The sequence below is a fragment of the Gracilinanus agilis genome, chromosome 3, assembly GCF_016433145.1.
Source record: "Gracilinanus agilis isolate LMUSP501 chromosome 3, AgileGrace, whole genome shotgun sequence".
Lineage (NCBI taxonomy): Eukaryota > Metazoa > Chordata > Mammalia > Didelphimorphia > Didelphidae > Gracilinanus > Gracilinanus agilis.
In genome coordinates this window covers 4733138-4805226 of record NC_058132.1, presented here as the reverse complement: position 1 = coordinate 4805226, position 72089 = coordinate 4733138, and the positions used below count along the sequence as shown (strand labels likewise).

Below are 72089 nucleotides of genomic sequence, written 5' to 3'. Positions count from 1 at the left end.
AAGAAAGCCTTGAGGGCAAGCTCTACACTGATAGTCTTGGTTGCTGACCCAGGGCTACCAAGCCCTGGGCCAGATGGTGATGTCTTGTTGATAGAAATTGTCTCTTGATTGCAAAGGGTTGGTAGACCTGCCAATGAGTTGCTGGAATTGGCTGGTTATGGTAGCTATTCTACCTAACTAAGGAATCTACCCAAACCACCCTTCAAACCACCCAGGACCCAGTCTCCACCCTTTTCCACCCTAACCCTGAAGATCAGAGTCAGAAGATGTGAAGTCAGGGGACTCCCTTTTATACCCTCGCTTCAACTGTCATCCTGGCACCCGGCCTGGGTTCTCTGCCAGGTTGTGTGTTCTATATTGGCAACTGCCAGCTTGCAACCCATGAAAACATGGCTGCAGGATTTTATCCACAACAGAACTCAGCTTTCTATGCTTACATCCCAGTCATTAATAAAAATATCAGATATCATCCAGGAAGCCCAGAGCCCTGGGGCACTCCACTTAGAGACTCCTCTACACCAGCTTTCTTTCCTTCTTTGGTCTACTGGTATGAGAAACTCTAAGAAAGGTAATTCCCTCCTCTGATACAGAGCAGCAGCTTGCCTGTGACTTTGAGTTTTAGAGAGGGATCCAAAGCTCTAAGGGATGAAATGACTTGACTAGGGTCACACAGCCAAGATGTATCCAAAGTAGGACATGATGCTTTAACACACTCTCCACTGTGCTTTACCATCTATAAACTGACAGCACAGTCAAGAAGTGACTCTTCTTTGGGACCAGTCCTGCGTCCATTCTTTTAACTTCATTTTCACCTAACTAGCATTAATTTTTTTCTCTTCACTCCCATCCCTTCATGACTCAGTTCGCCTAACTGCAGGGTCTTTTAGCTCTGGGCTCTTTTATTTGTCCATAAGAGAAGTGTGAGAGCCTGCTTGATAGTTTGGCGATGCTGTGTCTGCAGCATCCCCTGCCCTACCAGTCTATCCCCTGTCCAAAAAGTGTAACAAGGATCCCATGGAGCTGGCGTGAAGGGTGGGGAAGGGGAGCAAGTCATTTCAGTGACTGCACTGAGCCTCAGGGCCACATCTGTAAAGGAGCTGGATGCCCTGACCCCCGAGATCCTTCCAAGCTCTAAATCTATGATCCGGCACTACCTGATCTAATGGTACACGCTGACTGACTTTGTTCTTGTTCAGTCATTTCAGTCACGTCCAACTCTTTGTGACTCCATTTGGGGTTTTCTTGGCAGAGGTACTGGCGGGCTGTGCCCTTTCCCTCTCCAGCTCATTTTACACGTGAGGAAACTGAGGCCAACAGGGTTAGTGACTCGTCCAGGATCACGCAGCTGCTACGTGGCTGAGGCCAGGCAGGGCGGGCGCTCTCTCCACCGCCTCCCCCAGCTCCCCGGGATACCCTAGAAAAGGCTGGGAAGCCTGGTAGCTCCTCCCTGCGTCCCCCTCTCCCTCCCTTAGCCAGCCTCGGTCCTGGGCCCCGGCAGTCTCTTAGCTCGGCCCCTCCGGCTTTCTGCGGTCCTTCCCTCTCAGGGCTCCTGGGCCGCGCTGGGGCTCCGCGGCCCTTCCTGCGTTCTCTCTCCGCGCTGCGGTGGAGCTCTTCCTCCAAACCCGCGTCTCTGGGCCGCTTCCCCGGTCCTCCCTCTCCCCCGCCGCGCCGCTGGGCCTTTCTCCCTTGCAGGGGATCCCTTCCCGGGCCGGTCCTCCTCACGTCTGCCCTCCCCACCCTTCTCTGCGCCCCAAAGTCCTCCTCCCTCCCCGGATCCCCTCGGCCGGGGCTCCACAGACTCTCCAGCACAGCCCAAGTGGCCGCTTTGCTTTCCGGGCTGCCCATGCGGAGCCCCGAGCTTCCAGCGCGGCGCCTTTGCGCCTCGCCTGGAGACGCGCCTGGTGGGCCCTCGCTGCCCCTCCGGCGCGCTCCCGGGGGCTGGGCTTCAGCACAAAGCCTTTGGACAGCTCCCGCCGCCCGCCACAAAGTCTCCGTAGGCGTCCCTGGCTCCAGGGAAACGGCCCAAAGGCGGCTGCGTGACCCTGGACAAGTCACTTGGCCTCTGCCTGCCTTGGCCCTCTGGACGAGGAGGCCCCGAGGGAGATGCGGCCCTTCTCGGGTGCAGAGGGGGGCTAGAGGGCTTGCTCGGGACGAGGCCGTCTTCCCGTTCATTCTGTGGCCAGGAGGCAGCAAGAAATGGACGAGCCTAACGGGGCCGTGTGCATGGCAGCTGGGGACCTTGGCCCCGGAGTGCCCCCGGGAAGCCCCTCGCCCTCTCTGGGCCTGCGCGGTCCACGTCCAGGCCCTCAAAGCCCCCTTGGGGGCTTGGGCTTCCCTCCAGGTGACTCAGCAAGGGGTCTGAAAAAGAGCCGGGGGTCTGAGTGGACCGCGAGCTCAGGGAGAGGGAAGAGCCCCCCGGCCTCGGTTTCCCAGCGGGGCTCTGCAAGGCCTCGGAGACTTCCCAGGCCCGGACTAGGCTTCGGGAATTGGAAAGGGGAGAGAGCGGGAAGGGGCGCAGAAGGAACCGTGGGCGCGGGCTCAGCTCAGGCTGATGAACTTGACTCCTCCCGCTGCCTCCGAGACATGCCGGGAGTTGTAGTTCGCGAGCCTCTCGGCGCGCAGGCGCAGGGAGCCCGGGCTGGGCGTTCTGGCCTTTGTCCGCCAGGCTGCGGAAGGTGAGAGCCCGAGCGGGAGCGCGGGTGGGCGTGGAGGCAGGGGCGGGAGTGTGCATGCGCGTGACTGCACTCGTGCGTGGCCGTGCCCACGTGCACTTGCCCGGCCGCGCTCGGGCACGTGCGGGGGAGGTGCGTGGGCTGCCGCGGGCCGTGCGTGGCATCCCTCCTGTGTGCAGGGGTGAGTGCGCTAGTGGGAGCGGGGCGGCGGGGGAGCTTCCTGAGGGGGCAGCCGGGGGACTCAGAACACACAAAAGCAGGAGCAGCCCACGGAAACCTGGTCAGGGGCCAGCGGGGGTGCCTGTAGCCCAATGCTAAGAAAGGAGCCCCGATCTTGGGCACTGAGGAAATGCCAGCGCGCTCTCTCCGCCTGCGCCCCCTCCCCCATTCCCCGGTATCCCCTCCCCCCAGCAGTTTCCCTCAATTTCCCCCCCCCAGTGCAGCTTCTGAATGGAATGAAGCCAAAGATGGCTGTAGGGAGGGTTGGGGTGGGGCTTCTTCCTGGCCAGTCCGTGGCCCTCTCCTAGCCTGAGGCTCCCTGTGGCTCCCCTGAGGCTGGGGGGAAGGCCCTGGAGCCCCTCTGAGCCCTCTCCCTCTCCCCTCCCCCACAGGCTCACAAGCAGGAAGTCTCCCCCCACCTCGGGGCTCCACCCCCTGAAGGACCCCCGTGTGGCCCCAGCAGAGAGCCCGCAGCCAGAGGGAATGGCCCCCGGGACCCCGAGGCCCCCCTCCCAGGTGAGTGCAGCCCATCCTCAGCCCTGGCCAGGGTCCCTCAGGCTGGAATCCTGAGGTTCTCCCTCACATTCCCTGCTCACAGCCATTCCTACTGGCTCCAGGAGGGCCTCAGGGGGAGGTGCTGGGGAATGGGGGTGTGTGACAGGATGGGGCTTCCCCAGCCAGAGGAGGAAAGAGTTTGGGGGAGGCTGGCACCAGGGGAGGGGGCTGGGCTGGCCCCAGGGAGGAGAGCAGGCCTGGGTGGGAGCTGGGGAGGGAGGGAGGCAGGGCCTGGCAGGAAGGTGGCATACCTCAGCTCCCAGCAGGATCTTTAATGAGGGCTGAGAAAACAGAGTCCCCCTAAAAGAAAAGCTCCTGGGCATCCCCAGAACTTTTCCTTAAGGGATCTCAGAATCCTGCATCCTTTCTTTAATCTCCTCACACTGACAAACTATATAAAGAAATGGCCAAGTCATGATTCTGAGCTGAAGATCCAAACTTTTAATTGTGATCAGTGGAAGCTGGAGATGGCAGGCAACCCCTCCCCCCCCCAAAGATTCCCCAGAGAGGTGGGGCTGGTGTTTCCTGGGTGTCTGATGGGTCCTTAGCAAAGTCACTAACAGGCTGGAGGGTACAGAGTACAGCAGGAAGCAGGCCGTGGGGTTCAGTGTCGAGGGCTGGAACCTTGGATCCCGAGTCCTCAGCCCCGTGGGAGGTTCAGAGAAGAGAATTTAATGAATCTTCCAGAACCATCCCATGACTTGGGTCACAGGAACCTTTCTGGGCTGCAATGGTTTGGGGAGCTTCTAGTTGGCATAAATAATCTTATAATACCTGAACATGCCAAGGTTGTTTTCCTGTGATCCCCTCAAGCCAGCTGTAGACTCAAAATTTTCCTGTAGGGCTTTCCTAGATAACTACACAGACCTTAAGCTTTTACTCTTCCAACAGAAGTCTTCAATATCATTCATTGCTATGATAGTCTTTTTTTTAGATTTTATTTTTCATTTTTTTCCCCATAGTTAAAGAATTCTTGTGCTCTTCCTCCCATCTTCCCTTCCCTCTCCTGGAATTGACAAGCAGTTCATCTGGGTTCTACCTATATTATCACTCAAAACTCATTTCCATGTTATTCATTTAGAGTAATCTTTTAAAACCAAAATTGCCAAGCATATAAGCATGGAAACAACTGAGAAATCATTTGTTTTCTCCTGGATTTCTACTTCCACAGTACTTTTTCTAATATAATAATCTAATGCATCAAAGTACATCCCTTCCAATACTGTGGCCAATATTCGACTATTCAGCTTGATATATACAATTACTGAAATAACTGGGAATAACCCATAAAAATTGTAATTGCAGTTACTTATCTATAAAGTATGTGATCACTTGGTTCATGATCAATAATATAAAGGCAAGAAAACACTTTTCCTTTCAATATGGATAAGTATCAATTGTAGGAAATGAAACAAAGAATATAGGTCAATTAAGTTTTCTTACAGACGATGAGATTTTCATCCATATCTGAAGGAATCCAGTGTACTCGGGAGGTAGAAACTAGAGGGGATAGTAGTGAAGACTTGGGGAGGAGGCTGAATGAAGAACCTGGGAAAATGCAAGGTCAAGAGATGGAGAGTATTGTGTGAGGAACAAGAAAGATCCCACTGTCACTGGATTCATAAAACGTGGAAGGGAATAAAGGGAGACGGAAGCTTTCAGGGTGACCAGCCTTATAGGTGGCTGCCCAGGTGGAATATCAAGCTCTGGGGTGCTTTAGATTCCTGCGAGAAGTCTAGGTTGAAGAGGGATCCTTCTGGTGGCAGTGGCTTTCCAGATAATAGAGAGTACAATTTGGGGCAGAGAGTCTGACCCTGAGGTTCTGGCCTTGTGTGCCATTGGAGGACACAGAGCCTAAGCCTTGGGCTAGAATTTGATCAGCCCCTGACCTGATCAAGGTCAGAGTGAGTGAGATCAGAAGTTTAAGCCCAAGCCTGAGACAAGTCCTTAAGCCATCAGCATCTCAAGGGTGAATTGAATCAGCAGGGGGAGGGGATGCTTGTAAATGTTCCGTCAAGCAGTCCTTTAATACTTCTGTGTGCAAGTTATTACAGGTATCTTTATGGTCCTTTTGCTCCACATCCAAGCCCATTTGATTGGAATATGTAAGCTGACTCATATTATAGTCACTGCCTAATGTCCCAAAAATCTCTTGTCGGATTTGTAATATTTCTAACCTTTCTTGTTCTTTTCCATCAGTCTCTTGTTCTTTTCTATGCTGTTTGCGGCAGACCTATTGCTTTCAATGCCCAGTCTATCCAGAATACTTATGTTGCCTCTTTGTCTTATGCAACGTTTGCTCACTCCAGAATCAGTCATTATGAAGTCCCGGCTTCATAAATGTTTCGGCTTGGCACCATGCCTGAGATAACTCTCCATCTGGTCCAAGGGTGGTGATTGACTATATTTTTTACAGGAGTGATCACAGCACTTCTCATGAGATTTGTTATTATCATCATGGTGTGATTTGCTGGAACACTTAGAATTGTAGGTCTTTCTAGGGTTATCCCTTCTCTCATTGGTGCTGCTGGTGTTCTTATTGAAATTAATCTGTTTCCTAAAAAAGCATTCCCTAAGAAGACGACCCATTTTTCCACATAAATAACATCTCCTTGAACCCTTGTTTTTTGCATAATTAGCAGTTTGCCATGACTGACTCTGCCCCCTACTGGCTTGTAGTGCAAGGTTTTTTTATTTCCTCTCTCTCTTTATCTTTCTTGGCTTCTTTGAGTTGCCTTTTTAACTCCAATATCAGAGCATCTTTATCAGACTCAGACTCTCTTACTGCACGTTGTTCCTTGGCTTTTGAGTCGTAGATGTAGGTGGCATGCTGTCTGATGTCTTCTAGGGACAGGGACTCCCACTGCGGGCAATTCTGCCTAAAATAATGCTGGATGGGTATGGCAGCTCCCTTAACAAATTGTCTCCGGATATGATCAGTGGTTTCAGGAGACTGAACATCCCTGTACCCAAGTACGATTTCAGGTGATTCTATAAGTCTATTGAGGAAAATACTAGAATGCTCATCCTCTGCCTGCCTCAGTTTCTCAAACTTTGTCCAGGATTTTCCTCTCTTTTCATGCAGCCTCATTGCTTTGAGTAGATCAGTCCTGAATTGCAATAAATATCTCATGTTAGCTAAACTCAGTTCTAAATCCTGGTGGACTGTAGGCCAAGAGGTAAGATTGGGGTTGGTCCTGGTCTCTTCAAGAAATTTTTCTTTTTCTGAAGGAGAGAAAAATTCACTTAAAAGAAATTCGATATCTTGAAAACTGGGATTGAAAAGAGTGAAAGTGCATTTGAGTTCTTTGATGGCCTTGTGAGGAAAAAGGAGGAACTTGGGGAAACAGCGTCTAAGGACCTCCAGATCATTAGGGGTGAAAGCTTTATAAGATTTTACATGTAGAATTACCCTTTCTAGTTGAACAACAGTACGGTCCACGATTGGGTAGGCAGATATGGTTGTTTCAGTTTCAGTAGCCTTGTCCTCAGTTTTCCCTTTGACTTCGTGCATGCACCCATTTGACCATTCTCAATGACCTCCAATTGCAGTATCGTCTGTGCATTTAGCTGTTGCCCCTCATGGATTTTCTTATTGATCTCTATAAGCTGTCTTATCTGTTCCTTTAAAACCTGGACCAACTCTTCATTGTGTGTTGTTTTTGCATTACCCCAGAGATGTTCAACCACTTTCTTTAATGCCCACAAGCCTTGAGAGATTGAAACTACTATGGCATCCATAGTTGGAATGAAAGATATGAACTCAGCTAGGCTGACTGCAAACCATTTGTATGAATCATAAATCAGCAGCACTTTTAGGAAATATGCAGGCAGCCTTTGAAACCATAATTGATAAGCCCCTTGTGTCAAAATATAAATCTTTATCAAAGAAAAGCTGGTAGTAATAAATGCCATTCTTGCAAGAGCCATTGTTGTTTTGACTTAATTAGGTTTGGTTCCCTTAGGCTTCCCTAAAACTGTTACGGTGATTAAGGTCCTGTTATTAGTCAATTCAGTGGAGCACTGATACTCAATCAAAGTGTGAGGGTCTGAGGTTAATCTAAACTACTGCCTGAAAGCTCCGCTGAAAGGAGATGGAATTCTGGGAAAGGCTGATTGCCCCAGTAACAGTTGCTAAGGAATCAGTTGAGCTTGATGAAACTAGGAAGTTGTTTTAAGTTTCTGGGACCTTAATGGTGTTTATTATTCAAGCACAAGCTTGATCTTGAAGTAGTTGGATCAGCTAGGCTTGTTCCCAAGATCTGACTTCGTTGACAAAGAAATGATGATTTTGTACTCAGTAAAGTAGGCTATCAGCTTATGAGTAAAGGCTGTCAGAGGCTTGTAGGTTTAAACTGGGTTTATTGAATAGATTGAAGGAAAAGGAAACTGGGAGGTAGGAGAGAGGGAAATAGGTGAACCCTATTAAGCTTATAACCTAAATAAGTACAATAAATTTATGAAGATACCTAAGTAGAAAGTTGACCTAGGTGATGAGTCCAGGGGACTTTGAGAGTCTCCCCTGGCTCAGAAGCTGTTATAGATTTTGGATATTTGATGTTGAAATAATCTTGTTTGATAAAATTAAGGCTCAGTGGCCTTATCAATATTAAGGTGATTGATATAGCTAGCAATGTAGATTGAATCCTGCCTGCCTGCCTGCCTGCCTATACCAATCTACACTCCTCCCAGGGCCCGGACAGTAGACAACCTCCTGCCTCCTAGCCCAAAGAAGAAGTGCCTGAGGGGGTTTGTGCTCCCCAATTTATACTCTTTTCCCAACTGCCAGATTGGCACATGGCTGGGGCTGCCTTGTCAGATTCTGTATTCTAAAGGGGCAAACTACTCTTTTGCACCTACAAAAATGGCTGAACATTTTCTATACATTACAGTTTGTACCGCAAAGAGATAATAGTGGAAAATGTTTCTATAAAAATATTGATAGCCACACTCTTTGGGGTGGCAAAAAATTAGAAAACGAGTGGGTATCCCTCAATGGAGGAATGCCTGAACAAATTGTGGTATCTGATGGTGATGGAATACTATTGTTTGGAAAGGAATGATGAACTTGAGGATTTCCACCTGAACTGTAATGACCTCCAGGAATTGATGCAGAGTGAAATGAGCAGAACCAGGAGAACATTGTACACAGAGACTAATACACTGTGGGATGATCAAGTGTCATAGACTTTTCTACTAGTAGCAATGCAGTGATCCAGGACAATCCCGAAGGACATCTAAGAAAGAGTGCTATCCATATCAAGAGAAGGAACTGTGGAGTAGAAATGCAGAAGAAAAACATGATTGATCATGTGGTTCGATAGGGATATGATTGGAGTTTTGGAGTTAAAAAATCACTGTATTTTAAATATGAATAACATGGAAATCGGTTTAAAAATGATATATGTATAACCCAGTGGAATTGCTCATCAGCTCCAGGAATGGGGACGGAAGAGGAGAGGAAAAAAGTCATGACTCAGGAACCATGAGAAAATATTCTCAATAAATAAATCAACTATTAAAAAATAACTTAAAAAAAAAGATGATTGCTCCTTCCTTTCCTTATCATACTTAACTTTTCTCTTGGTGTACCTAAATATAAAATGACTGAATATATTCCAGTAGTATATGGTATCCATCTTAAAGCAAAGATGGGATGTTTTGGTTATGGCACATCCTAATGAGTCGTTCCCCATATTCTCAATATAACACATGATTGTGCTTCTTTATGTAGCTAGTCAATGTCTGATCTCATATAACTATGGAATTCTCTTTATGCTTTCATCTGGATAACAATATTTCAGCCTTTTAAGAAATGAAGTAGAGAATTCCTTTGTCTTTAATTTCTCATTAATCACTGGTAATATTTTCCTCCTAGAATACACAGTCCATGCTACTTTCTCAGAAACTCTTGAAAAAAATGTCATTATCAGATCAATTCTTACACTTGGGATGAAGGGGAATTTCAGATCACCTCCTCTCTTTCTCCTCTACAGAATCTCTCACCTCACTAATGTAAGGGGTAAAAAGGGGGTTTTAGATAGGGTGAATATTAAAAGGTTTGGTCAGCAGGGAATTGAATAATTACCAATCCCCAATTAAAGAATAACCTCAAGTCAAAATGACTTTTATGGAAGTTTATTTACAAATGAGGAAAAGGAAATAAGGAAATGAGAGAGAGGATAAGATAGGATAAGTAATCTAACACACTGGGTAATTTGCTCCAATCCCCTAGTTTAAGCCAGGCAGATCTAACTAACCTTCAGCTGAGGGAGATTCTGCCTTGAGCCCAAGACCAAAAAGTCAGAGGGCCAGAGGCAAATGAAGCAAAAGCTTCAGTCACAGAGTCTCTTTTGAAAGGGAAGTTCCTTAAGAGAAGTTCAGGAAGATTCAGTCTTTACACTCACCAAGTGGAATTCCAAAGGAAAGGTTTAAGAACAGTCTTACCAAGGTCTCGGGGTCCCAGCTACAGAGCTCCTCCAAGTCCTGGTGATGAACCAGAAGACCCAGGCTGAGCTCTCTTTAAAGAAGCTTCTTCTTCATCACTTCCTGTGCCTTTCTCTTAGTTTACATGTCCAATCACAACACATGCTTTTCTTACACCTGCCCAGGAGGCAGTCAGTAAATTCTGATTTGTCACTAGCACACGTGTGTCACAGACCACCCAACTTGTGAGTTAAGTGGAGATGTTTTCACCTTTGGTGATTAAATCTAAAGATGGGCAGGGTAGATTTAATCTCATTATCACACTCAAAGAGTGCTTCCTGGCTCCCTGATTCCACAGGGGAAAGCATTTCTGAGTAACTTACTTCTCCAGGTGTTACTCTTCCAACACCATTCTCACTTCAGTCACAAAATGCCTTTGTCAGTATTCCATTGGGTTCTGAATGACTGATCTCTAATGCTGGCTCTGACACTCTTCAAGGTTAGGAGTTTGGGTAAATCCTTTGTTGCTTCAGTTATTTCCAGTCATTTGATGAGGGTTGTACTAGTTGGATTCTGAAGGTTCAGCTCTATGTCTCCTGACTTTTGCTGGTTTAGGGATCAATAACACTCAAGGATGTGACTGTGGACTTCACTCAGGAGGAATGGGGCTTGTTGGACCATTCTCAGAAAGAGCTGTACCTGAAGGTTATACTCGAGAATATGCAGAATCTACTCTCTGTAGGTAAGGGCCTTTTCTTTCCTCTGTTAACCTTGAATCTCTCATTAAGGAAATGTCTTCATTCCAAGATAAATATATAGGATTTTGAGCCTTTGTAAATTATTAAAAAAGAAAAAGTGCTGATCTTTGCCCTGGGTTCTCCTCCCACCTGCTTTTCATTAAAAAAAAAAGTCAAATTAATAAGAATCCAAGTCATTCCCTAATTGACAAATAATTAAAGGTTATGAATAAGCAGTTTTCAGATGAAGAAATCAAAGCTCTTCTTAATCATATGAAAAAAATGTTCTAAATCCCTATTGATTAGAGAAGTACTTAAAAGACCTCTGAGGTTCCACCTCACCCCTACAAAATTGGCTAATATAACAGTAAAATGACAAAGGTTGGAGTGGATATGGTGGAATTGGAACACATAATGCATTGCTGGTGGAATTATAAACTGATCCATCCATTCTGGAGGGTAATTTGAAATTACTACCGAAGAGTTCTAAAATGATGCAACCCTTTTAATCCAGTAATACCACTTCTATGTATGTACCCCAAAGAGATCAGAAAAATAGGAAGGACCTACATGTAGGAAAATATTTGTAACTGGTGTTTTGGCAGTAGCAAAGGAATGGAAATCGAAGTGATATCTATCAGTTGACGGTTGGCTGAATAAATTGTGGTATGTGATGGTGTTGGAATACTATTGTGCTTTAAGAAGTGATGAAAGGGATGATTGAAGAAAGAGCTGCAAAGACTGACATGACAGATGCAGAGTGAAATAAGCAGAGCTAGGAAAACATTGTACACAGTACCAGTAATATTGTGGATTGATCAACTGTGGTAAACTTGGCTATTTTCAGCAATACAATTATCCAGTACAATTCTGAGGGACTTATGACAAAATGCCTACAGATAATGAACTGTTGGAGGTAGAATCCAACTGAAAGCATACAATTATTCAGTTATTTGGGGTTTTGTTTTGAGATTGTGGTTTTATGATTTTTCAGTTACAAAAGTAAATAATATGAAAATAAAATTTTAAAAGAATTGTAAAAGTGTAGCTCACAGCCCCTAATTCTGCTTAGTCTAGTGAGTTCATCCTTATTCCTCCTTCACTCTTCAAATTGCAGGCCGCATGATAGGAATGGAAAGGAAAGGAAGAAACATTTCGAAATACCTTCTCTATGTCCTCTTCCTGGGTAAAGGAGTTCATTCATTTAGCAACAGTCCTATGAGTTTGATACTCTTATTGACCTCAATTCATAGTTGAGGCAATTGAGGCAAACAGAAGTTAAATAACTTGCCCAAGAGGACCCACTTGCCATCTCTCTGAGGCTCAATTCAATTTGTTTTTCTGACTCCAAGTTCTTTTCTTTTATTCCTTTGCTACCAGCTGCTTTTAATTTCTAGATAGTAGAAGTTGTGGAATGTGCCTATCCTTCTATTACAAGAGGTAAATAAAGATGAAATTTTCTGATTGCAAATGGGTTCCATTATCTCTGCCCTCCTGCAAATGTCCCAACAGTGAATATAACAGATACCATTCTGTAGGCCTTACTTGTGTTCCTTTAAAAAGAACTTATTTTTATTTTTTCTTTCCTGATCCCTTCCTTCTTTCTTATGCCCAGGGCTTCCAGTTCCTAGAGAAAATTTTATCTCCTATTTTCACCAAGGGGAAGCACAATGGCTGCTAGAGCAAAAAGGTCCAAAGAGCTCCTGTCCAGGTGAGTGAGATGAAAGCAGGTATATAAAACCTATTATCCCAAAAGACTTTTATCTGTTGTAGTGAAAAGAGTGCTAGACTTGGGGGCTGGCAGAACAGTGCCGAATCATGCTGTTCATTTCCTGAGACATGGATGAAAGACTCAGTATAGAGATGAATATTTAGTATATCTGCACTAAATGACATAATCTCTGCATCTGTAGAGAAAAGAAGAAAACTTATATTCCACTTTAAAAATTGCTACATAAGAGTAAAAGAGTGAAGTTGTTTCTCAGCTTAGCCTATAAAATTTACCAAGAATAACAATGTGATAGTGGATCAAAAATGATGAGTACAGATTATCTGGAAGGTTACCTAAGATTCACAAAGTTGAAGAATAACCAAAGCATGGCTTTTTAAGAAAGATAGAAAGGGCGGTTGAGAAAGATTGTTCAATACTGTGGACAAAGTATATTCAGGCACAGGGTTTGAATTGTAGTCTAGCTGTCAGGAAGTTGATGAGACCATTTCTCCATTCTTTACTCATGACATGAGTTGCAAAGTATGATGAGGATCTTGTGTGTGCCTATGTCACAGGTCCACTGTGAGGTTTCATTGTTATTGTATGTGAAAGTATTTCTAAAATTATGCATGTGACCAAAACTATTTGGTTTTGTATGTAAAAACAGGTTCCGCTTGTTTACGTTTCAAAACTCCTTTTTGCCTGTTGTGGATTTTAAACTAAATATTCAATATCTCCAAAGTATAATATTTATAGAGATTTATTAATATTTAACTAGAGAGCAAAAGAACACAGAGAATGTTCCCCACTCACTTCATGTGGAAGAGAGATCTAGGGCAACAAGGACTGGTCACCACTCAATTCACATGGAAGAGGGAGGGAGAGGGACATTACCCAAAACTTATATACAATCACTCAAAAGAGGCACATAAATAGAAAGGAAAAGGAATTGTGGGTAATAAAGAAAAGAATCCTGGGCAATGTAGTTCCAGGGGTTCAAGATTTTCCAACTATACACTGGAAAGAGAATAAAAGTCAGTTGACTTTCTGCCATCAGAGGAAAGAACATATATTTCTGTGTGTGTGTGTGTGTGTCCTTCTTCCTCCTGTGTTAATATAATTTTTTGTTTTCTTCAGAGGCAGAGGTATCTACAAAGCTGAACCTTTTTGTGGAAGGATGTGGCCCCCAAAGATTCATGACTGAGGATCCCTGTGACTTTATTTTGAGAGAAATCTGTGATTCTAATATGAAAGTAAATAGAAATCCAAAGAGTGACTTTGAATTTGATGAGACTTCAGAGAAAATAAGCCAATATTCAAAATGCTTTCCTGAAAAAGTAGGACTCATTCAGTCCCCTGAGAAATCTCCTGAAATGCCCATGTCTAAAGGCAGCCTAAAGAGAAGGACCTTTGGCTGGCGTTTAGACCTCATTAGACATTCAAAAAGTAAACGTATAAAGATGGTTTCTGTGAGAAATGAAGGTAGGAGACCTTCTAGTCAGAACTCTGAACTTGCTGTACATCAAATAATCCACACTGGTGAGAAACTTTATGAATGTAAACAGTGTGGAAAGGCTTTTATTACGAGTCGTAATCTTGCTGTACATCAGAGAATCCACACTGGAGAGAAACCTTATGAATGTAAACAGTGTGGAAAGGCTTTCTCAACAAAGGGCAATCTTGCTGTACATCAGAGAATCCACACTGGAGAGAAGCCTTATGAATGTAAACAGTGTGGAAAGGCTTTCACACTTAAGCACCATCTTGAGAGACATCAGAGAATCCACACTGGAGAGAAGGCTTATAAATGTAAACAGTGTGGAAAGGCTTTCATAGATAGTCGCTCTCTTACTAACCATCAGAGGATCCACACTAGAGAAAAGCCTTATGAATGTAAACACTGTGGAAAGGCTTTTACAACAGCGGACTCTCTTGCTGAACATCAGAGAATCCACACTGGAGAGAATCCTTATGAATGTAAACACTGTGGAAAGGCTTTTACACGGAAGAGCCAACTTGATAGACATCAGAGAATCCACACTGCAGAGAAGCCTTATGAATGTAAAGAGTGTACAAAGGTTTTCTCAAATAAGTACAGTCTTGCCGAACATCAGAGAATCCACACTGGAGAGAAACTTTATGAATGTAAACAATGTAGAAAGATTTTCACAAATAGGGACCGTCTTGCTGCACATCAGAGAATCCACACTGGAGAGAAACCCTATGAATGTAAACACTGTGGAAAGGCTTTCACACAAAGGAGCCATCTTGCTAGGCATCGGAGAATCCACACTGGAGAGAAACCTTATGAATGTAAACAGTGTAGAAAAGTTTTCTCAATTAAGTACAATCTTGCTGAACATCAGAGAATCCACACTGGAGAGAAACCCTATGAATGTAAACACTGTGGAAAGGCTTTCACACGTAGGAAAAGTCTTGCCAGACATGAGGCAGTTCACACTGGAGAAAGACCTTATGGATGTAAACAGTGTGGAAAGGCTTTCACAGATAGTTGCTTTTTAGCTGTACATCAGAGAATCCACACTGGAGAAAAACCTTATGAATGTAAACAGTGTGGAAAAGCTTTCACAGATAGCGGCTCTTTTGCTGGACATCAGAGAACCCACACTGGAGAAAAACCTTATGAATGTAAACAATGTAGAAAGGCTTTCACACGTAAGAACAGTCTTGCCAGACATCAGACAGTTCACACTGGAGAGAAACCTTATGAATGTAAACAATGTGGAAAGGCTTTCTCAAGGAAGAGCACTCTTGCTTTACATCAGAGACTCCACACTGGAGAGAATCTTTGTGAATGTAAACAGTGTGGAAAGGCTTTCATAAATAGGGGCTCTCTTACTAAACATCAGAGGATCCACACTAGAGAGAAACCATTTTGTGTGGATTGAAAATTTTGTTATTCTCAAGGTAATAGTTATTAATAACTAAGTTAGTAAAGCTGGTCTCCCCTTTTTCCCCTGCCTCCTCCATCAAGCTCCCTTCAAGACAAGATTACCCCAACCTCCACCTTTCTTCCTGTAGAACAAAAGCTTTGCAGCCTGTAAATGTTTTGGCTTATAAATGTTTGGGCTGTTCTTAGACCCTCAGGTACCACATGATCAAATCTTAAGTATTCTTTTTTTCTTAGAAGTTCTTCCCATTGAATCAAAGGCTTCACCCAGGTATTCATGCGCAATGGCTGGAATTATACTATGTCCCCATTGTAAAATGTCAGCCTCTGCCAGATAATCCAGTTCTCCAGAACTCTCCTCTTTGTATTTGTCTCCAGCTTCCTGATCATTTCTTTAAGATGTTAATTTGCTTGAGTGTTTCCATTGTAAAGCTATTCAGCTTAATAATCTTATCCTTTATTCCTAGATTTTAACCATTGTAAAAAATGTTATCCCTTTAGAGAGGCTTGATTTCCTCACCATTCTCTTATGAATAAGGAATTTTTCTGTGAATTTTGGGGTTGTCTTAGGTCAAGTGTCTTGAGATAGTGCTCCACATTTTCTCTTTCTCAATAAAGCATTACATATTAAGTGATGGTTTCCCCAGCCTCTCTTTAATAGTGATTAGATGTGGAAGACCTTTTCCCGCTAGTACAGAGTCTATTGCAGGATGACAGCATCATAGGAATGAATTGAGAGAGTTTCAGTCAGGAATCACAGAAATTGTTTTGGGGCTATCTTTATTTTTATACACTTTAAACATTACAAATATGATTGGCATGGAATTTCATTTTCAACATACTTCTTTTCTTGGAGATAATGAATAAGTCATTTGATTGACATTCTATGATTATTCTATTTTTTTTTTGATTAAACAAAAGATGCAAAGCTTTGCAGGAAATGTTCTCATCACAAGGGGTGCTGCTAATTGGGCCAGAAATTATTCTTCCACCCATCTGTGAGGTACATGACATGAGTTTTGGCTAAAAATAATGGTTCGTTACATTAATTAAACTAAGAATGGTTATTCTTTTTGCTCTAATTCATTATATAATTAATCAATAGTTATTCGTTACACTAACCAATTACACAAGTAATCAGACTTCAAAAGATACAATTACCATAACCTGCTCCAAATATTATTCCAATAACAGCCTATCATTTTTTAATATTTTTCAAAGGTAAGTTTGATGTGTTCTCTAGATTATGGGGTTAATAAAACAGTCTACTATAATGGGTGTAATGTATGATAATGAGATTAAACCTACCCTGCCCATCTTTAGATCTAATCAACAAAGGTGTAAACACCAGCACTTAATTCTCAAGTGGGGAGATCTGTGACCCACATGTGCAAGAGTGGGTGACAAATCAGAATTGACTGACTGCCCTCAGAGGCAGTCCTAAGCAAAGTGTCTATTGTGATTGGACATGTAAACTAGGAGGAAGGCACAGGAAGTGATGAAAAAGAAGCGCCTTTAAAAGCAAGTGACAACTGTTATATTAAAAGGAGGTACTACTATCTATTTGATGTATATGAAGATGGAGTACAGAGAGAGGATAGGATGGCACTTCTCCTTTATAACACTTGCCCAAGCAGGATTCTTTAGGTCAAAGTATTTTATCCCTTCAGGACCCACCTGGGGTTAATTGATATTAATTATTGGGCTCTTCAGCTGAGGTAACGTTGGTAATCTGTCTGCGTGACTCCCTTCCCAAATAAGCTTTGGAAACCAATTCAGGAAGGTACTTTAAACTTTGAATATATTTGACACAGAAGGATAATGGTGTGGGATAGAGGTAATGGGAGACCCTACTTTAAATTGATACTAATGAATCTCTAACTGCAGGCAAATGAAGGAATCAAGATGACAGCTTCTCTCTGGTACAGCCTGGCCAGGGCTAAACCAGAGCAGGCAAACTGCTGTGAAATCTTCAGCTTCTTCTTCAGTAGATCTTAAGCCTAATCAGTTGAGATATCCACCCTTTGTCCACCCTCTTCTTCTTCTCCTGCCCACTTCCCTGGCCCTGGGAAGCCTAGATGACTAATATGATTACTTCCTAATATCTAGGGGCAGTAGAAACAGGTGGTGGTCTAATACAAGTTGATGAAGGTACAGGAAACACAGGAGGAGCTTGCAGGATTGATTTTGCAAGTCTCTCTTTCCCCCAAAGACCAGGATCCACACTGATCTCCAGCCTCAGGGACAGGTAAAAGACCCCAGAACCTCTGTCAGGGTTCTCAACTGCTCTTTCCTGAGTCCACATGCCTCTCTGGGAACATTCCATCCAACTGATTCACCTGTCAATCAGCAGTGAACTCCAAGCTCCCAGAGATTCAATATAACACAACTTCCTGTAACTCTCTTCTTATTCATGTCTTGAACTTGGAGGAGAGTTGCCTAAGACCTTTGACTAGGTGAGACTGCTTTTAATCACTCCCTTGGAATTACACATGATGAGTGTAAAGATTATAAATCTTCCTGAATTTCTCTGAAAAAACTCTCCTTCCAAGAGAGGACCAGAGACTGAAGCTTTTGCTTCATTCATCCCCAGTCCTTGGCCCTCAGCCTTCCTGGGTTGAACCAGGGGCTGGAACAAATTACTCTATCTGTTAGATTATTCATCCTACCCTAATGTCCTCTCTCTGATTTTCTTACTTTCTCAACCTCTTCTCATTTGTAAATAAACTATCATGAAAGTCATTTTGACTTGAGCATTTTTTATTGGGGATTGATATCTATTCAATTCCCTGGTGACCATCTCTTTTTAATATTCACCCAACCAAAACCCCTTTTTACCCCTTACATTTGGTGACCAGAAGATTGTGCAACTATCCACAATCTTAAATTTTCTTGACTCTTCTTTCTCTCTGTAAACCTCAAGTCAACACAGCTGCTAGATAAAATGTAAGTTCAATTTTTTTTCTTTTTTCCTTAAAATAAATAGTACACAGCTGTTTTCATTTTAGTGGCAGGGTCTTAAGGCCCCACCTGGGGAAGGGGAGTGGATCATCTCTTCCAGGTACTTTGTTGGCAGTACTCGGGTACTGGCTGTTTTTCCCTTATCAGCAGCAGATGCTTTGTTTCTTAACTAGCTAGGAGGACCTAACATGGGGAAGAGGTTTTCAATCCCTATCAGAAGGGAAGTAGCCCTGCTCTGTGCCCAAACAATTTCATCTTGTAAAGAAAAAAAATCTCTGGCAAAAACTGAAAAGTCATTAAGCTTATCTTAGCTTTTGTTATTAGAGAGAGTGATTATTAAGCTGAAGAAGTTAACTAAGAGTTTGCCTTGTTTTACTCCTGGAAATCTGCTTTCATTTTTCCAAGCCCCTCGTGTCTCTAGAATTAACTCAAGTGAGAAGTGAAACCTAGGGAAATTAATCAGAAACCACAAAAAACTGGTCTTCTTACCCTCAGAGACTTTTAGAGCCTAAATAATGGAAAAAATAATTCATTAAAACTCCTTTGGCCCAGACCAATTCAGAAAAGCAGCATTTTGCTTCCCAAAAGAGGAAGCATGTGCTCAGGAAGCCAGCGGTTTTTACCCTTAGCAGCTATTTAATCCTATACTTACCTCAGACTGGTGATGGGCAAACTGCGGCCTGTGGGCCAGATGCAGCCCCATGAAATGTTCTATCTGGCTGCACAGCATTATTCCTAATCTGAGGAATACAATGAGTAGGATACAATACAATGAAACTTCAAAAGAGTTGCCTTAGAAACAGACTGACAGTTGAGCTTTTCCTTTCCTTTGGCCCCTGTTAACAAGATTAGATAAGGATAGACTCTAGATTCAAATACCATTATGAAGCTAGAAATCATTGAACAGACTTACAAGCCCAAAACCAAAGACAATGCCAAACTGAAAACCACAGATAGTTCTTCCCAAACTGATTTTGAAACACAGGAATCTACCCCAACTGAAGTAGGAGCAGTTGTCCCTACCACAGTATCTCTGTTTCCCATAATTGACCAGACACAATTCAGGCCTAATGGTGAATTGGTTAGCATGAAAACCTACAAGGCATTTAGAGCCCAAGATTTAGAAGTGTTAAGGAGAAGGTTCCCCAAATATTTCCTCTCCCCCCACAAATCAGCTAAGGAACTAAAAAGAACCTTTAATTTATTTAGTCCATCATATGTGGCCATGGAATTTGTTTTGGATGAATTTTACACACCAAGTGAAAGGGCTAGATTCATAGATGAAACATGCAATAACAAAGATTTAGTTTCATGGCCAAGGGAACATAAGGGAAGTGACTTTATCATACCAGAAAACATGAGGAGGCTACTAAAATGTAGGGCTGACTTATTAGAAGCAGTAAAAATCCATGCAAAACATCCAAATGCCTGGAATAAGTTTGAGAAAATGAGGCAAGCTGAGGATGAACACACAAGTATCTTTCTTAACAGGCTGATAGAGAATTCAGAGAATTTTCTAGGTTTCAATAGGGATCAAATAAAGAAGCCTTACCTCACATAAGACATCAATTCATTAAGGGGATTAGCATTCCAATACAAGTGTATTTCAAACAAAATTGTCCACAATAGGAGGAATTATCTTTGGAAGAGATAAGGAAACATGCCACATACATACATGAGTCTAGGAACAAAGAGCAGAAAAATAAGAACAGAACTAGACTCAGAGAAAGACATAAAAATTCAGGAGCTAAAAAGACAGTTAAAGGAAAAAGAAAGGGAAGAATTCAAAAATCTTGCCTTACAATCAGCAAAAAACCAACCATATAGACAGACCTATTCCACCCAGAAGAAATCCTTTAACAAAACCCCAAAATGTTTCCTATGTCATAGGGCTGGACATTTAATCAGACAATGTAGATTTAGGAAACAAATAGATTTCTCCAAAGACAGACCAAATAGCTACCTAAGAAAGACCTATGTGAATGGCAAGTGGGCTGACAAACCACAAAAGTCAGAAGCTTGTTGTAAACATGAGTGCAAATAAAATACAAACAAACCAACTTTAGAGGAGATGGAGAGCTATTTGAAATTTGGAGAAAGACCCAGAAATTTATGAAGGTTAACCATCAATACACCTAGTTTGCAGAGAAACATGCATATAGAGAGAGCAAGAAGCTCAAGAAAGAGAAACAGAATGAGGCTAATATTTTATTGATAGGCAAAGATGATGGAAATGAATACACCACAATTGAAGATTAAAACAGAAAGTCCACTGCTGAGGATTTAGTCATGAAAAGAGAATTGAGTCAGTTACACAGAGAAATCTATGAGGAAAATCACACTCTTGTGGAAAACACTATGTTGCCACAGACTTCCATGGAAGAAGTGGGACAGACAGGCAAGGGACGAGCCAGAAGTGAAAAAAGCTTAAAGCTAGCCAGCCAAAAGGTGAAAGACTTTATTGCAGGTAGGGGCTTAGACACTATGCTGAATGAAGTAAAAAACTCAGGGGAACAGATTGACAACAGAGCCAGCCCCAGAGCAGAAAAAAAGTGTTTTTCCAGAGAGAACAGTGATACATTGTTACCATTGAGCCAAGTTAACGTAAAGGGAAGCCAAACAGAAACTCAATTTGAAGCTCCAAAGCCTAATTCAAAAACCTCCCAAGCACACATAGGCAACTTGGTATCCTTTCTTAACCCTGAAGCTGTAAGTTTCCAGCCTAGAAACAATGTGAACCTCCCCCCCCCCCCATTTAAAATGGCCAGCCAAAGGAAAATTTCTTACAATGAGGAACCCCTGCAAGCCACAGAATGTTCAGAGGCTGGGAGAGAATGACAACCTCTCTTGGAACACAGATAACATCCAAACTAACCCAAAATTAGAGCTGGGATATCCTGGATTGGTGAAAGGGGAGAAAACTACATCCAGTTCTTTCCCTGGAACTATGAAAGGAAACTCACAAAAGGCTCTAGTTAGGGAAGAAAATGATCCATTTCAAACTGCTGTTCCAAGGCAGACATGTTTGACAGTTTCTCAAGGCAGAGAAACTCTTCAGCAAGGGGGAGGGGCAGAATCAAACAGCTCACAGGAAGTGTGCATGGGGGCAGCCATGACACCAGAAGTGCTCCGTCCAGATTACTGTATATCTCCTATTAGGGTAGCATTAGAATCTGAGACCATTACTGTAAAGCCACAAGTACAAGAGAATCAAGTACTTTCTTTGCATAATAACATCAATAATGAGCCAGTGATTGATATAGAAATAAACAGGAAATTGATTCAAGGCCTTATTGATACAGAAGCAGACCAAAGCACATTGAAAGATCTTCCTAGTGTTTGTGAGATGCTTGGAACAGTGCAAGTAAAGGGAGAATCTGGGATAACCTAAATTGCACCAAAGTTCAAACTAAAAATGGTAAAGCTGGGTCCCATAGAATTTGACCATCAATTCTTATTTTTACCATCATGTCCCAACAATTTAATAAGGAGGGACATCCTATGCAAATTAGCAGCCACCATTTATTGTGAGCCAAATGGTGAGATCTATTTGCATCTCCCTAAAAGATCACTAAAGCATCATCCCAACCTGTGCTTAGATAGGATATCAAATTGTGGGAGGCCAATAAGAGAAACAGTCTCAAATAGATAAAAATCTGAGACTCCTCTTTTGACTCCTTTTATGATCCACACCTTTCCTTAATGAAAAGCTTTAAGCTCCTAACAATCCAGCTGTTAAGAGGTTAACATTCTCTCCTTTGGTCAGAAATACAACTGTTTTTGTTTCAAAAGTAGTTTAGACACTCAAGGTCATAAATTCCTCCAGGAGGGGCATTTCACCCCAGAGAAAATATTCCCTGTCACAGCCTTCTGATAAGGATCCAGCCGAAGTTCGATCTTAGCCTTGTTCTATTTGGAAGCTATTGAGAATCTTTGTGTTTTGATATGACATGATTTGTGTTTCTGCACAAATGCAAAGATTGGGGGGGGGGATGTTCTTTTGTGTGAAGTGAGTCTTGAAGTATATATAATAAACTCCATGCTGCAAGAGAAACAGCAGCAGCAGCAGCAGCATGAACTGATAGAAAGATGTGTCCATGTCCACTTATTTTTTATCAACTGAACCATCATTATCGTCATTATCAAATTATCTGGAGGTGATAAAAAGATCTCAAGATTTGGTGCCTAGACACGGACCTTAGAATGCTGGATTCAGGTAAAAAATTTGCCCTCCCCCTCAGACAACTCCCAAATTACAATGGTTTAGTTTCTGCCCAAAGAAGGGCAAGAAATCCAGAGTTTTCAGAACTCTCCCCATAAGGGAAGACACTAGAAGTAAAAGAATAGATTAACAGGATGGGGCACAGTGAATCAAAGGAAAGAACTCTTTTTATTGATTTAATTAAGCACATCCTCAGAAAATGGGGAGTAAAAATTAGTAAAGAAGCGCTCACTAGATTTCTTGATCTTATTCAAAATTGTAGCCCATGGATTCCCTTAGAATTCTGGCAAAAAGTTGGTATTGATTTGGAAAATTATTATACTGAGCATGGATCAGAGCAAGTACCAGTAAAAATTTCATTGGCTGCTAAAAAAACAACTTTTTTATCTGGTCAGAATGCAGAGAATGAAATCCTTAAGGTTTCAATGTTAGAATCAGAGAAGGAGGAAAAGGATCCTTGTAAATCAAAACTGGGCTTTAAAATCTGAATTAAAAAGCCACTAGCAGCAGATCCTCCTCCACCTAAAAACCTCTCTTCCAAAGAGGAAAGAGAGATAAAAGCAGAGGAGCCTCTGCCACTTGGAGCTCCAGTTCTGTCACCCCAGCCCCCGAATATAGGTTTTAAAGGAGCCCTAAAAAATGCTTGAAAGGACAGAGACATATCATTCTGTTTCCCAGTTATTTTTAGAGCAGATGAATTGGATGATTATGAAGAAGTAGCTCCCACATGGGAGCCTCTTCCCTACAAAGTGTCAAAAGCAATTAAGACAGCTTGTGCTTCATATGGTCCTGCTTCTCCATATACTTTAACTTTGGTGGAGACTTTAGGAGGGATTTGGATAACGCCCTTTGATTGGATTCAGACCTCAAGAGATTCCCTTTCTGGAAGGGACTACCTTTTTTGGAAATCAGAATTTGATGAATTGGCAAAACAGAAGGCAGACATTGATAAGAAACAGGGCATCAGAGTTACTAAAGAAATGTTACTTGGAAAAGATGAATGGGAATTACATGCTGATCAGATTAATTTACCTAGAAAAGTGTCAATTCAATCTACAAAGTGTGCCTTAGAGGCATGGGAAAAATTCCCATAACAAAGAAACTGTCCACAGGTTTGGCTGAGATTACACAAGGCCCAGAGGAAATATATATAGATTTTATAAAAAGATTAAATCAGGTAGTAAAAAAAATATACAAATGATGAATATTCAACTCGGATAATAGTCAGAAAGTTTGCCTACAACAATGCCAATGAGATGTGTCAGAGTATGCAACAAAATGTTAAAAAATCTGGGACTATTAATGACTATGTGAAAGCTTGTGAGGACTTTACTCCAGCATAGATGTAGGGTATAGCCATCATAGCAGCCCTAAAAGGAAAAACATATTCTGAAATGATTAAGGGCTCAAAGGCTATTCAAAGCTCTTGTTCCAATGCCCCTAACTCTTTGTGTCCCAAATGTGAGAAAGGTTACCACTGGAAGAAAAATTGTAATTCCAAATTCCATTGAAATGGTTACAGATTACCTGATAAGAGATTTCAGGAAAGATGGAAACCACCAATGACTAAATTTAATCCAAGAATTCATCCTAGTTTAGCCAGTTCCTTGCTAGAATTAAACAATTTTCTGAATAATAAACTTTCTTTTTTCTCCAGATTTCGTTAGCCACATAAAATGTGATTTATTGATCTTTTGATAGGATGTCTTATATTTGTTAGAGTATGCATGAAATGCCCAGGAAATATGTCTTTGATCAGTCTGTGTGTCTATACATTGTGTTTATGTGTCTATGATCTGTTTGTAATTTAAGCTTTATGGTTTTGTTTGTCTGTGATCGCAATGGAATTTGGGAGAAAAATAAATCTCTCTTTCTCATTCATTCTGGAGGAATGGGAAAGACAGACAAAAGAGTTTGAGAAATTTAGAAAAATACATCTCTAATGGATTTCTGAGTGTTTTAAACTCTAAGAGAATTTAATTGATTAAAAGAAATCATATTCTCTGGTCTCATTAAGGCGAGAATCAACAAGATAATTTGTCTACATTTCTTCTTCCATTTCTTACTGGCCATAAGAAAGGGAACAAAGAAATCATAAGACAATAACAGGGGACTGATTTGATCCCAACACCAAATTCTATCAACAGGTTAAATATTGAGATGTATATTTAATCAAATTTAACAAGGATTCTAAATGCAATCTAAGAAAAAACTTATTTAGACAGAAAATAAATTATTCTGAATTATGTGCTGAAGTACAGAAGTGCAATTTAAAACTTTCTTAGCTAATCAGAACCATCAGTTCACCTAAATGCTTAACCAAGAGTGGTAAAAAAAAAACTTTTTGGACTGCCACACGTTTAATCTACCATTAATCACACTGATGTTAGTAAAAATCTTAACTTATAATTTATTAGAACAATACCATTGGCTTATATTTCATAAATAGACCCCTTTAAACAGAGAATGGTTCATGATAAAATTTTAAGCCAAAATTGAATCATCCATGCTGCCTCAGTTCAGCAAGAAATAATTTTGGAAAGTCAAAAAACATTGCTCCTTTTTCTCAAAACTCACAGCCCTTTCTCTAATTCATTAGGATACATGTTTGCTAAGAATTTGAATAGATACTGATGGCATAGTATAAGTCTATTGACTAACAGTTAGAAAATGGAATTTCAGTTAATTTTAAATGTGCACAAAATTTATATTGGAAAAGTTATCTATTAAGACTTGCAATGTGTAAAATATGGATTTAAATAATCAGATTTGCCAAAAATACTTATCAAACAGAATTTGAGGATTGCAAATTATATAAGGATACTAGTTCATGATTTAAAAGGAATATTTAATCAGGTATGTAGATTTGTCCTAAGGTATTGAGAGGCCAGACTACAGGTTTTATTTTTCTTTAAGCAGGGGTCTGAAAGAATAACTGGTATATGTAGGAAACATTGTTAAGTTTTAATCAGAGACAATTTGGATGTCGTGAAGTTTAAATTAATATTCATTTGGAAGTGATAAATCATCAAGGTTTTAAAATAATCAGGCAAATTTCATAAATTCAGTAACTAAAAAGTTAAAGAGCACAGCTGCTTGAGAAGCGGCTACAGCCTTTGACATGTTTCAAAAATAATTTAACCCCTTCTACACATAGGAGGGAGAGTTTCTGACTATAATTATTTTCAGAAACAGAGAAGAATAATTATTGAAGAGTGACAGTTATACCAACTCGAACTCAGTAAAGGAAAACAATAAGAAGCTAATGTTAATTTTTTAATTTACAGAAATCTGGCTCAACTTCAGTAGTTATCTCTGTTTCAATTAATATCAGAATATGCAAAAAATTATTATTGTGATAACTTTAATCTAAGCTTTAAGGTACTAGATCCTAGTCAAATTATGTCACCTATGTTCACTATTTCATTAGTCCTTAAAAGTTAATTGAATAGATTGTATTCTCATAATATTTGTGATTTGTAGTAATGCTTTCAAACCCAGAATATAAAATTATAACAAAATGCATAACCCTCATAATAATTTGGTTTCATAGTTAATATGTACTTGATTGTGATGGCATTAATATTATTATAATGTCTTTTACTTCATACTGATTTTGATGCAATTAAAACTAATTAACAAGCTTGTTAATATTATAACAGTGTAATTGAAGAATGCATTTAACTAGAAATATTGATCATCTCAGTAATCCTAAGGGACCCGAAATAAGACTATTTTTTGCAAATGTAGGAATATTCCAAGGTACTTGGTTGAAAATTTTGAAGTTTTAAATAAATATCTTTTGAAAAGTAATTTTATGTCAAGATCAAAACATGTAAATCTTACAAATACAATAATTTAAGTAGTCATAGAGGAAAAAAACTGCTACTGAGGAAAGGAATTTTCCTTGCTTCTAAAAAACTTAGAACTTCTAAAAAACTTATTAACCCCTTCCTTAAGTAAATTTAGAACCTGAAGGGGTAATTAGCAGCCTCATTGAATTATGATATAATGTAGACAATAATGTTGCAATTAAATTAATGTTGCAAGTAAAGCTGATACAAATATTGGGTTTTAACAAAATTGCTATTGAATGTTATCAAAACATGTACCTTACTTTGTGAAAACTGAAAACGTATGTTCAAATGTAAACTATGTGTAAAAGTTATTTGTTAAAAATTAATCATGCCTATTTGCAATAATATATGGTTTGTATTGTGACCTAAAGTTTAAAGTAAACTATCACAATGAGTTAAGTGAATAACCAGCCCCTGCCTCTCTAATCAAGATAACAGTAATGAAAACTTAATTCCAAGCAAAGTTGTTCACTCTTTTTCTATATTACTGGAAAGAATTACTAGATAATTTATTCATTGAGAAATTGTTGAAAAAGAAAATTTGTTTATCATATCTTGTAACATTAGAGTTTTTCATTGTGTATGTAAATCTTGGAAACCTTTCAAATGCTATTGGTAATAATTACCATTTAAGGTAAAAGTAATTGGATTTGCAACTGATATTACTCATTTATGGATCATTGAATTGGATTCACCATTCAAAAGAAAGATATCACTGACAAATAATCCCTAACTCTTGCCTGAAGTCAAACAACCTTATACTCCCTTCCCTCCTTTTGCTATATTCAAAGCAAAGTGACATAATAATTGAAGCCCCAGAGATTTGAATGTATATAGGAAGCCAATATGTTCCACTGTTTACTAAAGAAACTATACTCACCCCAAGTGTTGTTTCAAGGAAAGTTAGTTTAAATCTTGTACATTAATTTATTTGTATAATTTCTGAACATCAACTGGAATAACTAATTACAAATACAAAGAAACAAACAATACCCCAGAATTATAATATGGGGGTTGAGGTTTTATTTTATTCATACAGGAAATGGATCTGATTTTTGGGTAAAAGACATTTCACTAAATCTAAACTATATATGTAATTTTGATTTATAAAACTTTTTATTAAAAAAAACATTGTATTTTTTCCCTGAATTTTTAATTTTTTATTGCTTTTCCTTTTAATTTTTTATAGAATAATTGACTTCACTTTCTCATTTTTGTTCTTAAAGTACATGTTATCAATATTAATCCTTTTTGATTTTACAATAATATAAGTTTAATATTAATGCATATCCACAAAGCCTTAGTCTATGGAAACCTGCCATGAATTGATAAATATTATGGGACTATAATTAATGTTTCTGTCTGATTCTAGGAGAAGGGAACAAAAGAGCCACAAGGTTAAGGAGACCAAGTCCAATGGGATTGGTGAGAAAGTGAACAGTGCCTAGTACCACAAGGTCAAAAAAGACTGTACCAATCCAGGAAGGATTGACAAAAGTTTCTCATGCCAATACTGAAGGACTTAAACTTAGTGTGGGATTTGGGGTTGTAGCCTTTCTAACATGTTAGAGGCTGGAGTTCCTTGAGCTTCATCCTAGTTAAGTACCAAAAGCTGGCCATCATCCTGGTTCAAATGCAGGCAAATCAGACCAGGAAAAGACACTTCCCTTTCTCACAAAAAAATTGGTCTTTTTCTTTCTCTTATAAGTGTGGTAACTTTCTATAGTCTTGGCTTCTGAATGGGTAATTATACAATTGTTTAAATCACTTTTCTTGGGCCTTGATTCAAGGACCTGCTATAAGTTTATTTTTCCCTGCATTTTTGCCCATAAGACTTTGATATTTTACATTTCATTCTCAACTTATTTTTTTCTCTCTTTTATTTGGATTTTTAAATTTTCTATTGACAATTGATTCACACAACCCCAAAACTCAGCCATGTATCTTTAACTGATCTGGATGTTAGCCTTAACCCTCTTCAGGGGAGAATGTATGTTTTATAATCTATAATGTAAAACAGTGGTTCCCAAACTTTTTTGGACTACCACTCCCTTTCCAGAAAAATATCCCCCTGGAAATTAATTTTTAAAATTTTAATAGCAATTAATAGGAAAGATAAATGCACCCATGGCCATCACCACTCCCCTGGATTGCTGCAGCACCCACCAGGAGGTGGTAGCGCCCACTTTGGGAATCACTGATGTAAAGTTTAAATTCTTTTGACAGTAATTTCAGGATAAGAAATTTGCCATCTCCCCAGAATCCGGACGACGAACCTTTTTGAAGAAGATACCATGAAGATGCCTGCATAAATCTACACTGCATCAAGAAGATCCAAAATGAACTTTGGGGTGCAGTTGATTGAACTATGGGGAGTGTAAGGAATAAAATTTAGGTATTCATAGATATATATTAAAAATATGTGGCCACCAGGAATCAACAATTTAGGTTGATTCCGTAATTAAATCAGACCCAAGTCAGCATCGGGTTGAAGAGTTTATTTACAATCGGTAGGTAAAAGTAGGAATAAAGAGAAAAGTAGAGGCTAGTCCTGCCTGGACTGAGAGAGAAGAAGGTTATAAAGCTTAATAATGAAGCTGTAAGCCACAGGGCCCAACAGCCAGATAGGCAGAGTTTAGAATTGGCCCAGCTAGGCAAAGGAAGTCAGCCTAACTTACCCTCGTGACAATATAGAGCGTAATCTGTCTGTGGTCTCAGGAGATGCTTCTTCTTCCAGTTCGAGACAGCAACTGCCCCCACAGGAAGTTCACTCACTTACTTAAAGAGATAGTGTCTTTCATCACTTCCTGTGGTCCACCTCTAATTCAAATGGACAAATGGCAGTTTCTACATTGATTTGGACTGCCCAAAGGGCAGTCCCTTATTCTTGATTTGTTACTTATTGTCACGTGTGGGTAACTCGTCTCCCCTCCCCACTAAGGGAGCTGAGAGTGACATCATTAGCACGCCTGGGTTGAGTAGATTTTTGACTATTAATGGGATCGAGCTAATTCTATTTACACAGGAGTTGAATGCATTTTGTTTTGAATGTACACTCTTATGCCAAAGGGTTCTGCCCCCAATTGGCTTTTTGTCAATGCACCTAACAATCATTCAATCATTGGTTTTGTCCTCTTTTCTTTTTATCCCCAAATTTGTGTAACTCAAAAGTTAGTTATGTTTACAAGAGCCTTCAGGGAGACCACCTTCCCTTGGATCTTGTAAGAGAGATTCACACACCCCAACATGTAGGTGCCCTTTTTATTTCCTTATAATTCTGTTTTGCTTACCAATTTTCATTACATCACTCAGTCCTACAGTGAGGCAAATTCAAGTTGAATTAAAATACCTTCAATTTAAAACAAAAGGAGGGGATGTTGAGAACAATAGAGAGAAACATGGTCGATCAGTATAATCTGTGAATCCCATCAGATCCAGCTATAGTTTACAAGATCTCTGTAGCTGATGGTTGTAACCACTCTCTGTGATTCCTCTCATTAATAAAATTTTTTGCTGTATAATAAATCACTTCAGTTTAAAAGAAAAGAGGGAATTATGTGGGAGGCCAATAAGAGAAACAGTCTCAAATAGATAAAAATCTGAGACTCCTCTTTTGACTCCTTTTATGATCACACCTTTCCTTAATGAAAAGCTTTAAGCCCCTAACAATCCAGCTGTTAAGGGGTTAACATTCTCTCCTTTGGTCAGAAATACAACTGTTTTTGTTTCAAAAGTAGTTCAGACACTCAAGGTCATAAATTCCTCCAGGAGGGGCATTTCGCCTCAGAGAAAAATTCCCTGTCACAGCCTTCTGATAAGGACCCAGCTGAAGTTCGACCTTAGCCTTGTTCTATTTGGAAGCTATTGAGAATCTTTGTGTTTTGATATGACATGATTTGTGTTTCTGCACAAATGCAAAGTTTGGTGGGGAGGTTCTTTTGTGTGAAGTGAATCTTGAAGTATATATAATAAATTCCATGCTGCAAGAGAAATACCAGCAGCAGCATGAACTGATAGAAAGATGTGTCCATGTCTGCTTATTTTTTATCAACTAAATTGTCATTATCGTCATTATCAAATTATCTGGAGGTGATAAAAAGATCTTGAGATCAAATGACTCTAGCATATTAGTACTGGAACAAGATACCATCTACAAAATTCCAGATACACTACCCAAACATGTCTGGCTACCAATTCATCAGATGTGGGTAGAATTCTGTCTGCTAAACCGATCAAGATCAAAGTGAAAGGAGGAATGCCACCACCCAAGATTCCTCAATTCAAATTAAGCAAAGAAGCTGTAGCTGGAATAAAACCAATCATCCAAAGCCTATTAGATCAAGGGATATTGGCATATGGATTCTCAGAATTTAATACTTCCATCTTGCCCATAAAGAAGGCAAAACTAGATGCCGAAGGGAACACCCAGTGGAGAATGGTTCAAGATCTAAGGGCAATCAATAGTTATGTGGAACAAATTCATGCTATAGTTCCACGTCCATCCCAGATAATTGCAAACATTCCACCAAATGCAAAGTGGTTCGCTGTAGTGGATTTGGCAAGCATGTACTTCTCTCTGCCAATCCACAAGGACAGTCAAAAGCTATTTGCATTCTCATGGGAGGGCAAAACTGTTTTATGGACTCAACTGCCACAAGGATTCATAAACAGTGCAAGCATTTTTTGCCAAATATTACAAAAAGATCTAGAATCCATTTCTTTCACTGCCAGCAAAATGGTGCATTATGTAGATGACATCCTACTTATGTCACCAACGGGAGATATCTGTCAAAGAGATAGCATACATTTGATAGAGGAGATGTATGAAAGAGGACATAAAATCTCCAAGAATAAAATCCAGTGGGTCAGAAATAGAATCGAGTTTGGGGGATTCATATTACAGGATGGCACTAGAAGTATGTCCCAAAGAAGAATAGATGACATACAAAAATTAAGCTTACCTAAGACCAAAAAGCATGACTAGCTTCTTCAGAGAGCAGTTCCCAGGCTACTCACTCATAGCCAAACCATTGACTGAGTTAACCAAGAAAGACCTCAAGGAACCACTGAAGCTAACAAGAGAATATAGACATGCAATAGAGAAATTAAAAGCAGTGATACTGTCATCTCCTGCTTTAGGCATTCCTGACCACAATAAGCCATTTCATCTATTTATCCATGAGGATAAAGAAATTGCCTGTGTAGTACTCATGCAGTATCTAAGTTGCAATCTAAGACCCATAGCTTACTACAGCTCAACTCTCGATCCAATTATGCAAGGGATGGTTTCTTGTTTAAAAATTATTGCTACTGCAGCTCTAATGGTTAGGAAAAGTTCAAAGCTCGTCCTGGGAGGGGAGCTGATATTGTAGATTATTCCCAGCACCAACTTGAAACCACACTGAGGAATGCAAATCTCCAAGCCTTTACATCACAACGTCTCTCCCAGTACCAAGCAATCTTACTAACAAATAACTTGACTTTTCATAGATGCAAGACCATTAACCCAACAATTCTTACTCCTGAGTTACCATTAGAAGGGGATAGTCTTCACAGTTGCAGTGAAACATGTAATAAGGGGGTAACATGGCAGATATTAGGGGAGCTGGTGGTATCAGTGAGTCACCTGGGCCTGATGTTAAGTGGTCCACGAGTTAGACAGATGAGGTTGATGATTTGGTTTAGGGGTGTCCCTATACCTAGGCTGACCTAACCTAATTTCCTACCCATGATCCACAACCCACAACCTGGGGCCCCAAGGGAAATCCAGGGGTAGCTGGGTGTCTGGGTGAGGTCAAGGAAATCAGAACCCCCAGGTTGGTTCTGCAGGGGTATTTATAGTCCCAGCTCCAACAGTCAAGTCTTGGGACTGGCCCTTGCTGGGCCAAAGTTCCATTCTCCTAACTGCCAGGATTGCCTAGAGTAATTTTGCAAATGCAAGAGATCTTGCATAAATCCTGCAAACACTAGAGATTGTGCAGAAGAGAAGAGAGGACTTATCAGATACAGCCATGGTCCAAGCAGACCTCACACTGTTCTGTGATGGCTGGAGTTACAAACTTGATGGGAAGCAATTTATAGGAGCCGCAGTTACCACCCAAACAAAACTATGTTTTTCAGCCCTTGAGCCAAACATCTCAGCTCAAGATGCAGAATTATTTGCTTTAACATGGGCTCTCCAGATTGCTGAAGGCAAAGCTGTAAACATTTTTACAGACTCAAAATATGTCTTTGGTATTATACATGCATCAGGGGAAATCTGGAGAAATAAGGGTTTTGTAAATTCAAACAGGAAAGTGATAGCATATGGGAAACTAATCAATGAGTTATTGAAGCCATACAGTTACCATTCAAACTTTCTGTGATGCACTGCCAAGCACATCAAAGAATTGTGGGGCCAGTATAGTTAGGTAATTATCTGGCAGACATCAGTGCAAAGTTTGCAGCTAGATTTGGACCTAAGCAAAAAAAAAAAGGGGGAATCGCTTATCTTTAGTAGACAAAGATCAATTATAAGAAGCTTACTCACAAAAGAAAGTGAAATATTGGCAAAAAAAAATCTTAGAGCCAATCTAGTAAACCGAGTGTGGATGTCCATCTTGGGAAAACCATTGTTGCTGAAATTACTGCACCACACAGCTTGTACAGCAATTCACAGAAGGGGACATTATGGAGTTTTTGGGATGGTAGACGTAATTCAGAAAAGTTGGATCACCCTTGGCATAACAACAGAAGCCAAAAGAATATGTGGCAATTGCAGAGACTGCCTGCAATATAATCAAGCCATCATAAAAACAAAAGCTTATGGGTGGAAACCGCTGGAAACACTTTTCAAATGTCTGCAAGTAGACTATGTCACAATGCCAAAATGTCAAAGTTTTCAATAGATACTCGTGATAGTGGACAAACTAACTAAAAGGCCAGAAGCATTCCCAGCTAAACAGAATAATGCAGCGTTTGTAGCTAAAATCCTACTGAGAGAGATAATTCCCAGATTCTCTATTCCTGCAGTTATCTCTTCTGACTCTGGTAGTCACTTTGCAAACTCTATTCTTAAGCAAGTCTACCAAGTGTTAGGAATCAAGAGACGTCTATGTTCCATTTACAGACCCAAATGAGCAAGAGAATTAAGGTTCCTTGCAAGGTCTAAAGTAGTCATTTCATAAGAACATCACATGAAAACCTTGTACATATGTAATATTGTTACTAACATGTATAGCATAAATCTACTAACCCATAGGGAAAGAGTAGATGTAGGGATGTTCAAATTTTAGCTAGTATAGGGTCAGTGTAAAATAGTTATAAATGTTCAAATACAATTGTTTGAAAGAATGTTAGGTAGACATTGTGTAGTGTAGGTTAGTTAGAAATGAAACTAATTGACTAACACATTAACTATAGTATAAGAGTTACTGACAGACTAATCTTTCTAACTGTAGATTAGGGAATAGAAATGTTAGAGTTTAATGTAAGTTAGGAATATTGTTTGAAGTTAGTATTAGAAATATAGACAGAGTTGTTGCAAATTTCTTTATCTTAGAGTAGGAAACAACATAAATGATTGTTCTTAAATGTTATGATAATGTTTATATGTTATTCTTATGTTTAACTGATGTGTTATGAATATGTGTATTCAAATCCCACACTTTCCCATAGAAAACCTATCCTAAACCCTTGTCATTAGCTTTAGGCTAGTTAGTTAGTTAAGGCATACCCCTTTCACACACCCAAATATAAAGGAATTAAAACAAGATACTCCTACTTATGAAGAAGAGTCACTTATCTAACCACCCCCCACCTCCACTCCCCCACCAGCCTGCTCCATGTAGATATTCCAACCTGCAGATTTTCTAGCCCCTACCCCAGTTTGCTTCCATGTGTGACCTAGCTTTTCCTCTTCAAACAGGAAGTAGAATGACAAGCATGGCCCACATTGCCTATTTCAAACAGACCCCAGTTGTGGGATATTTTTTATCTTCCTACCATTCCTTGTGATTATCCTGCTTGAGACTCTGGGGAGAGATTCAACCCCCTACGCACTCTGGCCATTTGGGGCTGCCCAACCTCTAAACCAGTGATTCCCAAAGTGGGCGCTACTGCCCCCTGGTGAGTGCTGCAGCGATCCAGGGAGGCAGTGATGGCCACAGGTGCATTTATTTTTCCTATTAATTGCTATTACAATTTTTTAAAAATCGATTTCGAGGGAGATAAGTAATATTTTTTCTAGAAAGGGGGAAGTAGGCCAAAAAAGTTTGGGAACCACTGCTCTAAACTATACCCATTATAAGGGTCATCCACACTATGCTCAGTTCAGAGCTCAAATAAAAGGAACTTGAATGGAACTTTTAAAAGGGTGGAGGTAGATTTTAAACCTCCTCAGACTCCACTGTTTTTTGAAAGTCTCTGTATCTTAATGTACTTTGATGACGGCTTGTTTTATGATTAATTTCATTGTTTAAAGTTCATATATTAATCTGATCAATATATTTCTGTTACACTGAATCATTTTTTAAGCTAATGTGTTTTTGGCTGCTAGGTAAATTCTTTTCATGGTTTTATTGTAACTCCTTACAATACAACTCCTGCTCTGGTCAGCTTTTGGGCTGTGTTTATTTTATATGCTTTTAGATTACACATAAAGCTGGCATGGAAATCCATTCTCACCATCCATCTTTTTTTAAGAGACAATGTGTTAGTTGTGTTTGACATATTTAAGTTGGACAGGGTGACTTACTGGTTAGAGCTCAAAATTAGATTTAATCCCATCTGTAATCATATTTCCCAATAGCATGAGTTATCACATTTTCCTAGACTAAAGAGTTGGGTAAACTGAGGTAATTTGACCTTGTGTGAAGGGAACCCTCTCCCAGGATCAAGTACTAGGTTCCTACCTGTGCCCTGATACTCTAGCACTCAGTCACGTAAATGGGCTTGGGTCACAGGGCAGTGACCTAGGTACCTGAGCCAGAAAGGATTAGAATAAAAGGATCCAGGGTAAAAGAGAAGGAATCAAAGAGCAAGTTCCAGGAAGTGGGCTCTCTCTATTCTCTCCCACATGAGGGAAGAGTAAGGTGGCTAAGGGAGCCATGGGGAGAGCACCCACATGGTTAGTTTAGAATAGACTTCTTTCTCTCTCTCTGCCTTCTCTTATTCAAGTAAATATTAATAAACTCTATGGAAATTAAGGTCTGGAGTTTACATTTAAATGTTACAACCTAACATCTTGAATTATTTTGTTTTCAAAACCCACACCTTCCATTTTAGAATCAATACTGTGTAGTTGAAGCAGACAGAGATCTATAGTTAGTCCTAGGGAGAAGGAATCAGGAAGCCTTAAAAGGCTTCAGCTTAAGAGAGCAGATGGTATATGAGGAGATGACTCCACTATGGAATGTACCCTGTCCTGCAGTACCATTAATGGCACACCTGCTTCTGTCAGACAAAACTTCCTTGCTTCTGCCAAACCCAATAAGTAAATGTGTGAGAGGCCATTCCATTCCAGCCCTGAGATACCTGGACCTGTGAGACCTGGCCTCTCACATTTGTGGCACCTGGAACAGGGACTCTTGGATAGGTAAGGCCTCAAACCCTCCAAAAAAGCTGAGGATGCTTCATTACGGACAGCTAGAACCCAACTGAGGATGCTGCAGCCCCCCCCCCTTCCCGCCTGAGGGTCTGGGATAGTGTGGTGGGAAACTCAGAACCTCTAAGATAAAGAGAACTTCTAAGATAAAAAGGACATTATGGGACATTGTGGGTCAAAGGAAAGAAAACTAATTATTGAAATGATTAAGCATAGTAAGCACCAGTTAACTATTATTCAAACTTGCAGCCCGTGGTTCCCCGATAAGGGAACAGTAGATTCAGAGATATGGGGGGGAAAATGACTTTGATTTAAAATCTCCTGACGAGGAGGATGATGATGAAGAGTGATATAGTGATCCTGGCTGGGGCTTTCCCATTTATGTTGATTGGCCACTGGCATCCCCACCCCCATCCCTCCACTCCTGGTATTTTTCTCTATCTAGACAACAAATTTAAAATGACCAAAATTTTTCCTTAAGCCCCCCCAATTTCAGAAGAGGCTGGCTACTCCACTTTTTTTTCTTCTTTCTTTTCTCCAGCCAGAAAAACCAGTTCTGCCCACATATTTTTCTTTTCCCTTTGGAAAATGTCCAATTAGTGGTGACTACTGACCAGTTGGAAAGTCTTAACAATTTTTCGATAACCAACAAATCCTGCACTTAGTTAAATCAAACTCTTTCTAAAGCCCATGTACATAAGATAGACATATTATCAAACAAACAACTTTTCCAGCAATGTGGCACACATGGGAATTATTCAGGCAGGTATCAGAGCCACTTCATAGAAAAGTGTAGAAGAAAACTGTGTTTTAAGTAATCCATTGAAGCACGAAAAGTGATTAAGAAACAAAATTTGTCATATGTCAGCAAGCTCCTTGCAAAACAGTTAACCCCTTTCTGACTCATTCTTTTACTTTCTTTTCCTTCATTATTAACAAGCCTCCTTTTTCCCACAGATTTCTTTAGTCATGTAGATTCATATTAATTGATCTTTATGCCAGGATGAGAAGAAGAATCTAGTTTATATAATTTATGTCTTATGATTGTCAGAGTATACATGAAATAACTGGGATATGTGTCCGTGATCAGTCTGTGTTCTGTGTTCTGTAAGGTGTCTATATGTTGTCTGTCTGTGATCACAATAAGAGGGTTACTTTCTGGGAAAAATAAACCTCTCTCTCTCTCTCTCTCTCTCTCTCTCTCTCTCTCTCTCTCTTTCATTCACTCCAGAAGAATGAAGGAAACAGACAGAAACCATTTGGGAAACTCAGGAAACAACATTCTTAATGGATTTCTGAATCTTCTAAACTCTAAGATACTTTCATTGTTAAATGATTCTGAGTTGTGTGCAGAAGTACAGACGTGCAGCTCAAACTTTCCTAGCTAATCAGATCAATCTAACTCAGTGCTTAACCGAAAGTGAAAAAGTTTCTTTAAACAACTGTGAGTTCGACCTTCCATTAATCATACTGATGTTAGTGAACATTTAATTTAAATATTAATAAAACAATACAATTGACTTACATTTCAAAATTAGATCCTTTTAAACAGAGACTGGTCCATGAGAAAATCATATGCTGAGCATGAATCATTCACGTCACCCCAGTTAAGTAGGAATTAGTTCTGAGAAGCCAAAAAACATTGCCCACTTTCCCCAAAACTCATGGCCCTTTCTCCACCCATTAGAATACATATTTTCTAAGGAATAGACTAGGTACTGGTGGTACTGTGTAAATTCATTCATTTGTGATAATTGGCTACCAGTTAAAAAATGGAATTTCAGCTAAATTTGAGAATGTATAAAACTTATATTGAAAAAACTATCAATTAGGACTTGCAATGCATGAGTACAGATTTGAATGATTAGACTTACCAAAAAATGTTTGTCAAACTCAATTTGTGAATTGTAAAAAAGGAGTATAAAGCATATAAGAATTTAATATCAACTTATTAAAAGTGTGATATAATATAAAAAAGATTTTGTATGATCAAAAAATTTGGGTAAACACATGAGTATGTAAAATTGTTACTCTAAAACATGTACCACTCTATTAAGCAATAGGTAAAAATATAATTACCTATTAGAGTTTCAAAGATTGATAAATACAAAAATGATATATGCATTAAGAATTTGATATATTATCAATATAGAAATCTGGACAGCATTTGTGCTTGATTAGGATACAAAAATTATTTTAAAAGCATGTGCAACACTTCCCAGCTGTGACCCTGGGCAAGTCACTTGACCCCCATTGCCCACCCTTACCATTCTTCCACCTATGAGCCAATACACAGAAGTTAAAGGTTTAAAAAAAAAAGCATGTGCAATATATGAGAAGAAATTTATGATCTAAGGATTAACATGCAATTTGTTTTAAAAAATATATTATTATGGGTAAGAACAAGCATGTAGAATAGCCTCTTATGAAATACTCAGAGGAACAGTGATAATTGAAACATAACTGCTTGAGAAAACTTGGGCCAACTCAAGTTCTGTAAAGTGAAAAATATATGTGTATATATTTTCCCAACTGAATTGGATGAGGACAAATGTGACATGCAAACTGTGTAAATAAACAATACATTTGACTAGAAAAATTTGACCATCCCAGAAAACATATAGGACTTGGAATAAGAATATTACAGATGTAAAAAATATTTTCAGGTATCCATTTGAAAGTTTTGAAGTTTTAAATCAATATCCATTGAGAATAATTTAATATCAAAATCAAAACATGCACATTTTACAAATACAATAATCTAAATAACAAAAGAGGATCAGAAAAACAAGGTTGCTAATAAGAAAAATATTTTTCCTTATTTCTAAAAACTTAGAACTTCCTACAAACCTATTAATCCCTTCCTCATAGTAAATTAAAAACCTAAGGTGTTAATTAGCAGCCTCATTGATTTTTTATATGGTATGGAAAATAATACTGCAACCTAAGCAGTTACAAGTATTGGATTTTTGACAAAATTGTTATATGTTGATTGTTACCAAAACATGTACCTTATTTTATAAAAATCAAAAAAATGTGTTTAAATGTAAACTATGTGTAAAAGCTATTTGTTAGAAATTGATCGTGTTTACTTGCAATGATATATGATTTGTATTGTGAACTAAAAGTTTAAGGTAAACTGGCTATGACAATTGGCTAAGTTACTAAACAGCCCCTGTCTCAGACATCATCAATCAAGATAACATTAATGGAAATTTAACTTCCAGCAAAACTGTTAACCCTTTTTCTGTATAAATTGGGAAGAATTCCCAGATAGTTTAAGCATTGTTAGTGAGTATTGAAACTAAGAAAAAACATTTGATGTAGTGGAAAACTGCAGATATTACTAATACATAGTTAAATATGTAAAACATACAAAGAATTGGTTTAAGTTAAATAATTGGTTTAAATTAAACAGTTTAGGTTCACTTATAAAACAAAAAAGATATAGGGGGCAGCTGGGTAGCTCAGTGGATGGAGAGCCGGACCTAGAGAAGGGAGGTCCTAGGTTCAAACCCGGCCTCAGCCACTTCCCAGCTGTGTGACCCTGGGCAGGTCACTTGACCCCCATTGCCCACCCTTACCACTCTTCCGCCTATGAGACAATACACCGAAGTACAAGGGTAAAAAAAAAAAAAAAGATATATAGATACAGTTAATACAAAGAAAAAATTATTTAGAAATTTCTTAAAGCTTTCTAAATTTTCAAATATTTCAAAAATTATCATTTTTATCCAATTGTAAAGTTAAAAATGACACACCCTATACAAAAATTTGATTCAAGTTAAATGGTTATCTTTATTCCAAAAAATATTACAAAAAGCAAATAATAACATCTATTGTGGCAGCTTAAAACTAAACCTTAAGATACTAGATCTTAGTGAAATAATGCCTACCGTATTGGTTGTCTGATTATTCCTAAAAGGTTATTTGAGTAAATTGGAATTGAGATCAAAGCATAAAAATTATAGCTATTAAGGAAAGAAAACTTTTTTATTGAAATTATTAAGCATACCCTAGAGAAAAGAGGTGTAAAAGTAAACAAGCAACAGTTAGCTAACTTCCTTGATTTCATTCAACTTTGTAGCACCTGGTTCCTGTTCAGGCTTCACAAATAGTCCAGCTCTCACATGTCCAGGTATCTTGGGGGTGGAACGGTTAAGCAGCTTGAGATGAAATGAGAACAGCCAGGAACCCAGTAAGGCCTGCAGAGGCTGTTCTGTCTGCCATCTGCTGGCTTTATTATTTATATCCTTCTCTCAAGATTACATACATGTTGGCATGATTTCCATTCTCACCATACATTTTTTCTTAGCCATAATGGATTAGGTCATACATTAACTTTTTCTAAATTACAAAAATCATTTGATTAATATTCTACGATCATCTTGTTCTTTATGATTAACAAAAGATGCAAAGCTTATCAAAAATAATTCATCACGAAATAACTGAGTTAGAAATTACCATTCCCACCCATTTGCAAAGTATAAGGCCATGTGTTTTGGCTAGAAGAATGGTCAATTATATTTTAGCCAATCAGATTAAGCATGATTATTCGTTACTCTATTTAGCTATCTAACTAATGTAGATTCATTATGCTAGCTGATTATACAAAATCAGAATTCAAAGTATACAATAAATCCAAACCAGTCCAAATATTGTTTCAATATAACAGCCTTTCATTTTTCAGTATTTTTCAAAGGTAAGTTTGGTATGTTCTCTGAACTTGTGGAGTTAATGAAAACAGTCCAGTATTGTGAGGAGGCAACCTACCTTAATTTTTTATTCCCTGACCTCTCTGAGTCATTCCACTTCAAGGAGCAGGGGGGAGCTTGGAAGCAGTTCTAGATACCTGTGTGTGGGAATTGTGAAACCTGCAGTTTCTGTTTCAAGAAATAGAAGTCTTTAAACATTAACTCAGTATTTGCTGGTCTGTTGTGGAGGACTTTTGTAATGGTGGCACACCAGGAATGTTAACTATTATTATTAAAATGTAATCTAAATGGTTTGTGGGTTCACACTAGGTTGAAGGAGAGACAGGACCAATCAGGATAGGGAGACCAGGGTTTACTGCCAAGCTGTTAACTGTCACAGGAATGGCAGTTAAGCCCAACAGTCACTCGGCCCTCCTAGGCTAAGGTCTATGGAACCAGCAGGCAAAAAGTAAAAGTTTATAACAGTTTAATTGAGGGAAATAATAATGAAGGATGGGTATAAGGGATTCTATACTTACAACCTAAGGGCAAACCACAAGGGCAAGGGAAGGACTTGACTACACTATCCTACTGACCTAAGTCAGGCAAGGCCCAAAGGAAGCAGTACTGAAGTCACAGGGAAAGCTCCTCCAAACCTGGTTCCAGCCGGGTTTGGTCAGCTCAGCTAAAGGGCCTGAGGATGGCTTTCAATTGGGGTCTCACTGTAAATTCAAGGATGGTCATAGGATGCCAAGAGCCAACTCCACCAGGACAGGTGATCCAAGGTACCCAGGTAGGGAGAGTGAGTTTGCAATGCTGTCCACCAAATCACAAACCACTTCCCCACTTGGTGCTGCTCTGCAGGTCTGTTATCCACTGCTGAAAGCCTCCCCTCTCAGGATCCCAGGGAATCTGGATGCAGTTTTTCCCTAACTCTGAGATCTCCCAGGGTTAGCAATAGTTATGTCCCCAAACACTAATGGAGTCTCTCTCAGAGTCCAAGCTCCACTTCCTGCTCCTTCATTCCATCTTGGAATCCTCAAGCCCTTCCTGCTAGGTCCAACACTAATACTAAATTAATCTTCCTCACAACACTTTTAGGGGAATATCTGTAATATGACATCTAAAGGTGGGGCTCTCCTGGGGGGGGGGCCTGTAATGTTCCTCTATATATTCCTGAGGCTAAATAGAGATATTGATCATAATAATTCCTATAATGAGGGGTGTTAGTAAGAGAATAGTCACACAGGGGAAACAGTGAGAAGTCCATACTCCTTTGATCTGCTTTGCATATTTTTAGGATTCACACATGACTTTGTCATCCGTCATTGATTGTTCCCAGCATAAATGCATATAGGAAAGTGTTTGAGTCCACCTTTTTCCAGCCTAACTGAACTTCTATAAAAGCTTCATGAAACTTCTTTTCAAGGCAACCCTCATCAGGAGGGAGCTCTAGCCAGTAATAAATAAATAAAGGTTCCGCTAATTCAAACTTCTGGGTGTGTAGATGTTGTTGTATGAAGTGCTCCACTTTATAGTGACTGCAAGGCAGAAGAAGAAGGGTCACACAATGGGATTTCAGTACCTTACTTAGAGTGACACAGTTTGGAAGTGTATGAGGGCAAATTTGAACCCAGGACTTCCTACTCGTAGGCCTGACTCAAATCCCGGAGCCTCCTAAATGCCTCCCTAAAAACTTGTTTCAACAAAATAGCAGGGAGAAGTAATTACCTCAGTGCATTCCAAAACTTGTATTCAGAATTTCTAGTTGTTAAGAACTCTATTTCTCTTTCTTTCTGTCTCTGTCTGTCTCTATCTCTGTCTGTTTCTCTGTGTCTCTCTTTTTCTCTCTCTTACTTGTATTTATCTTTCTGGCTCTGGTCCTTTGTCTCTCTCTTGTCTTTATTTTTGTCTGTTTCTTATTGGTTTTCTTGTTTTTCTCTCTGTCTCTTGTCTTTATCTTTTCTCTGTCTCTAGTTTATATCTGTTTTTCTGCCTCTTGTTTTGTCTCTTTCTCTGTCCTTTGTCTTTCTCTCTCTTGTCTTTGTCTCTCTTCCTCCCTCCCTCCTTCCCTCTACTCCCATGGGTTTCAGCCAGAGGGTTAAATATATTTTCTTAAATTAATCAAAACTGGGCAGACCCACCTGGAAGTCCTGCCCATATTCTTGGCTCCCTGAGACTCTGCAGTGCTGCCTAGTGTCCATGTCTCCTCCATGGCTGGTGGAGGGAAGCCTCAGGAGATCATCACTTCACTCTCCACTCTCAGGACCTTTCTGCCTCTCCAGCCCAATCATTGTTATGGCTTCCTTTGCCCTCCCCATCCTTTCTATTTCTTCTCCAGTTCAGTCAACAACTAAGAACAAACCACTTTGTTCCTCTACCTGAATGAGACTAGAATCATTAGTAGCTGCCCTTTCATGAGTAAGACATTTTGTTTCTAATGAAGAAAGTAAATCTTGAATTCTGGTGTCTCCATGACAACGAAATCCCCTCCTATTGTGTCCCTTAGATCCATGAGCTCCGGACCAGGCCCAAAACCAAAGCTCTTGGATCCAATGCCTTCACTACAGTGAAAAATACTTCCCCACCCCCTTTTCATAGTCAAAACAAAACTCATATTTCTTCCCAAAAGTGTCCTGCCAAAAGTTCTCTGCCAAAGTCTAGGGCACTCTCTCAAACAAGTTCATGGTTTCCAAGGGTCAAGAGAAAGATTTTGCTTGGAATCTGGAGGTAGTGAGGCACTCATAGAGAGGACACTCCTTTTGGCCAAAGGTCAATTTCCTCCAATTTCTGGTTCCTGGAAGTCCTTTGGGGAGTTCATAGACAGCCTTATTTTCTGGTGAAAATGCCTTGCACACACCTTGCAGCAGCTTCCTTTCTTAGATGGCTACCTTTCCATGACCCTGTTCATGCATTGTGGTCCTCTAGATGTATTTTGGATACATTCCCTCCTGATTTGGTTTCTCATATTACATGGGCAGAAGAGCAGAAGGGAGTCTAATACAAAAACATTAGCCTCACTCTTCCAGAGTCATTGAAGTCCAGTGGCAAGACAAAAGTAGAGGTGATTGGTGATTGCCCAGAATGCATTGGAAGACCTTAGCTTCTCCAATGATTGACCAAGCTCCAAGCATTCCACAATACTTGCTTCAGCCACCTTTGTGGTCATTGAAACAAATTGTTGTCATCTGACCATTCCATGGGGGAAGCATTCCCATGCCTGGGATAGATAACCTTCCAACTCACCAACAGATTTGAGGTCTGTTAGTTTCCCTCATCCTGGTTTAGCTTGCCTGCCTACATAGTTTACTGGAGTATGGCTGCTATGAATGCTAAAGCTTTTTGGAGCCACAGGCAAGAGGTGGGTGGTAGGTAGACACCAAAGGAAGATGAGCAGCCCTAAAAATGGCTCAGCAAACCCTCACACTAGAGGTTCTAGTCTTCCCAGAACACCTTGTACACCCCTGCAACAATAAGGTACAAATAAGATATGTGCAGGATAAAAAGGAGATAATTTCAAAAGGAAGGCAGTAGCATGGGGATGAGGGAAGGTTTTGTGTAGAGGGTGGAGTTTTAGCTGCAACTTCAACAAAGCAAGGCAAGCTAGAAAGCAAGAATAAGAAGGAAAGGCTGTCCACCCAGCACTGGAGACAACTGATGATAGATGGATTGACAACTCACAAGAGAAGGAGCATCATGTTTGAGGAAAAACAGGGAGGCTGTTTGGGCTGAATTATAGAGTTCATGGATAGAACTAAGAAGAAGATTAAAAAGGTAGGGCGGGTTTTAAAAGCCAAAAAGAGCACTTTAACCCTAAAGACATTAGGGAGCCAGTGGAGTTCAATGAAATGGGAAGTCAGCCGGTCAGAGCTGTACTTTAGGGTGACCATCTTGACAGTTGAGTGTAGGACAGTCTATGGGGAGATATTTGAAGCAGGAAAACCAACCAGAAAGCTATTCCTTCTATTTTATTTTATCTTCAATTCTAAATTCCCTGCTCTCCTTCCAGATACTCCCCTATCCATTGAGAAGGCAAGAAATACAATACTCATATGTTTGAAGTCATGCAAAACATTTGAAAACTATTCCAATCATCTAGACATGAAGTGAAATAATGAGAGCTCCATCACGCGAGGGCAATGTCAGAGGAAACCATACCAAATCATTCCTCCCTTGCTCACTTCTGATCCTTGAGATTCTTGACCGTTTGTTCCACCATTTGAATTTTTAAATTCTGTTTCTAGATTTCATTTGAATACAATTTTAATATTAACTTTTGTTAAAATGATTATCTGGGACAAGATGGATGCCACTTTGAATTACAGGACCAGCAATTGAGAACCTTGGAATGTCCCCAGGTGCCATGAGCCAAGTGCAAAAAGCAGTTGGCCCCAGTCCAATAAATACCCCCAAGTGACAAGACAAACTGGCTCAGATTGGAGCAGGGACTTGGGAAAGTGGGAAGTGAAGGGTGAAGGGTAGGCCTGAAATCTGTAACCTGTTATTTTACTGAGAGAGCTAGAGAGCAATCACAATTATTGTTAATAGAACTGAGAGAGTTTACTAATATCATCAATCGAGATCATCAAGTAGCCTTCCTAATCTCTGGCTTGGCTATGACCAAGTCAGGTCAGAGTTAGAGAGAGGGTGAAGAACCTCCAGTTCCTACTGAACCTAGCAATCTCCAGATCTTGATCATTAGCCTAGTTAATTAGCAATAGGGTTCCTAAATCCTGAATACCATTCCCTTATTTCCCAACCCCACTAATAGATTTAAATACAGTGTTTACCATCAAGTACCTTTCCTGAGTGGTGATTATACCAAAGCCCTTGGGAAGAGGAGATCAATACGCAGTCAGCTTATACAGTTATCCAATAGCCCTTACCAACAAATATTCCAACCTTAGGTTGGGACCTAGAGAGGTTAACCATCCACACAACCTCTCAGGGGTTCCCTGCCTGGGCAAACTGTTAGAAGGGGATAACTGACAAGCTTATCCAATCAAGCTTGTCAAGGAGAGGCATAGATTATACCAACAACAACTGCATAGAGGCCTGTAAGAGGAGAGTGTGCTTTTTCCCTCACCAGCTTAGGCCTGAGCATATAATCCCTCCTCAGTCTATATTATCATTTCTCTGAGATCCTCTACACCAATGTAACACTTTCTGATATTTTGCAATCCATGTTTTTCCCTCCCTCTACCTGCTTACCCACCTTCTCCCCCAAAAGGCAAGTAATATGATATAGATTGTACAAAAATTATCATGATACCCATTTTTCTATTCATCATGTTGTGAAATGAGATACATATTGCTTACACTAGAGAAAAATTCATGAAAAAAATAAAGTAAAGACTAGTATATTTCAATCTTCATTCAAGCTCCATCTGTTCCTTCTATGGCAATGGATGTCCTTTTTTTGTCATTTTGTCACAGTTGTCCTGAACCCTTTCCTTGTTGATAATAGTTAAATTGTTCAGTTAGCCATCATGTTACTGTGTACAATGTTCTCCTGGTTCTTCCCATTTCACTTTGATATATATATATATATAAAACCTGGAAAGATATATATATATATATAAGATATATATATATATCAAAAAACCTGGAAAGATATATATACATATATTATATATATCTTTCCAGGTTTTTTTGTGATTATCCTCTTTGTCATTTTCTTACAGTCATATACCAAAACTTGTTCAGCCACTTCCCCAGGTTATGGACATCCCTTCAGTTTCCATTTCTTTGCCACCATAAAAAGAGCTGCTATTAATATTTTAGAACTCTTTTGAGTATAATTCCATATTTGCCTCCAAAGTTTTGGGATATGTTCATGGTTCCACCAAAAATATATTACTGTCCCTATTTTTCCAGTTCCCCTCCAACATTTGTCATTTTGCCCTTTTATCATTTTAGCCAATCTGATAAGTATGAGATAATATCTCAGTTGTTTTGATTTGCATTTCTCTGATCAACAATGATTTAGAATATTTTTCACATAGTAGTTTTGATTTCTTCATCCAAAAGCTATCTTTATATCTTTTGACCATTTATCAGTTGGAGAATGTTCTTATATATTTTTAAAAGTTCTCTATATTTTAGATATGAGACCTCTGAGAACGTGTCTATAAAAAAATTTTCCTGGCTTTCTGTTTTCCATCTACTCTTGGTTACATTGGTTTTATTTGTACAATAACTTTTCATAATGTATTCAAAATTATCCATTTTATATTTCACAATACTTTCTATCTTTTGTTTATTCATGAATTCTTCTCTTATCCATAAATCTGATAAGTAATACATTCCCTGTTCTAATTTATTTATAATCTCTTCCTTTACACTTAGGTCATGTATCAATTTTTATCTTATCTTGATAAATGGAGTAAGATATTGGTCTATATCTAGTTTATGCAAAACTGTTTTCTAGTTTTCCCAAAAATTTTTACCAAATACTGAATGTTTATTCCAAAAAACAACATCTGCAGTCACTCTCTCTGCTTGAGAAATGAATTTGTTTCATGGTAAATTCTAAATTCTGTCTCACTGGTCAAAGAGAAAGATTCTCCATTTGTACTAGGTAGAATGAATCCTTTTAAGAGAAAAGTGAAATTAAAGGCAGATAGAGAAAGCAGAGCACACCTAGTTGCCTATGGGGACAGTGTGAGAACAGCAGGGGCTTCCATTAAGCAAAGCTTTGGAAAAGCCTAAAAGACCCCCAGTTTGCAAAGCCTCTGGGTAACCATAGCCTAGAAATAGTCAGATACACAGCATACTCTTAACATGAGACTTCAACCCCTCCTCTCCCTAAAAACTATATGTTCTTCCAAGAAATTACTGATGCAGGAATTCTGTGTGAAGAGAGTTACACGTTGACATATTGATTTATCACCTATAGAAAACTCTGTTTAGAGCCACTGAGATACTTACTCTAAATCCATTGTCTCCATCCTGTGAATCATTGGCTTCTATTGTGAGTGATCTAATCCCTCTGCTTGATTCAAACCCTCCATAAGTATCTACCTGAAATCAATAAACTTTTTCACTGATCAGTAATAGGCTTGTAAGTCTATCTGGAAGTCTGTCTGTGACCCTCCTGATCCCAGTCTCATTCCTCTTATCCCATTCTGTGACCCTGAAATAACTTGTCGAGCTGGTCTCTACAGTTGCCCAGGATAAAAGAGATTAAATTTCAAGATATTTAAAAGCACTTACTGATATCACTAAAAATATATGTTCAATGAAAACTGATTGTGTTCTTTTGGACACAATATCAAAGCAAAATAATGAGCTCAGAAAGTTAACAGGAAAACTTTTTGGAATCTATGCCCATCTATACAAACACATTCCCAATGGAATCATTTTTTATTTTTAAAAAAATCTAGAATAAACTGAGGAATATATGAACAAAATATTTTACATAAAGTGAATGGGAAAATTTTACATCATAAAAATTTATGAACTATGCATTATGAAAGAGAATGATACAAGAAAGCAAATGTAATATAAAAAATTAATTGATACAAAGTGAGAAATTAGACCTAGAAGTATATCAAGAGATTTGTGAAGATATTAGTGACACTTTGGGAAAAAAACTAAAATCAAAAATCAATGATTTATTAAATCTCAGAGAAGAAAATGAAGATTGTAAGCTTCTTTAATGTTGGCAATTGTTACAAAAGAGAGGAACTGCTTTGGAATGTAGAGCATCTAGGAGTGGGATTTGAATTTTGGAACCATTTCTTAAAAGATAGCAATGACGGATTCCAGGCCAAATATATCATATATTTAAAAGGGCTAGTGAAAATGGATTTGCCAGGCACCTTACAAATCTAATAAGGTGAAATTCTATAGGGATAAATGAAAGATCTTACAGATGGGTACCAAAAATGAAGCTTTACAAATGTAAAATATCTAGAGGTCTTAATGGACTAGAAGATCACCATGAGTCAGCTGAAAGTCTTACTTGGGTACAAACACACCCCACCCTGGAGAACACATTTGATCTTTCACTTCTTCCTATCCTTATTCTTCTTTCCCCCTCTTCTCCCTCTTCTCTCTTCTTCAGAAGTACCTAATATAAAAGGGATGGAGTTTGTGGGGTACAAATGTAATGTTTAACTGACTGTGTTCTAGATAATGAAAAGTATTTTCCATGTAGAACTCTGCACTGTGGAACTCAAGTTCTTTGAGTGTACTATGTTAGGAGGTAATTTCCTAAGGGGAGCCTTGCCTTTAAGGCAGTCCCCAAATGAAGAAACTCCTCCCCACTCAGAACACCACCAGAAACTTGGAAAGACCTCTAATGATTTTTTAATCATGAATCTCACAGAAGGTTCAATCCAGATAATCCAAAGTAGGTTAAAAATTAACTTGACTTTGGCCCATGTAACAAAGGCTTTGGGAATTCTCACTGTCTCTGAGAAGATTTCTCCCCAGCATGATGTCTCATGTTCAGTGTGGCTGCCCTGATGTTAGAAGGATTTCCCATATTCATTAAATTCATTGGGTTCCTCTCTAGTTTGAATTATCATTGTGTTGTTAGAGATTCCCTCCAATATTAATTCATTGGTATGCAATAAAGCTTCCTCTATGATTTGTTGAATCACATCATTTCCAGAGACTGATTTGGGGTAAGAAATATCAGCTTATTGAATATACATCTGTTTATTGTTTAGGCCAGCATCATAACCAAAAAAGGGTTATATAGGTCTATGGCCCTCTCTAATGACCACCATCAAAGTAGCTGGGTCAGGCAGCTTAATAGATCATTTTAGAAGCTCATATTCAGCCCTTCTCTTGAACATCTCAAGACATTTCTAATTGATGGATATCTAATTTAAAGAAGGTCCACCCAGAGGTGGACAGGTGAGAGGCTTGTCATATATGCTAGAAAAGGATCCTCCCACTCTTCATTTATTAACCAAATTCTGTTTTTTAAAAAAGGAAACTATTCTTTGGGATTCTTAAGGACAAAAAAAAATACAAGAATAGACTAGATGGAACCTCTGACCCAGATCCTAGACACAGAAATACATAATAATTCTCCCTAATATACAGGAAATGATTTAGGAATTTTCTACTCTAGAATCCTGATATAAAAATAATACAGTATATAGAAATTTAATTCTTACAATGCCCCCTCTGCTCAGGGAACCTGGGCCTCTTTTTTCCCAATGAAGCACCCCAAGTATGATGACTATATATAAAATGGAGGATCTAACTATAAATAATCAAATAAATAAATGAATGAATGAATAAACAAAAAAAACAAATATATATATAATCATCTGATCTTCTCTATTTTCTTCAAAGACTTTCACTTCAATTATCTCACTTCCATTATTTGTGATTGTTTATTATTTGTTATGATGATTTATGAGTTATTCGCTCTCTTCTATTTTAATTTTCTCAGTTCCCCCCTCAGAGGATGAGATTCTGCCAAGGATTTTATCCTAAACAAAAGTCACAGTGATGTGGCATCTAGGCCTAAGCTAAATGATAACAGACATCGATTTGCCCAAAAAATTTTTCCCCCTTATATTATAACAATGCACTTGGGATGGGATTCATAGAAAGCCAGGTAAATTGTTCTACCAGGTATCTAATGATTTCTCTCTAGTCAGACATAACTGGTTTCTAGCCACATTCAGATAAACCCAATATTATGCTCACAAAGGGCAATGCTCTTAGCTCTTCTCCATAGCCTTATTTAATCTGGTTTCATTGACTTCCAGGTTAAGATGGCAGTGGCAGAGTAGAAGCAGCATGCTTAACCTCTCCTAATCCACATATACATGACTCCTCAAGAGGACACAAAAACCAAATCCAGGTGAACAAAGGGACCCCACAACAGGGAACAACATTGAAGGTATGTAGGATCTGGATATTTCTATGCCACTAGGGGGTGAAATATCTCTCGCTAAAACGTGAGCTGAGGGGGCAGCTGGGTAGCTCAGTGGAGTGAGAGCCAGGCCTAGAGACAGGAGGTCCTAGGTTCAAATCCGGCCTCAGACATTTCCCAGCTGTGTGACCCTGGGCAAGTCACTTGACCCCCATTGCCTACCCTTACCAATCTTCCACCAAGGAACTAATACACAGAAGTTAAGGGTTTAAAAAAAAAAAAAACGTGAGCTGAGCAACACACACACACACACACACACACACACACACACACACACACACACACACACCACCTACAGTGCCAAAGCACAAGAGTTAGAGCAAGTTTGGTGCATTCATTCAGTTCTTGGCAGCTACCTGGGATCACCAGGGCCTGTTCCTGAGAGCAACAAGACTTAAGACCCCATGAGGCTAAAGAATGCAGACTTTGAACACAGACCTTGAGCACAGGTGAGGACTTTGGGTGGGGACCCAGTACATAGGGGTGCATGACTGTGGAAGCAGCACCCTGAAACTGTTAAAGGATCCTTGGGCAGAGGAGCAAGCAAGGGGACCACCAGGAGGCTTGACCCTGAGAATGGCTAGACTTAAGACCCCAGGAACCTAAAGAACGGAGGCTATGGGCTCAAGGATAAAGCTGAGAGGGGCCTCACAGCTCTGCGACTCAGACAAAAACTGCTCCACAGCTCAATAGGCAGAGGGCCTGTCTGCCTCACCCAGACTTCTGATTGAGAAAGAAAAACAGCATAATATTCCAAGTAAAAGAAAAAATGTTACAAGAAGCTAGAAAGAGACAATTCAGATATCAAAGAGCACCAATCAGGATCACAGAGGATCTGGCAGCCTCCACACTATAAGACTGCAAGGCTTAGAATATGATATTCAGAAAGGCAAGAGAACCTACCCATCAAAATTGCCTATATACTTCCAGGGGAAAGTATGAGCATTCAACAATATAGAAGATTTCCAAGTATTTGCACAGAAAAGACCAAGACTAAATGGAAAGTTCAATATCAAAACATCAAAATCAAGAGAAACATGAAAAGGTAAATAAGAAACAGGGGAAAGAAAGAAAACTCATATTTTTTAAATTTGCCTCTTTAAGGGCTTCAATATGATCTAATTATTGGTATTTCCTGTTTTGGATGACGTCTTCAAGGTAAAGCACGTCTTTAAATATTGGGAAGTAGCCTTTGACTTCCTCTTTGCTACCTGAGCACGCTCCCTGGGGACGAAGAGGAGGAGGGAAGGTATAGAACAAAATGGCTAAGGCGGCAATTTGAATTTTTTACAGGCGCATGGTCGATTTTATTCTATCAACATGGGCCTAATTAAAATATTATTTTTCCTCATAATATCAGCCTTCATCATTTTTAAAAATAACAAGATATTCCTGGACTAATCAGTGAGATAGATTCTTAATGTCTTTCTCTCTCTCCTCTCATGTAAATAAATTTACATAAAAGTCAATTTTGATTTGAGATTATTCTTAATTGAGGATTGATAATAGTTCAATCCTCTGGCAACCAACTTTTAATATATTGAACCCATAAAACCCCTTTTTCCCTTACACCTGCCAGGAAAGAAAAAGCCCCACTGCTCACTGTTTCCTCGATCCCTAACTTGTATCCCCAGGGGGGGTCACTTCTTCTGGGTCTCCCTGGTTGGACACACCTGACCTCAGTCTGGGTCAGAGGCCAGTCTTCCGGACACCAGGAGTCTCATGAGGCAAGAAGTGAGGATGTTCAGGGATGCCATAGTGCTACAAGGTGTCCTCCTTCTACGGATAAGCCTCAGGTCTTGTTGTTAACCCAATCGAAGGATGGGACAGTAAGACCAAAAGAGATGTTCAAAATTTTCCTTTTTAAAAAGGAAGGAGGGACACAGATATATGTTAAATTCTCACACAACAAATAACAAGCCATGAGGTCACTTGGAAATAACAAAAGAAAGATTATAAATCATTTCAGAAAGACCTAAATTCAAATTCAACTTCAGACAATTTCTAGCTTTGTGATCCCAGACAAGTCACTTAACCTCTCTTTGCTTCAGTTTCCTCATGTAGAATGGGAGTAATAACAGCCCCTGGGTTATCATGAGGCTAAAATGAGCTCATATTTGTGTGGTGCTTTGCAAACTTTAGAACTCTGTGTAAATAAATGTTAGCTATCATCATCATCATTGTTACTATAGGAACACACTGGTGCTGGGCAGCCCCAATTTTCTGCCACAGGCTCTCTCCAGCAATTCAAAGCTGCTGCCCATTGACTGGCTGAGCCCTCATTCACTCTACTTCCTGTGTGCCTGGTTTTTACTCACTCACTCACCTGGACCAGTGCCTCCTAGGACTTCTTGCTCAGGTCTCCATAATGTTTTTCCTCTCTCCAACAGGGAGACCACCTCTGTTTTGGAAATGAAGCCCTATTTGTGGAAACAGACTTGGACAGGACAGCTAAGAATTCAAACCCTCGTCTTTGCCTTAGCTCAAAGACAAGAGGGCTTGATGGTGGAACCCAGGCTTTAGAGGGAAGATTTGTCCAGAGGTCCTCAAAGTTCTCTAGCATCCCCTCTGAGGGGCTCAGGTGTCTCCACTCCTCCACAGTAAAGCCCACCACTGCATCCTGGAAGGTCACTGACTCCCAGAACATCAAATACTTCCCTGCCATCCAGGGATCACCAACATATGGATCAGGGAGAAGACCCCAAAAGGTCCATTGGCAAGGGTTAATGTATCCTGCCTGCATATTTGGGGATCGCCACTCCTCAAAGCAATTCACACAAATGGAATCTCAAAACCTGAGCTCTGCCCATGATTGGACAACAATGCAAGCCTACTCCCTCGACTGGGGAACTTCTGCTGTAGCTCTTGGAAGGCCAAAAATAAATTTCCCAGTTATTTCAACCAACATGTATTCATTACTGCTATGTAGTTAGTCAACAAGAATTTGTTAAGCATTTACCATGTGCCTGGCACGATGCTGGGCTCTGGAGATACAAGGAAAAATGAAAGATGGTCCTTGTCCTCAGGGGCCGCTAGGTGGTGCCACAGGGCACACAGTGCCCATCCCAGAGACAGTAGAACTACTATTTTTAGCTACATTGGGATAAAGAGGAAGACTGAGGAAGGAATAGACCCACTGCTCTGGGGTAAATTTGAATAATGATAATAAAAATAATAATTAATAATAATAGCTAGCCTGAACATCAGATTTTTAAGGTTTGCTTTTCATATATTATCATATTTTTGAAGTAGGGGATACTGTGCCTCCTCTTTTACTTATAAGGAAACTAAGGCAGGAACTGGGAACCGAGGTGGTACAGTAGATAAAGTGCTGGGTCTGGAGTCAGGAATACTCATCTTGAGTTCAAGTCTGGCCCCAGACTCACTAGCTGTGTGACCCTGGGTATGTCACTTCACCCTATCTGACTCATTTTCATCACCTGTAAAATGAGCTAGAGAAGGAAATGGCAAACCATTCCAGTATCTTTGCCAAGAAATCCCAAATGGAGTCATGAAGACAGGAGTGAAACAACTGAAAAACAACAACAAAATATAAGAGGAGGGGCAGAGGAGAAGTCATATGGTATGGGGGTGTTCAGGGAGGACTAGCACCTTTGTTGTGAGGACTTACTGAGCCCTTCTCAGGGCTGCTCATCCACCTTTGGTATGTGTCTGCCACCCAGCACTCACCTGTGGCTCCAAGAAGCTGAAGCATGGGTGGTGGCCACATGGTACAAAGGATTTTGGCAGATGGGCTAACCCAGGTCAAGGGTAACCAATGGCCCATAAACCCATCAGTGAGTTAAGGGGGCATCTACCTGAGATTATGAATCTTCCCCCAGCAAAGGCATGAAGGAGAACAATTTGGTGCAACAACCACGAAGGCCACTGAAGCAGGTGCTATGAAGTCCTTTCAACTTGATTAGACTTTGAGGATGTCAGAGTCATCCACTGCATCCTGGGCCATCACCAATTGTTCTGTCTTTTGTCTTGCCACTGGATTTTGGTGATTTAGGTTAAGAGAATGAGGCTAATAATTTTGGGTGACTCTGCTTCACTTCAATCCAATTCTTTCAAGTCCAATCCAATCCTTTCAAAACAGGGAGGAACCAATGAGGGGTCATTCTTTTCTAAATCTGAGTCTCATTAACTGGGAGGAACTGGTAGCTAAGGGTAAGGGCCACTCCATTCTAGAGTCTGTGACAGAAGGAAAGGAAGTATGGACATGATCTGATGTGCCTCATTTCTTGCCTGGCTGCAATATTCTGGGACATATCCTCCCCGCCATCCCTCAGAAAGCACAGCAAGGAAACCTTCATCATCCTAGAAGATCCCATTAGCCTTGGTCTTCCACCACCTGCCTGCCCTCTTCTCCTGCAGATTGGAGGCTGGAGCCATAATATCTAAATCTCCATACAAGTAGAAAGTTCAACTCGGACATTTCTTCATTCCTCACCTGTCTGAGTACCTGGCACGTACTAAGTACTTAATCAATATTTATTGACTGCTAACAACACCGGTGATGCTCAAGTCATGGCAGATGCCTCACTCCATTCTTCTAATGGTTTGATGTTTGAGGATGTCATTGGCCAACTCTGCCACCTAAGGAAACCTTTTTAGTTTAGCTCTTATAGTACTCTAACCTTCCCTTAACACTAAGTAGTGTTAGTCAAATAGTTGAACTCAAGTGAGTTTGGGAGTTTGGGGGGGACAGTAGACTAGTTCTTAGGTGGGAGGGGGCCACATCCTCTTGTGATGACCCAGATGCTTATGGAAGAAAGGACAAGAAAAGCAGCCTCTTTCCAAAGCACAAATAATACATCTGGCTTTTTTTCCACAAAACTTTTTTATATATCATCATATAATATGTAACAGAACAATATTATAACATGTGATTTGTTATCAATATGTAATGAATTATAACAAATCAGCTTATCCAGGAGAAACAAATTCCCACATTAGCGATGTTCAAAAATCTTCATCTCATTCTTCACTCCCACCTACCTATCATGCAACAGCCTTGAAAGTCTGGTTTTTGCACTGTAGATGTTCTAATGGGCCACATCTATATTGTGAGTTAAAACAGATCATTTATTTCCTACACAAAGTAATTTGTCTGTAATGTTTTAGCCTAAGGGATAAAGGAAGAAGGGGAAAGTCAGGAATCTGATTGGAACCTCGATAGATGATTGTTTTTGTTGTCTTGATACATTCCCCTCTGGAATCAGGGAAGCTAGAAAAGAGTTTCAGCCTTTAAATCAATTGCTTTATGGAAATGTAGGACCCAAGATTAATGGCCTGGCAGCTGTCAGGGACAATGCTCACCTTCATATTTAACCAACTACACAATAACTGTAAAAGCTCTTTAGGCAAAGAGGAAGGTGTGACTCTTTGGGCAGAACCATTTCTGGTTCCATTTAGAATGATAGCATCACAGCTGTCCCATGTTAATTGGGCAATGAACCCATCTAAGAAGACTGGGAGCTTCTCGAGGGTAGGGACCGTCTTTTGCCTTGTAAAGGGCAGAATGCGTAAGGGGTAAAAATAAAAGGTTGGACTAAATTATAAGAGTATGGCCACCAGGACTTTAATTAATTCCAAATGATTTTTTAGCAATTTATTTATAAAAGAGAGAAAGAGTGAAAGTAAGAAAATCAGAAAGATGGTAGAGTAAGAGATCTAGCTTAGCAAGCTAGACTATTGAACACAAGTATAACATGAAAGCATCATTAAAACATTTAAGAATAACTATCTATGTTGCTTCTTACTTCTAAGTCAATGCACATCTTGCAACAAACTTGCTTAAACTTCTAGTACTGAACTTTAGATAAACATTCCTAATTCACAATAAATTCTAACATTTTCTCTATTCCCTAATCTACAGTTAGGAAGATTAGTTTGTGAGTAATCCTTAAACTATAATTAATGTGTTAGTCAATTAGTTTCATTTCTAACTAACCTACACTATACAATGTCTGACATTTCTATTGACAGTCCTAATTGAACATTTCATAACTATTTTACACTGACCCTATCTAGAATTGAATTTCCCTGTCACTATTCCCTCCCTACAGGTTAGTAGGCTATTCATTATTGGTTAGTAACAATACATTATATATGTACAAGGTTTTCATGTGATGTTCCTATGAATATGAGTACTGTTGAACTTACAAGGAATCTGAGTTCTCTTATTTAGTACTCAAGTCTATTTACATCTCTTTACACTATGTACATGTGATATGACTTTACTATGTCTATGTGTTGGATTTATGACCTAACATTTACTGTTTGGTTTAACTAACTTTCTTCTTCCAGAATCTCTCTGTCAATCAGCTTATATTCTGTTGCATGCATTCTAGTTTGTGCGTTTCCCTTGTGATTTGTGTCTGAATGTGAAAACCTTGCACTATTCAAACCTAATCCTGATCTGCTGATCTTCTCTCCTTGTGATTCTTCTGATGATGTTGTCCAAGTCACATAGGTGTTGTCACAGTTCAGGTCCTTGTACAGTCTTTTTGTGCAATGTCTCTTGTGTTGTCCTTGTGCTGGTCCTGATGTCCCAGTGTTTCTGGAACTTTGGAATCTTCAGAATCTTATCTCTCTTCTCCTTTGCTGGATACACATCTTGCCAGTTGTCAATTTGATTGAAGAATTCCCTGGATCAGGAACCAGTGTGGATTGTATAGTGTTGTGTTAAATTTTGTGTTGCCACAAAATTTTCTACTTATGAGATTTTTTTGGTGTTTGAACTTGTTTTTTGATGTTATTAATGTAATGTTCATTCTTTTTCACCACTGCTGAGTCCTGATGGGCTTAACTGTTGGTCTCCATGTATGAATGAGGTATTATGCTTTGAGTTTCTTGCTCTTGATATTTCTCTATTTCTTGGCTATCTGTGTGATCTTGTGTTTCATTCATCTTTGTATCTGTGTCTTGGTCTCTTTCTGTTGAGGCTTTATTTCTAAGTGTGATCTTTTCTTTTGAGGATCTATTTCTATGTCGGATTCTGTTTCTTGTGTTTGAGGCTGAATGTTCGAATGAGGTCTTGACTTCACTGAGGACTTTATGTGCGAGTAATGATACCAAGAATCTTTTTCTTTGATTTTTATAGATGTAGGTGTAACTAGGATTATTTCATATGGACCAAACCATTTTGGTTCTAACACTGATCTTCTTGTGAAATTTCTGATATATATTTTATCACCAGGCTTGTAATTGTGTAGGTTAAAATCTAGTGGAACTCTTTGTTGTATTAATGATAATTTCTGCAATTCTTCTAGTCTTTCTTTCAGTAAGGTGACATACTCATTGATTTTGCACCCAATTCCTAGATGTGATAGGTAATTTGTGTCTTGTGGTGCTTTCCCAACCCACGGTTGTTGTCTGTACAATAGTTCAAATGGTGACAAATGTGTTTCACTATTGGGTTGACTTTTTAAGTAGAAAAGTGCCATAGGTAAGACTTCTGGCTGTTTGAGATGACTTTGTGTACAAAGCTTCCCTATCATTGTTTTAAGAGTCTGATTCGTGCATTCCACGGCTCCTGAGGACTGAGGTTGATAAATGGAACATAAATGTCTCTTAATTCCTAGTACCTGGTAGACTTGCTGTAGGACAGAATTTGCAAAGTGACTACCAGAGTCAAATGAAATGACATCAAAAATAGAGAATCTTGGAATTATCTCCCTCAGTAGTATCTTTGCTGTGAAAGCCGCGCTATTTTTCTTGGCAGGGAATGCTTCTGGCCATTTTGTTAGTTTATCCACTATCACAAGTATGTACCTATAGTTTTGACATCCGGGCATCATGACGTAATCTATTTGTAAGCACTCGAAAGGTGTGAATGCCAAAGGTTTTCCTCCATACGCTTTTGTTTTAATTATGGCCCTATTAAGTTGTAGGCACACTCTACAATTCTCACACACTCACTTTGCTTCTGTTGTCACGCCTAAAGTGATCCAGCTCTTGCAGATTGTATCTATAATTACCAATACTCCATAGTGGTCTCTTCTATGAATTTCTGCACAAGCAATGTGGTGCAGTAATTTCAGCAAAAATGGTTTTCCAGAGATAGACATCCATACTCCGTTTACTAGATTGGCTCCAAGATTTTCTTGCCAATATTTCACTTCCTTTTGTGAATAAGCTTCTTGCAATTGATCTTTATCTACTAAGGATAAGTGGAATATAGCTTTAGGTCCAAATATAGCTGCAAACTTTGCACTGATGTCTGCCCTATAATTGCCCAATTGTACTGGTCCCACAAGCTTTTGGTGTGCTTGGCAGTGTATAACAGACAACTTTGAACTCTAACTGTATGGCCTTCAATAATTTGCTTATTGGTTTCCCATATGCTATTGCTTTCCCATTTGAATTTATGAACCCTCTATTTCTCCAGATTTCCCCTGATGTATGGTCAAGACCAAAGGTATATTTTAAATCTGTAAAAATATTCACGGCTTTGCCTCCAGCAATCTGGAGGGCGCATGTCAAGGCCAATATTTCTGCACCTTGAGCTAAGATGTTTGGCTAAAGTGCTGCAAACCATAGGGTTTCATTCTGGGTTGTAACTGTGGCTCCTGAAAATCTTTGCCCATTATGTTGGTAGCTTGAGCCATCGCAGAAGAGTGTGAGGTTGGCTTGGACCATGGAGGTATCTGACAAATCATCTCTGGTCTTTTGCATGATCTCTAGTGTGTCACTACAACTGTGAAGGGTATCCCCTTCTAGTGGTAACTCAGGGATGAGAGTCACTGGGTTAATGGTCTTGCATTTATGGAAAGTCAAGTTCTCATTTGTTAGTAAGATTGCTTGGTACTGGGAGAGATGTTGTGCTGTGAAAGCTTGCAGATTTGCATTCCTCAGTGTGGTTTCAAGTTGGTGCTGGGAATACAATCTTAGCTCCACTCTCAGGACTAGTTTTGAACTTTTCCTAACCATTAGAGCTGCAGCAGCAATAATCTCTAAACAGGAAACCATTCCTTGCATAACTGGATCGAGAGTTAAACTGTAATAAGCTATGAGACTTAGATTGCTACCTAAGTATTGCATGAGCACTGCACTGGCAATTCCTTTATCCTCGTGGATAAACAGATGAAATGTTTTTGTTGTGGTCTGGAATGCCTAATGCAGGAGAAGATAGAATTGCTCTCTGTAACTTTTCAATGGCATTTTTGTGTTCCCTTGTTAGCTCCAGTGGTTCTTTGGTGTCTTTCCTGGTTAACTCTGTTAGAGGTTTTGATATGAGAGAAAAAACAGGGATCCACTGTCTACAGAAGCTGGCCATACCAATAATTGCTTGGTTTTGGGTTTTAGGTAAGCTTAATTTCTGTGTATTCTCTATTCTCTTCTTGGACATGTTTCTAGTACCATCTTGCAATGTGAATCCCAAAAACTTGATTTTATTTCTAACCCACTGGATCTTGGATTTGGATATTTTATGACCTCTCCTATACAGTTCCTCTATGAGATGAATGCTGTCTCTCTGACAGATATTTCCTGTTGGTGACATTAGTAGGATGTCATCTACATAATGTACCAGTTTGCTGGCCATGAAAGATATGCATTCAAGGTATTTTTGTTATATCTGGCAAAATATGCTTCCACTATTTATGAACCCTTGTGGAAGACAACTCCATAATAGTGTTTTGTTCTCCATTGTGAATGCAAATAATTTCTGGCTGTCCTTGTGTACAGGTACACTGAAATATGCACTGGACAAATTGATCATGGTGTACCATTTAGCATTTGGTGTGATTTCTGCAATTATTTGGGATGGACTTGGAACAACAGCAAGGATTTGTTCCACATAAGAATTCATTGCCCTGAGATCTTGTACCATTCTCCCCTGGGTGTTCCCTTCAGCATCTAATTTTGCCTTCTTTATGGGCAAGATAGGAGTATTAAATTCTGAAAATCCATATACCAATATGCCTTGATCTAATAAGCTTTTGATAATTGGTTTTATTCCTGCCACAGCCTCTTTGTTTAACTTGAATTGAGGAATCCTAAGTGGTGACATTCCTCCTTTCACTTTGATTTTCACTGGCTTAGCAGGTAGGATCCTACCCACGTCTGATGAATTACTAGCCCAGACGTCTTTGGGTAGTGTATCTGGAATTTTATAGATGGTATCTTGTTCCAGTACTAAGGTGGTATGAACATCTGTTATCCTATCTAAGCACAGATCTGGATGATGTTTTAGTGACCTTTTAGGGAGATGCAAATAGATTTTAACCATCTGGCTCACAATAGATGGTTGCGGCTAATTTGCATAGGATACCTCTCCCTATGAGGTTGTTTGGGAGCGATGGTAAAAACAAGAATTGATGGTCAAATTCTATTGGACCCAACTTCACCATTTTGGGCTTGAATTTTGGTGTAGATTGGGGTATTCCTGATGCTCCTTTCATTATTACTGTTCCAAGCATCTCACAGTCTCTAAGGAGATGTTTTAAACAACTGACATCTGCTCCAGGATCAATGATCCCTTCTAATGATTCACCATTGATTTCTATTGTGATCAGTGGCTCATTAGTGGTGTTATTGTGCAAAGAAAGTATCTCATTCTCTTCTACTTGTGACTGTGCAGTAATGGTTTCAGAATCTAATGCCTCTCTAGTAGGAGATATACGGTAGTCTGGACATGAAACTACTTCCTGTAAAATGGCTGCCCCCATGTACACTTCCTGTTGGGTGCTTGATTCTGCCCCTCCCCCTTGCTGCTGAGTTTCTCTGACTAGAATGGAATCTTCAGAAACTGACAAACATGGCTGCTCTTGAACAACAGTTTGAAATCTAACTTTTTCTCCCCTCACTGTAGGGCTTGTAAGTTTCCTCTCATGGTTTCAGGGAAAGATTTAGGTGGTTTTTCTCCCCTTCCGCCACTCCTGGATGTCTCGGCTCTGAGCGTGAGGTACTTTGCTGTTATTTATGCTCACAGAGGAGATGTCTGTGCCTGCCAGTCCCTGAACATTCTGAAGCCTGGAGTGTTCAGCTGCCTCAAGAAGTGTTTCTTTCCTGGTCGTTTTAGAACTGAGAGACCTGCTACATTGTTTCTGGGTTTGAAGCTTTGAGCTTCAGGGTTTAAACAGGTTATTATCTCACTCATTGATGTTATAGAGGTTTCTGACTTAGACTTCTGAGCTTGAAACTGTGTTTCTCTTTGGCTCTCTATTACAGTATCGGGTCAACCTTAACAAAGTTACATTTTTCTCCTTGGCAAAACACTGTTCCCGGGGCTGGTCTTGTTACCAATTCTTTCCCCTGGGCGTCTCTCTCTGTTCAGCATGGCTTTTAGTCCACTCTCTGCAACAAAGTTACTATGGCTATTAGCTTTAAGTCTGAATTACTTCTAGCTAATCCCTTGCCATGTTTTTTCACCTCTTCCACTGAAGGCTGTGATAACTGAGTGTTCTCCACAAGAGATTGTTTCTCCCCATAAATTTCTTTATGGAATTGCCTCAATTGATCTTCCTTGTAATTCAGCAGTGGACTTCTGTCTATTCTCTAGTGTGGTGTACTGATTTCCATCACTAGTGCCTATCTTTAAAATGTTAGCCTCATTCTTCTTTTTGAGCTCTCTGCTCTCTCTATAATCATTATTCTCCCTTGACTGAAATGTATTAGAGATTAAACTTCATGCCATTGTTGGCCTGGCCCCCAACTTCAAAAATTTCTCCTAGCTGGCTCGCCAAAAACTGTTATAAAGAAAGAGACTCCTAAGGGAGATATGGATACCATTGAGGTGGATATAACAGTATCAATACTGTGTATTGATTCCAAGGCAGAAGAGTGGTAAGGGTTAGGCAATGGGGGTTAAGTGACTTGTCCAGGGTCACAGAGCTGGGAAGGGTCTGAGGCCAGATTTGAACTCAGGACCTCCTGTCTCTAGGCCTGGCTCTCCATCCACTGAGTTACCCAGCTGCCCCCCAAGGTCAATCTTAATCTTCTCAAGCCTGGGTCTTCCTGGCTTGTAAGAAATAAAATGGATATCTCTACCACTATCCTGTTTCAGCCTCCAAAAAAGAGGGTGCCCTTCCAGGCACTTCCTTTTTATTATTCTCTCTATGTCATTACACTTCCTATCTACATGATTAAATAAGAGGAATCATGGGAAATGTAGTTTGAAATGTCCACAGGAAGTTAAGATCAGAGACCTCAAAATTGGTTCAAGGACTCCCAAATTTCTAATATCACAGGCTGTAGAACCTGCTCTCCATCCCCCGGGCCATATTTTTAGATCTCATGGGTAATCAAAACAAATAGCCTACATCTAAATTCTAGCTATCAAGACAGCAAAATTTGTACTTATATATGTGATAAGAGAGGATGTTATTTAATCTCATAAAACTTGTATCATTTGCATCTTTTCTCCTGACCTCCTCCTGGAAGTCCCTGAGAGCTGAACAATACTGACTCTTAGAAACTGACAGTACTGGATGTAACCTGACAGAAAAACACTCCATTCCCAAGTTGTAACTCTGCTGTAAAACTTGACAGTGCGAGGAAATTTCTAGAACTTCCAGGAAGATTTGGTTTTCCTCCTTGCCATGGGAGTACTTTAGTCCCAGACTCCTTGTGTCAAACTGAAATATTCAGCTAACAGAAGGATCTCCACCAGCCCATTATTCTCCAATCAAGTGTTTTATCATTTTCTGATTTAAAAGAAAATGTTCCTAATAGATCCAGTTATTAACCCCAGTATATTGGCTTTAACAATTCAAGCCCAGGGATTCCAGACTCCCAGGAGAGCCCTGAGTCTACTCTCAAAGTCAAAATCATCTCCTATCTTTGCATCATTTTCAAATCTGAGAAGTCAGCTTTCTATGCTTACATCCCAGTCATTAATAAAAATATCAGACATCGCCCAGGAAGCCCAGAGCCCTGGGGCACTCCACTTAGAGACTCCTCTACACCAGCTTTCTTTCCTTCTTTGGTCTACTGGTATGAGAAACTCTAAGAAAGGTAATTCCCTCCTCTGATACAGAGCAGCAGCTTGCCTGTGACTTTGAGTTTTAGAGAGGGATCCAAAGCTCTAAGGGATGAAATGACTTGATTAGGGTCACACAGCCAAGATGTATCCAAGGTAGGACATGATGCTTTAACACACTCTCCACTGTGCTTTGCCATCTATAAACTGACAGCACAGTCAAGAAGGGACTCTTCTTTGGGACCAGTCCTGCGTCCATTCTTTTAACTTCATTTTCACCTAACTAGCATTAATTTTTTTCTCTTCACTCCCATCCCTTCATGACTCAGTTCACCTAACTGCAGGGTCTTTTAGCTCTGGGCTCTTTTTTATTTGTCCATAAGAAAAGTGTGAGAGCCTCCTTGATAGTTTGGCGATGCTGTGTCTGCAGCATCCCCTGCCCTACCAGTCTATCCCCTGTCCAAAAAGTGTAACAAGGGATCCCATGGAGCTGGCGTGAAGGGTGGGGAAGGGGAGCAAGTCATTTCAGTGACTGCACTGAGCCTCAGGGCCACATCTGTAAAGAGCTGGATGCCCTGACCCCCGAGATCCTTCCAAGCTCTAAATCTATGATCCGGCACTACCTGATCTAATGGTACACGCTGACTGACTTTGTTCTTGTTCAGTCATTTCAGTCACGTCCAACTCTTTGTGACTCCATTTGGGGTTTTCTTGGCAGAGGTACTGGCGGGCTGTGCCCTTTCCCTCTCCAGCTCATTTTACACGTGAGGAAACTGAGGCCAACAGGGTTAGTGACTCGTCCAGGATCACGCAGCTGCTACGTGGCTGAGGCCAGGCAGGGCGGGCGCTCTCTCCACCGCCTCCCCCAGCTCCCCGGGATACCCTAGAAAAGGCTGGGAAGCCTGGTAGCTCCTCCCTGCGTCCCCCTCTCCCTCCCTTAGCCAGCCTCGGTCCTGGGCCCCGGTAGTCTCTTAGCTCGGCCCCTCCGGCTTTCTGCGGTCCTTCCCTCTCAGGGCTCCTGGGCCGCGCTGGGGCTCCGCGGCCCTTCCTGCGTTCTCTCTCCGCGCCTCGGTGGAGCTCTTCCTCCAAACCCGCGTCTCTGGGCCGCTTCCCCGGTCCTCCCTCTCCCCCGCCGCGCCGCTGGGCCTTTCTCCCTTGCAGGGGATCCCTTCCCGGGCCGCTCCTCCTCACGTCTGCCCTCCCCACCCTTCTCTGCGCCCCAAAGTCCTCCTCCCTCCCCGGATCCCCTCGGCCGGGGCTCCACAGACTCTCCAGCACAGCCCAAGTGGCCGCTTTGCTTTCCGGGCTGCCCATGCGGAGCCCCCAGCTTCCAGCGCGGCGCCTTTGCGCCTCGCCTGGAGACGCGCCTGGTGGGCCCTCGCTGCCCCTCCTGCGCGCTCCCGGGGGCTGGGCTTCAGCACAAAGCCTTTGGACAGCTCCCGCCGCCGGCCACAAAGTCTCCGTAGGCGTCCCTGGCTCCAGGGAAACGGCCCAAAGGCGGCTGCGTGACCCTGGACAAGTCACTTGGCCTCTGCCTGCCTTGGCCCTCTGGACGAGGAGGCCCCGAGGGAGATGCGGCCCTTCTAGGGTGCAGAGGGGGGCTAGAGGGCTTGCTCGGGACGAGGCCGTCTTCCCGTTCATTCTGTGGCCAGGAGGCAGCAAGAAATGGACGAGCCTAACGGGGCCGTGTGCATGGCAGCTGGGGACCTTGGCCCCGGAGTGCCCCCGGGAAGCCCCTCGCCCTCTCTGGGCCTGCGCGGTCCACGTCCAGGCCCTCAAAGCCCCCTTGGGGGCTTGGGCTTCCCTCCAGGTGACGCAGCAAGGGGTCTGAAAAAGAGCCGGGGGTCTGAGTGGACCGCGAGCTCAGGGAGAGGGAAGAGCCCCCCGGCCTCGGTTTCCCAGCGGGGCTCTGCAAGGCCTCGGAGACTTCCCAGGCCCGGACTAGGCTTCGGGAATTGGAAAGGGGAGAGAGCGGGAAGGGGCGCAGAAGGAACCGTGGGCGCGGGCTCAGCTCAGGCTGATGAACTTGACTCCTCCCGCTGCCTCCGAGACATGCCGGGAGTTGTAGTTCGCGAGCCTCTCGGCGCGCAGGCGCAGGGAGCCCGGGCTGGGCGTTCTGGCCTTTGTCCGCCAGGCTGCGGAAGGTGAGAGCTCGAGCGGGAGCGCGGGTGGGCGTGGAAGCAGGGGCGGGAGTGTGCATGCGCGTGACTGCACTCGTGCGTGGCCGTGCCCACGTGCACTTGCCCGGCCGCGCTCGGGCACGTGCGGGGGAGGTGCGTGGGCTGCCGCGGGCCGTGCGTGGCATCCCTCCTGTGTGCAGGGGTGAGTGCGCTAGTGGGAGCGGGGCGGCGGGGGAGCTTCCTGAGGGGGCAGCCGGGGGACTCCGCACCGGCTCGGGGCCGGGCATCCCGGTGGGCGCTCAGCCCCGCCCCGTGCCTCCTTGGGCGGTACCGAGGGGAGGGGCTGGAGCTGAGAGCTGGGGGAAGGGGCGGCCGGGCCGGAGGCACCTGGGCCAGGAGAGGGGGGTGGGGCAGAGGCTCCGGGGCGCCCCGGCACCCCGCCCTGACCTACATTTGCCACCTCTGGCCGGATTGCGGGCGCCGATCCCCTCCCGCCCCGCCCCTCCGTGGCTGCTGCAGCCCGGAGGTGCCGCATCCGGCCCCTGACGCGCCGCCGCGGGCTACGAGACCGCAATCTCTGGCCCAGCTGGGGCCGCTCCGCCCCGCGGTGGCACTTCGGGAGGTGGGCCTCGGGCGCTCGGAGGCCCCAGCCTAAGTGCCCGCCTTGCTTTGGAACCCCCAGGAGGCCCCGCGCGCTGCCGAGGGAGACCGGAGCGCCGAGAGCCGCCCCCGCGGCCAGCATGGACCGCTTCTTCGCGATGCTGGAGGGGAGAGGTGAGGCCCGGGCCGGGCTGGCCGGAGAGGGACGGAGCCTTGCGGAAGCCGGGCGTGTTGGGGTTGGGGAGGGCCCCTGGCCGCCCCCAGACCCGCCCTGGAGAAGGGCCACCGGGCAGCCAGGATGGGCGGTGCGGCCCGGACGGAAAGGGGGGGCGGGCCGGAGAAGAGAGGACTTGGGGGGCCGGGATCAGGCATTTGGGGTTTTCTCAGCCCATTGGACAGATGAGGAAACTGAGGCGGGGGAGGGGGAGTGACTTGCCCGAAGTCCCTCAGCTAGTCCTTGTCTGAGGCTGGAGTCACTGCCTTCCAGTGCCCCGCCGCTAGTGGAAAGGGGGCGGGGCGGAGACCCGAGGCGGGGAAGGATGCCTGGTCTAGGTGGGACTTTGGAAGAGTTCGGTGGAGGGGCGGGGCTCCCCTCAGCAGGGGGCCTGGGGGGGGAGTGGCCTTGGCCCAAAGGGGTGCCTGTCCTCCCGCGGGGCAAAGCCGGGAGCAACAAGCAAAAGGGCGGAGGGGCATTTGGGGCCCCGGAAGCGTGACAGCCCCCCCTCCCCCCACCTGTGGGGGCCATGCTAGAACTGAAGGAGCATCCCGGCATGGGCAGGCCAGCCGGCCCCCTGGGCTGGGGAGGGCTTTGAATGCGGGACACAATTCTGCTGCAGGGCGGTGACGCCTTTGGGGATGCTGGGGGGCCTGGCAAGCCCGAGCTGGTGACAGAGGAAGGATCTGAGACAGACTGAGGCAGGGACCCCACCAGCTGCCCCCAGCCTCCTGGCCCCTTCCCTCACCCCAGGGTTGTTTGGAGACCCCCCTCCCCGCTGGGCTCCTCAAAGGCCCGAGGGGGGAGAGCCACCCCCCCACCACCACCTCTGCCCCTTCCTTGGGGCCTTGAGCCCCTCCACAGGAGGATAGGCAGGAGGATAACCCGCAGGAGGCCTCTCCCTATCTGTTGGGGGGGGGGGGAGAGTCTCCCTCTTGACTCTGTTCTCTCTTGAGGTCCACCTTCCGGAGAACCTGCCCTTCCCAGAGGGTGGAGGCTGCAGGAGGAGGTGGAGGAAGAGGGAAGGGCATCCAGACTCCTGGCTGCCATGGCGCAGGTGAGGCTCAGCAACGCACAGCCTGGGGTGCAGGGCGGGACCTTCAGAAACAGCACCCAGGGCGGTGTGTGGGCTGTGCAGACTCTGGGGGCCCCCCTGGCCCCTGCACCCCCTCCTTCCCTCCACAGGAGGGATGCCACACCAGTGGGAGGGAGCCGGGAGTTTGGAGAGGGCACATCTGGGGCTTCACTGGCACCCCAGGATTGCTCTCTGCCTTGGTAGCCACCTACACTGGGGCAGGAAGCAGGCGGCTGAAGGTGCTTCCTTTCTCCTGGCGCCTCAGTGGAGCCTGAGCAGCCCCCAGGCTTGTAAGAGGAGCCACACAGGGGCTTTGTCCCAGGTTATCTGGGAGCCCAGGCCAGTGGGGAGAAGGAAGCAGGGCAGGATGGATGGCCGGACTGTGAGAGGTCCAGGAGGGACGGGAAGCACTCACAGAGCAGTGCCGGGCACTGTGCCAGGCCCTGCAGGCAGTCAGTCCCTCTCAATCTTTGGAAGAGTCTTAAGAGAAAGATAGAATAAACAATTCCCAATACACAAAACAGACAAATGAATAAATGACTGGAAAAACTAGAACTAAAAGAGTTGTGGAGTGCCCTAAACGGGACTGCTAAAGAATATCCGTATGTCTCAGCATCTCCTTTTATCCTGAGGAACTATTTTAAAAAAAAAGAAAAACCTGACCATACCATGGCCCAGAGATATGGCAGACAAATAGCAGCCACATCTTTGGTGAACCACCGTGCGTTAAGATGACAATTATTTCAGGAAGCACAAACAAAAGACAGGGCTGCCTGAATACCCAACAGTGAAATTCTGAATAATGAGTGGGGCCAAGAAAAACCGCAGAAACTAGAACTACTTGAGAGAAAATGATCACAATGAAACAACAGGCCAAAATTTGAGGAGCTAAAGCAGCCAGCAGGGGAAAAGCACATTCCAAAAGATACACATTGACAAAATAGAGGAGGGGATGAATGAATGAGCTGAAGGTGCATTTTAAAAACTGAGGAAGCAGGGGCAGCTGGGTAGCTCAGTGGATTGAGAGCCAGGCCTAGAGACGGGAGGTCCTGGGTTCAAATCTGGCTTCAGACACTTCCCAGCTGGGTGACCCTGGGCAAGTCACTTGACCCCCATTGCCCACCCTTGCCACTCTTCCACCTATGAGCCAATGCATAGAAGTTAAGGGTTTAAAAAAAATAATAATTAAAAAAAAAAACTGAGGAAGGTAACCGTTTGGGTACCAAAGCCAAACTAATGAGGTCCTAAATGAGAGAAATCATTCCCGTCTTCCATCCTCTGTTCATCCACTTGCCCTGTTTAGTGAGTCCTCTTTGGGGCAGCCTTTCCCAGGCTGGTTAATGATTTGCAGTTCTCTGGCCATCCTTTGGCCGCTTCTCCACTGGAGGGAGGGGACCCCTTGGTTCTTTGATACTCCTTTCAATTTTATGCTTTTGTCTGGTTCTTAGAGGCTGTGGTACAAAGCTGACCTTGAAGTGGGGGAGCGGGGCTTCTGACACCCCAGCAAGCCCCTGGGCCTCCTCCTTGCCCTACACCCCATGGGTAGGAAGGTCCCTAGACCTGGCTATCCCAGGAGTGCTTTGTTGGTATTGCATTAAAATATAAATGGATTTATCGAGTTGTAAAAAGTTTTTTTATAAAATCTTTATTACTAATAAACGAGAATAGGCACAATTTTTGTGGGTAAATCTTAACATATCCTATTTCACCTCCTGAGAGGCAGTGTGCTGTTAGGGAGCAGAGGACAGCCTTGAGTCTTGGTTTCCAGTCCTGCCCCTGACACTCATTGACTGCATGATTGGGAGAGTCACCCACCGGGCCACTCTATGAGGCCACAAGTCACAGCAAAGGAAGGAGTTTTCCCCACTGGAAGCTCTCTCTGGGTCCCAACAAAAAGCCAAGTCTCCTGGACCATTCATGAGATCTTTTGTTTTTCTCAAATCTCCCTCTTGCTATTAAACTTTCATCCTTCCCTTACGCATGTCCTCAGGCTTCCTGTGATAAAGGCCCTGATACTGAATATACGAAATGTGCTGCTACTGGGTCTGGAGCTCATTCTCTGTTCCATATCTCCTAGGATGTCCGTCATGGTGGACCAGTGGGGAGGGAAGGGAACAAGACCTTATAGAGTGTCAGCTGTGTGCTCTGCAAGTATTATCTCAACGGATCCTCACCTCTTGGAGGTCGGGTCAAGTATTACAGAGTATACTGTTATTGTGAGCCATAATAACATGACACTTGGGGGAAAATGAGGCTGGCAGAGGTTCAGTGACTTGCCCAGGGTCACACACTGTACACCTCTGAAGCTGAATGTGATGTAGCATGGCTGGTCTCTGGTGACTAGACATCATTTCTTGTGGGAATTCCCGTATTAACATGTCGGCTTTGCTCCTTAGGTCAAATCCCCCCTTTGTCATTTTTTCTTGTTTTTCCATATTTTTGTGTGTTGCTTGTATAGCACAGTTGTAACTGACCCAACATGTAGACGGTCCTCGGGTAGCCGATGCCCTAGGGGTGCATGGGGTGCCATGGGGTGGGGTGTGGGTGTGCGGGATGCCTCACCCCAGATCCTGCCTGCCACCACCTCATCACCTCACTGACTCCATCCCTGAGCACAAAGATTCTCAAGGGAAGCTTTTCGTGATTGATTGCATGACTTCCTGAAATGGGAATCTGTGGTTTCATTAGTTCTGAGTCCCCACACCAGTGACTCCTCCTTTAGCTCTGAGCCCCCACGCCAGCAACTCCTCCTTTAGCTCTGAGTCCCCACGCCAGCAACTCCTCCTTTAGCTCCAAACTCTGACACAAGTGACTCTTCCTTTAGCTCTGAGCCCCCACACCACCAACTCCTCTTTTCCTATGAGCTTCCCTCCTGGCCTCCTCTATACATTCCGATGTCACAGGCCTAAACAAACAGCCTTGGTAACTGCCACCGTCTGATATATTGGGGTCATAAGGAATAGTGAGGCCCAGATAAATACTAACTCTGTGGATTGCCACTGCCTCACTTGTCCCCTGGAGTTCTCTGTCCTGTTAGCCTGCCCTGCTAGCTCCCTGACCCCCAGCCCCGCCAGCTGTTATTTCAAGCCCTCCAGAGGGGGTTAAAGTCCCCCATAGGGCCATGTGGAGAGGCCACTGCTTCCATGGAGTACAAGATGGCACCCTCCGAGGCATCCTTGGGAAGGGCTCCTCACCCCATGGATGCACTCAGAGATGACCATGCGCTCTGGGCCCTCACAGGCTCATTCTCAGTGCATAAATGTGGCAGCAACAGCTCCCAAATGGGCTCCACAATGCAAGATTTCTCCTCAGAGATTCCGAGTGACCCAGGGTTCCAGAGCTCTTCCTGTAGACTTAAGAGCTGGAGACAGAGGAGGAGGACTGGGAGAGGTCAGGGCCCCCAGGGCCAGTGAAGAATGGTCAGTCACAGAGGAGGGCCGGGAGAGCTGAGCACCCCCAGACCCCAACAAGCAGAGGGTGGTCACCAGCCTTTGAGGCAGGGCCACACGACTGAGTGCCCCTCACATGGTGTCCTGTTCTCTGAGGGGAGTGGTCAGTGGTGGTGGGGGCTTTAGGAGTGGACGCTGCCACGGGGAGCTGACCGCTTCTTGGTGGGGCTCGCTGTGCCCTTTGCCGAGGGCAGACCCAGACACACATGTGGGGCCCCCTCCCTGCCCCGTGCTGGCCGGCATCCCTGGGGCCCCCGAGCCAGCTGCATCTGGCCTTGCAGGAGTCGCTGACGTTCCGGGACGTGGCCGTGCACTTCACCTGGGACGAGTGGAGCCGCCTGAACCCCGCACAGAGGAGCCTCTACCGGGAGGTGATGCTGGAGACCTTTGAGAACCTCGTGTCCCTGGGTGAGGCCGCGGGGCTCGGCGGGGCCTGGGAAGGGGGTGCAGGGGGTCCCCGACACCCTAGAAGGACGCTGCCAGAGCCAGAGAGATGACTGTCGTGTCTGGGGGGCAGCACCCTCGGGACCAGCTTGGGAAGGTCCCAGGCTGGGTGCCCCTAACCATGCCACTTCTCCCTGCCTGCCTCGGTTTCCTCCTCCGTTAACGAGCTGGGGAAGGACAGGCCACGGCACACCTCGATGGCTCCAAGGCCTTTAGAGAGGGCTTTGGGTAGATCTCAGCCTTCGCAGTGGCCTTGTGGGGAAGCAGCTCTTGTGCTCCATTTTACAGAGAGGGAAACTGAGGGCTTTAGGATCTCTGCTTTCAGGGAGGAGGTTCCCTCTACATTGTAAACGATCCCCATATCGGGTTAGGCAGCACCCCGAGGTCTGGCGAGAAGGATTTGCCCCTCTGGGCACGGGGCTGCTGCCTCAGAATGTGGGGCCTGCCTACACGCAGGGGAAGGACCGAGGCTTGAACCCCGGCCTGGCCGGGCTCTGATGTCTCTGCCTCTCCCCCTGCCCAGGGCTGCCCGTGTCCAAGCCTCGGGTCATCTGCCAGCTGGAGAGAGGAGAAGCCCCATGCCTGCCCGAGTCAGAGGTGCTGGCCGGCCCTGGTCCAGGTGAGTGGGGGGATTCACCAAGGGTGGGGGGCATCAGGAGCACCCCAAGTGGCTTTCTGGCCCCCTTCGTCCACATACAGCCTGGGCCCGGGGGGCCTCCTCGGGGCCTGCCCTCCCCCGAGGTTCCAGGGTTCCTTCCCAAAGCCACTGTGCTTGTGTCCGGGTGAGGCTGGCCTGGCCATGAG

General features: G+C 42.1%; 2 protein-coding genes across 2 annotated transcripts in view; both read left to right on the top strand.

The window, feature by feature from the left end:
• Positions 1–13780: 13780 nt before the first annotated feature.
• LOC123239462 (zinc finger protein 345-like) lies at positions 13781–64892 on the top strand. The gene is made up of 2 exons (XM_044666738.1): positions 13781–15144; positions 64397–64892. The coding sequence occupies exons 1-2, from the start codon at positions 13781–13783 to the stop codon at positions 64890–64892; spliced, it is 1860 nt and encodes a 619-aa protein (XP_044522673.1).
• Positions 64893–66240: 1348 nt separating this feature from the next.
• The window catches only part of LOC123239457 (zinc finger protein 2 homolog), an 11084-nt gene continuing 5235 nt past the window's right edge, over positions 66241–72089 (top strand). The window contains exons 1-4 of the mRNA XM_044666733.1: positions 66241–66277; positions 67274–67374; positions 71123–71249; positions 71809–71904. Of these exons, the coding sequence (XP_044522668.1) occupies positions 66244–66277; positions 67274–67374; positions 71123–71249; positions 71809–71904 (358 nt within the window). The 5' untranslated portion in view covers positions 66241–66243. The remainder of the gene's footprint in view (positions 66278–67273; positions 67375–71122; positions 71250–71808; positions 71905–72089) is intronic.

What these genes read in the sequence shown, in the direction of transcription:
- LOC123239462 (XM_044666738.1), top strand. Translation starts at nt 13,781, where the DNA reads ATGGTTTCTGTGAGAAATGAAGGTAGGAGACCTTCTAGTCAGAACTCT. An exon ending in AATCTTTGTGAATGTAAACA is followed by an intron (nt 15,145 to 64,396) that starts GTGTGGAAAGGC and finishes CTTCCCTCTCAG; the next exon opens with GGCTCCTGGGCCGCGCTGGG.